At 35.5% G+C, this 67,307-nt stretch overlaps 1 protein-coding gene across 1 annotated transcript; it reads right to left on the bottom strand.

Moving 5' to 3' along the window:
• Positions 1-11,969: 11,969 nt before the first annotated feature.
• LOC130234843 (cadherin-12-like) lies at positions 11,970-46,531 on the bottom strand. Its single transcript, XM_056465164.1, has 6 exons — positions 46,167-46,531; positions 28,709-29,003; positions 24,237-24,356; positions 17,971-18,138; positions 17,284-17,471; positions 11,970-12,011 (listed from the first exon to the last, which is right to left on the bottom strand). Exons 1-6 carry the CDS (start codon positions 46,398-46,400, stop codon positions 11,970-11,972), a joined length of 1,047 nt encoding a protein of 348 aa, XP_056321139.1. The 5' UTR covers positions 46,401-46,531.
• Positions 46,532-67,307: the final 20,776 nt, after the last annotated feature.

Here is a 67,307-nt window from a genome sequence, read left to right as displayed (position 1 = left end):
TACACACTCATACACTACGGACAATTTAGCCAACCCAATTCACCTATACCGCATGTATTTGGACTTGTGGGGGAAACTGGAGTACCTGGAGAAAATCCACGCGAACACAGGGAGAACATGCAAACTCCACACAAAAACGCCAACTGACCCAGCCGAGGCTCGAACCAGCAACCTTCTTGCTGTGAGGCGAACGTGCTACCCACTTTGCCACCGTGCAGCCCCTGTATTGTATATAATCAACAAATTATGATGGATTAGAAGTTGGGATCTAAAGAGAACAGTCTAATCGATGCAAATACACATATATACTGTATTAGATGTGTTTATTCATATAGTGAGTGAGTTTTGGATGACTTTTAAGAGAGAAATCATTTAAATTTCAATAAAAAAAACATCTGATATTCATCTGTGTTCTGAGATAAGCAAAAAAGTATTATTGGTTTTGAACGACATGGATAGATGATGGCAATTTTCATTTTTTTGGGGTGAACCATCTCCATATCCAGAGTGCAAATTATACCTTGACAATTGGGGGGGTCAAATTTTTAGGTAGTAGTTTGGTAATACAAGCTTCAGTAAATCAATTTTATGAATGTATTAGTGTTTTGAGGGATATTTAGTAACTAATTTAGGAGTTTTTGTTGGTCAAACTACACAAATTATGTGTCTAATCTTTCTTTTTTTAAGCTACATGCAGATATAAGCACCCTTTTTGCAAGAGAAATGTTTAGTGAATATTTACAGTATGATGTCTTTCGGTGGTCTAGAACTGCCAGTTTCAGACTGCTGAATCATATTTTTCCTAGCATTGATTATGGATTCACAATGGTATAAACCGTTATTGGGGGGGGGGGGGGGGTAAATGTTATTTATATTTTACATTTTTAATTAATAATATTCAAGACAGAAATCAGAGAAAGCCATTTCCTACTATTAAAGGGCTGAACCTCCATACATCTTGTTATGATGCCTTTCAGGGGAGATCAAGCATTACTTGGGTGGTCAATCCCCTCCAAACATCCCTTTAATTCGTACTCTACCCATATCATTTAAGCATAGCAGATCAGACACCACAGTTCATAACATGTGCAATTTGTGGATTAATAGCAAAGTTTATCCATATAGTGATGTTCCACATATTTTTATAAGGTCTGTAAACAACATTGCAACCATGTTTAACGTATTCAAACCTAAGAAACGAGATATTTGTAGCTTAGAGAGATTAACTGTCTTGCAGTAAAGACTAGTGTTATTGTTCATTTGATTATTTAATTTCTGTACTACAACACATTGAGAGACCCCAGAAAAAAACATGAAGCACTGTTTATTTCATTTGTATCTTTTTTATTAGATTGTATTTTTTCCAAATAGAGCTATTCAGGTCTTCTGGAGAAATTGTTTTTAGGTCACAAAAACAAAATATTTTAATGTCAGTTGGTTCTAATGTCATGCAGTCCTAATGCAAATCAATGAATAAATGTATCAATCAATAAATGAGTGAAAATAACAAATAAATGTCTTAAAAACTAGAATAACTGATCATTTATGACAATAATGTCTTTGGAGTAATGACAAACAAAGCAAGACAAAATAGAGCAAGAAAATTAGCCCAATTAGCTTTGCTCTTTTCTCAGATGATAGGAGCGACTGCAGAACACAAATGATAAATCATGTCCTGCTGATTTGCTTTTCTCACTAATAGTCACCTGATTGGTTGTTAATGACTGTGGTTTATAAATATAAGCCTATGCAAAAAAAAAAAAATAATAAATAGATAAATGCTTTGAATGCGGTAAGAGTATTATTATTTATTGATTTAACGTCTTTCCAGCATCCTCATCAACATTTTACAATTGTTAAAATAACACAAATAAATTAATCATTTTTGACAAGCCTCTGCATAAACCATTCAATTCCAGAGTGTAGTGGGCTATTCTGGGGAATAAATAAATATAAATATATTAGGATATACACTGCGTGGTCCCTACCATACACCTGGTGCAATAAGGCGCAAGACGTGTTTGACGCGATTTGTTGCTATTTTCAGACCAGCGCAACCCTAATTTTCACATTTTGCACCACGTTGTTTAAATAGCAAATCCATTTGTGCCACTTTGTGGACTTATGGATGTGCTGGTCTAATCCTGGTTTATACTTCTGCGTCAAGTGATCAACGTGACCCACGGTGCATGCAATGCGCGTAACCGTGCATTTATACTTCCGCATGCTGTGTGTGTTGCTCTGCAATAACTCTTCAGAAAAGCTAGCTGGCAAAAGGTGTTTATGTTCCTCTGTCTTGAGTTTCTTCGCTGGTCTTTTGTATTTTGCTGAACACTACCTTAATTTACAAGTGGCTCAAACTCATTCATTTTGAGGCGGGAATCGGCGGATGTGCAACAACTTTAATCATAAGGTAAACACAAAACAACAATCTCTATCCGGAGCTCCTTCATGGGACTCCACACTTGTAAACACTCCCTGCATCGGGCTCGCACGGCTCACACCTCCGCCCACACTCATCAGCGCTACCAAGGCAGCTAATCACAGAGTTTGTGCTACGCGTTGTTGCAACGAGTAGTTATTTTTATTTGTAGCATAAGTTAAAAGTTTAGTAAGTTAATTTTATTTTTAACACATGCTTGCGCTTCACGCAGAAGTATAAATCAGCCTTAAAAGGAGGTGTTTAAAGGCTATGTTTGGCACGTAGTTATTTTGACCAACTGAAAGTTAGTTATGCGCCTATGCAAGTGCAAACGCTTACACATTGTTTAATACACACATGATGTACAGCAATACACAAATATCTTTACATATGAAAAAATTAAAGGATTAAAATGTTACAAAAATCATTATTTTCTACATAAATATAAAAACCACTGCCTCTATGACTTCTTCTTGTCAGTTTTTTTTTTTATAGTTTATTCATGACATTCATTTGCATTTGTATAATGTTATTTTAGCAGTATTATTTATAATAGGCATATTTATATTTGTTTTAAAAAATAAGTTTAGATTTGTCCACCTGTGGGGTTTTCGAGACATCTGCATCACCAAAGAGGGCATAGGAACAGGACGTGTGTTTAACTCAGTTTTTTGACCACACTTTGTTATTATTGTTCTTTTATTCGTCTGTTGGAAATTCGAACTGAATTCAGCAATAGTTTTAAAACAAATCATTGCACTTAACAAACTAAATTAAATATGTAGGCTAATGGATGTCTTTAGTGGAGTGCGTACAACACCGTTTCTTTATCCACGAAAGTAAAGGAGTAAAGTAAAGAGTAAAAGTAAATTAAAGAGAAAAGCGGCTGATTGGAGGAGGCTCGCTCTTTAACTTTGCGCAGACGGTCTGTTTAACCTTTTTCTTGCTAGTGAAGCATTCAGTTTTCCCACAAAGTCTTCCATGTGAATAGCAAATGCGCCATGGTGCGACGCAACTGACTCTTAAAAGGAATAGGAGATGAGACTCTGATTGGTTTAATGCCTGTTATGCTCAAAACACAACCATAACTCATTAAGAGAATAAGCACAACTCTGTTAGACCATGCACCGCGGTGCAAAGCGTATTTTTTTGTCCTTAAAATAGCAAAAGTGGATTCAGACTCGCCCTTAATGCTTTTGCGACATGTGCTTTATGCAGCAGTCACACTAGAGTTTAAGCTTGCGAAATTCTGTCGTATGGCACTGCGAAAAGGGGAGGGATTAAACAAGATTATTAGACATTTAAAAAAGCGAGCGACTGGTCCATATTTAAAATTTCTGTCCAGAGAGGTCATGTTTTGATCCTTGATTGGTCTCACGCAATCAAGTGATGCGATTTTGCAGGTCAGAGTTCACCAAGTTTGAACTTTGCAAAGCAGTGAACTACGAAAATTGTGTTTCCATTCTGACGCATTTGCATGTGTATGAATGGAAGTCTATGGAGAGAAAAGTCCAGTGTGTCCGCAGCTTTAGACTGTTCACCTAGACTGTTAAAATAGAGCCCTGTATCTCTTGTTTCGCTCAAGAAATAATATGCAACAGAAGCAATTCCTTTGCATTTTGTTTTGTTTTCTATTTTTTTAACGTCACTAAAATGATTGATTTTCAGCATCCGCATTGACATTTTAGGATTGTTAAAAAAAGACAAAAATAAATTCATTTTCAGCATGTCTCTGCATAAACTATCTCAGACCACAGTGCATCTGGAGTAGAAGACAAAAAAACTTGCCTTGCACTGGGGTTGGTTAATGAGTTTAACTGAGTGTAAAAAAAAAACAATTTGTAACAGTCTGTTGCAAGCCCCCAAAAAACAATAGGCATAAGTCTTTCAGAACAGCTTAGGGAATAGAAATCCTCAACAGCGCTAAAAGAGACACTTTTATCAAATAAGACAGATTACAAAGACAACTTACTGTTGTCACTGTCAGCCAAAGACCTTAGTGCTTCTTAAAAAGCATCAGCTTGATGTCCACGACACGCTGTTCTGCAGTGACGTCTTATCACTGCTGACAGCACACAACAATTATGTCTGCCGATGTCATTTCCAGCTAGTGTTGAGATACGCGTCTGCCATAGAGCTGACCATGCTGAATAACAGTCTGTGAAATGACAGGACAGAGAGCCAGCAGGCCAAATCACCAACACACAGAATGTCCACTACAGCAACTTCTGGCTACTGTGTCAAATCTGTAGCATTAGAACTTACTACTTAGTGAGCTACTTAGCTACCAAATTCTGGCCTGAAAGACAACATCAACACTCTGACAGTAAAGTGTACATTCTCTAAGTGCCAATACTGAGTAAAAATTGGTGTTAGCAAAGCTATTAAACAATGTTTTGTACAATATGTCTGCACGTATGTCCACAGTTGGCTAGAAACTTTTTATTATTTAATTCTAAAAGGGACATATAATGAAAATATTTTTTTTAGCCAATCATTTGGGGGGGAAAAACACATCTGATTTTAAAGGATGTAGGAATGAGATCCGATTAAAATATAATATCACAGATTATGTATTACGACTGACGGCTTCACAAACAAGCACTGCATTCACAGAGACCAAGTACATACTTTTTGTGTACAGTATAGTCTGAATTATCACTGAATTATTTCTGTGAAAACATGACAAATGAATGTATAATGTAATAGGGAAGTAGCATGCTAGTTTGAATCAGTTTTATTCCACAACACTGCATTAAAGTGTTAAGTAACCATTCAGAAACGTCCTAGTGCAGTCTAGAAGTTGTCGCCCATTTGCATTTTACATGTACAGTAAAGATTTAATCCACTACTAGTTGTTTCTGACATTTTGGCTACATGCAATTTGCCTGTTTATTTGTTTCTAGAGTTTCTGAACAGCAAGTAGATGCTGCTCCCTCTTATATAATTTAGCAGCTCATTTGTATTTAAAGAGGCACACAAAAACAGTTTCAACTCAAATGTTGATGTTTTGTTGTTTCTAGAGTGTCTGAACAGCAAGTAGAGGCTCCACCCTTTTCTGGAATGCAGCAGCTCATTTGCATTTAAAGAGACACACAAAAACTGTTTCAACTCAACTGTTGATTTTTTGTCTTTGGGGTATTTTTGAGCTGAAACATCACACAGATTCAGCAAAAATTGGACATTAATATTACATCTAATGAAAAGGGGCATAATGTAATCTTAAAAAAAAGTCTGACTCTGAAAAAACTCTTACATTTTTTTATGCTAAAAGAATAAAAATGTACTCACATTGTCAATCACATTTACACTGCCTTCGAAAAACTGTCAACTCTCATAAAACAAATCTAATTAAAAGGGTTTTTTGCATCCATTGCAAACATTTTGAGAGGTGTTTTGACAATTTAGAGCCATTGTCACTCTCTTTTCAAGACTTCTGTGTGCCAAACATTTTCTCAAGACAATGAGAATATTTTTTATATAACTGCTATCCAAAAGTTAGTTTAACCTGTTATTTGCCAGAATAAAGGATATATGGGTAATGTTTGTCAAATAATAATAATAATTCATAATAATAATAATCATCATCATATTATTAACAACAACAACAACAATAAATATTAATAATCATGATATTGATATTAATAATAATAAACATTCTAAATCAACAGCAATACTACTACTACTACTAGAACTACTACTACTACTACTACTACTACTAATAATAATAATAATAATTACTATAATATTAATAAAACAACATTCCCACTTTATATTAAGTGGCCTTAACTAATATATACTTTCACTGAAAATAATAACTATGTTAGTACAATGTACTTAATCTGTAAGTAATTAATTTAACATGGACTTACTGTATGCTTGACTAAATACCTGAATGTAACTACATCTGTAATTAATTTCTGTTATTACATTTATAAGTACACTGTTGACGATCCCTTACAGTTTAACCCAGTCTAAACCTACCTATAATACCAAATCTTTTCTTACCTCAAGAACACCAGAAGTATTCTTCAATACAATATTGTACTTATATTTTGATGCAAGTACATAGCAATTAAGGTCACTTAATATAAAGTGGGACCCAATAATAATATAATTCCATTTAGATGTGCTATCCCGATTTGTTCTGCCTGTTTGTGATGAAATAATAGTGACAGTACTGTGATGAAACATTAGTTTTAGACTGTGGCAGTCATTTCTACTTAGTTTGTATAACAAAGCCATACACTTTAATCCAGGCCTGACTTGTTTGTGTTCTTTGTCTTTTGAGCGTCAATAAGAGAGTCACACTGGACACCTTTAGATGGCACTGTTCATCCAGTCTCTTCAGAATTTTCTGAGGCTCTTCCAGAGAGAATCAACACAAAAGGGCCACGTCTCTGTTTTGGAGCGTCTCCACCCAAAAGAGAATGTTAATCAGACGCCGCTCTGTCAAGTTGTTTTGTATTTCAATACAGTGCATATACCAAAACTTTAATTAATTCCCCCACTAACTGACGTTTATTCATGAATTTTTAATTGCACTTCTACACTGTTCGTTGTGAAGTATTCAGAATTCCATCCAACTTTGAGTTCTTGCATTCTCAAAAGAAATATAAAAGCATTTTGAAGTTGTAAAGAACATTCATAAGGATGGGAACAGTGTGAACAGAGCAACAGCACATTTAATAGACATTTGATAGCAACATTTGCTTTATTGTTGTTGTTTTCTTTAAAGTAATTTGGTTGTTTTTGTTAGTATTATTAGTTTTTGCTTTCTTGTTTGTTTGTTTTATTTATGTCTTTCCTTTATTTTATTTTCATTTCAGTTTTTTTTCTTATGTATGTATGTATGTATGTATGTATGTATGTAAGTATGTATATGTATCTGTTTGTTTGTTTGTTCATTCATTTGTTTTACATCAAGCTAAACTAAATCAAAGCTATAAATTCTACTTTACTTGATTTAAATTAGTTGTTTTTAAATTCCTTTTTTAAGAAATTTTGAAGCAACGTGATGGTGATGAGATCATTGTGTAAATTCCAGCATGGAGATTGTCTGTCTATACCGGCTGATACAAAGTGACATCACTGAGTTTTCAGCACATCTGTTCATTAATTCATGGGAAAGACTTGGTTCGAACCAATCAGCGCGTTCTATTGTGAACAAGAATCTTCGTTAATGTGCATGATATAGTGTCGAAGACTCTTTTTACCTGTTACAGTGATCGAGATGCCACGTTGTGTTGCCAACAGTAACTGAAACAAGTAGAAAAAGAAGAATTGTTCTGAGACATGAGTCATAAGTGTTGCGTTTATAATGTCGCAATGAAGGTTTTTTCTATTTACCCATGATGAGAGCGCAGCTCGCGTGTGGACTCACTTATGTGGATTACAGGGGTCTGCTAACACGTGATAATAATATGTTTGTAAGGAACATATTTTACCCAAGAGCTTTTCAAATCTGGAAATGGTGAAATTTGGATTTGCGGCTCATCTTCTTTTAAATAAAGATGCGGTTCCAGTTGGTGTTGATTGTCCTGTCTCTATGGATTTGGTAAGTGTGTGATCAACGTTCTTTGTTCATGTTTATTCAGATGGCAAAGTTCTTTAGTATCGTCAGCAGTAATCTTTCAGTTTTTAAAGACATACCTTAGTCAAAATGATTTAGTTACTAAGTTTACAGTAATATCACTACAATATTATGGACTGAAAATCCTCCACTTCCACACAGCTCTCAGATCTGCTGTAAATTCTGCTCACCGAATCACTGTCCATCTCCACCGCATCTTTGTTTGTGTTGCTGGTGTGAAAATCAGCTGTTGTGCATGTAATGAAACTTCCCTTTTTATGCAAACCCTTCCCTCTTTCGCCACTCGACACTCCCACCTAAACAGAGCTGGACTCACCCACTTTCCTGACTTTTTTTAAACTAGAGGTGTGTAAACACCCTGCTGAGAGAGGGGGGTTTTCATGGCCCTTTAAATTATAGAAATGCTACTTTAATAGCTTGAGTGTTTTGATTGTATGTTTTGAATGTTTAACAGTTTGAATGTGTTTGCTTTTTATTTACACAAAGTTAATACATAATATATATATATATATATGGCCAATTTAGTCTATCCAATTGACCTATAGCGCATGTCTTTGGACTGTGGGGGAAAAAGAAGCACCTGGAGCAAACCCATGTCAACACGGAGAGAACATGCAAACTCCACACAGAAATGCCAACTGGCCCAGCTGCTACTCGAACCAGCGACCTTCTAACTGTGAGGCAACAGTGCTAACATTCCAGCAACTATGACACCCTATATGTTAAATTAAATGAAAATGTGAAATATTAATATATACTGTATGTGCAAAATGACATTCTGTGCACATCTTTACAATAATCCTTTATGTTAGAACCAAAATCCACCTTACAATCCCGTTGTTAATACAGAAACAATTATCCTCTGAACCCATTACTCGAGTGGATCCCCTTTATGCTGAAAGCAGCACTGAGACCAAATGTTGAATCTCAGCGTTTCAGTGAAGCAGCAGCTCATCAAAGACAGATGAACAGAGAGCAAAGTCTGTTATTGAGGACAGGGAGAAGAAGGCCATTGTCATTGACCCTCCTCTGTGCCCCACGGTGAGGATCCCACATATCCATTTCCAGACTGTTTTTTTGGGTCACCAGATATGGCACACCCGTTTTGCAATGTAAGGACTATGTCACTTTGTCCTGCACAGCCTCAGCTTGGGGAAATAAAAAAAGGTGAAAAATAGAAGACTGCATGAAGGGGACTTTTTTTTCCACTATGCCATTCATCCTCTACTGGTTTTGAATTCTAAAATCATGAATATCAATCATGGAATATAAAAGAGGTCCGAAATGTGCTGTAAATCCAATGTACATGTAATTGTGAAGAAATAACTGCACAGAATTCTCTGAAAAATGTGTGATCCATAAGAGATTTGCATTAAATGTACACCATAAATGTTTATAAACAATCTCTATCTATCTATCTATCTATCTATCTATCTATCTATCTATCTATCTATCTATCTATCTATCTATCTATCTATCTATATCTATCTATCTATCTATCTATCTATCTATCTATCTATCTGTCTGTCTGTCTGTCTGTCCGTCCGGTCTGTCCGTCTATCTAGAAAGTATTCATAGCGCTTTGCTTTTGTCCCACATTTTTTTTATTTTACAGCCTTTTTCAAAAATGGATACAATTATTTATTTCCTCAAAATGCTACAACGCAATACCCAATAACAACAAGTGAAAAAATATTTTTTGAAATTGTTGCAAATTTATTAAAAAAAAAAAAGCTACAAAATATTTTAAAAATAATCACATGTACATAAGTATCAGAGCCTTGCCGTGAAGCTCTAAAATTGAGCCCAGGTCTCATTCCGTTTCCACTGATCATTCTTGAGAGGTTTCAGCAGCTTAATTGGAGTTCACCTGTGGTAAATTCAGATGATTGGACATGATTTGAAAAGGCATACACCTGTCTATATAAGGGCCCAGGGTTGACAGTGCATGTCAAAGCAACAAACTAAGCATGAAGACAAAGGAATTGTCCTGTAGACCTCCGAGGACAGGATTGTCCTGAGCAAAGGCTAGGGAAGGTTACAGAAAAATTTCTGCTGCTCTGAAAGTTCCAATGAGCACAGTGGGCTCCATCATCTGTAAGCGGAAGATTTTGGAACCACCATGACTCTTCTTAGAGCTGGCCGGTCATTTAGCTGAGTTTCAGGGAGGTGATAAATAACCTGATGGTCACTCTGTCTGAGCTCCAGCGTTCTTCTGTGGAGAGAGGAGAACCTTACAGAAGGACAACCATCTGGTGCAGCAATCCACCATCAGGCCTGTATGTAGAGTGGCCAGACGGAAGCCACTCCCCGCCTGGAATTTTTCCAAAGGGCATCTGAATGACTCTCAGACCATAAGAAACAAAATTCTCTGGTCTGATGAGACTAAAATTTAAACTCTGGAGTGAATGACAGGCGTTACGTTTGGAGTAAACCAGGCACTGCTCATCACCAGGCTAATATCATCACTACAGTAAAGCATGGTAGTGGCAGCATCATGCTGTGGGGATGTTTTTCTGCAGCAGGAACTGAAAGACTAGTCAGGATGGAGGGAAAGATGAATGCAGCAATATACAGAGACATCCTGAATGAAAACCTGCTTCAGAGTGCTCTTGACCTCAGACTGGGGTGACGGTTCATCTTCCAGCAGGACAATGAGCCAAAGCACACCACCAAAATATCAATTCAGTGGCTTCACAACAACTATGTGAATGTCACTGAGTGGTCCAGACAGAACCCAGACCTAAATCTTATTGAACATCTCTGGAGAGATCTGAAAATGGCTGTACACGGTCGCTTCCCATCCAACCTGATAGAGTTTGAGAGGTACTGCAAAAAGGAATGGGCAAAAATTCCCAAATACAGGTGTGCCAAGCTTGTGGCATCATATTCCAAAACACTTGAGGCTGCAATTGCTGCCAAAGATGCATCAACAAAGTATTGAGCAAAGGCTGTGAATACTTATGTACATGTAATTTTTCAGGTTTTGTATTTTTAATAAATTTGCAACTATTTCAAAAAAATCTTTTTTCACATTGTAATTATGGGGTATTGTGTGTGTAGAAATTAGAGGAAATAAATGAATTTTATCTATCTATCTATCCATCCATCCGTCCATCCATCCATCCTTTTATGATATTTCTAGTTAATTATAATCTATTTGTTTCATATTTGTTATATTCATTGAGGTGTTATTTAAAACATAATAAGCTCAAACAATAATTAATGCCATATTTAAATACACACTACTCTATTAAAATTTTTCTCTATTGGTTTGGCTCATTTTTTGAAACAGGAATAACATTCTTAAACCAACATGGACAAACCTCCAAACCACAAATGTCTAAGTACATCTTTGCAAATGATTAAGTACAGGTAGCTGTCATTTAGCACAATTTCCAAGTGAATAGATCTAGTTGATCTAAACTGACTGTTGATTCTCAGTTCAATGGTTGTTCGCTCCAAAATATGTCAGCGTCATTTCATTGTATGAGTTATTACATGCACAATAGTCTGTTCAATTGTCAAAATTAGTCAAGAACATAATACCATAAATACCATATATGAATCTGTGGAACATTTGATACATTTACTGTATTACAGCAATGACAGTCAGGTGAAACTAGAAGTTGACGAACAAAGGAGGAATTTCACACATCTCAGGTGACCAATTAAGCACTGAAGGCTGCATGTAATTTTCATGTTTTTTTGTTTGTGTGTTTATATTACAGTATATTTTGTTTTATTATGATGTATGGAAATTACTTTATGTGTGTAATTGACAATGGTTACAATTTCCTTGGCAGTATGAGTGCAATGTGTGATGTCAAAACCTTGGAGGCTACCCTAAAATCCTTTTTATAAATCTTATAAATTGATTTTATTAAGTTTTATACACAATTGCATTCTGTCAAAAGACAAAAAGCAGTGGAGTAATCATTTTCAAAAACTGGGCTAAGACTGAAAGGTGGACATGAGGGATATTTCAATGGTCCTCTGACAAAACAACAAAACAATGGTGACAAAACAACTAGACATTTTGACTTGCAGTGCTTACACAATGCCAATGGGACAAAGGATTTTGGGGGCACTGACTTTTTAAATGAGAAGTAAATTTAGTTTTGACACACGATGTGAACAGTTTTGGGAAATATATGAGCTTTTGTGCTGAACTGTAAGACTGTTTTACAAAACAACCTTATAGTGTTGAAAATGTAATTCTTGTTTTAAGAAATGAGCCAAACCAACTGAGAAAAACTGTAATAATAATAATAATAATAATAATAATTATAATATTACAGTATATTACTGTAATAATATTTGATAATATTGGATTTGAACGATTTTAGATTATTATAAAATATTTAAAGTGTAATATTTACTACTACTATTAGTAATACTACTACTACTACTACTACTACTAATAATAACAATAATAATAATAATAAACAATAATAATAACAAACAAACAATAAATAAATAAATACAAAAATAAATAAAATACCAACATTTCTGGAAAAAAAAAGAAAAACAGCAAAAATATTAACCAATACCAACCAAAATACCAACTAATACACACATATTAAAATACTTTTAATTTCATATTTTAATCACTTTAATAATAGTTTCCCTTACATAAATTCTATTTTTAAATGACAACATGAAAATAGCATATTCAGTCTAACATATTTGTGAAACATGCCATAAAGCAATCCATAGCCCCCTAAGATGCTTTCATCTTCTCGATGCGAATCTCTCCATCTGCTGCAGTGAGAGATGAACAGCAGCAGTGGCCTGTCATCATGTGTCCGCACACTACACTAGCTTTGAGTAATGAAAGAGTAACCTCTCTACTCCCCGGAGGATGAGAGCTCTCCAGCCTCTTTCACACAACTCGACCGAAGCATTTGTTTCAGATAAGCACTTCTAGCTCAGTCTGTGATTGGCCATGTAACAGGGGGTCCGAGGGGATTTTGACTTGTCACATCTCATGGAGAGGTAGATGCTCTGACGGCCACAGGCGCATTCGTTTATTCATGTCCGCTAAATGTAATAATGTTGGCCTCTTTCTTGGAGGAAAGTAAAACAGTGTATTTTCAAATCTCCTGAGAGGTCAGAACAGAACAAGATCGTTCTTTCTTTGTTGGCAAAACAGGAACTGAACAAATGCGAAAAAAACATAGCAAATAACGAATAATGTTCTATAGTATGCAGCTTACTACAGATTTGGGCCAGTCCTTCAGTCCATTTTCTTATTTAAATGTGTGCAATATTTAGCTTTTCAGGTGTTTTACATATAATTTACATTATTAAATAATGTGCAAATGTAAGATGTTTGAATGATCTGTGTCCAATTTAATTTGTAAGGTATTTATATGCATTGTAAAGTAATATTTCAATAGTGTACAGTGAGTTTTTGTCAATACCTTTTATGATAGCGCAAAAATTATCCACTAAACAAGCGGTTCTAATTGTTAATAAACCTTAAATAAAACGAAGAAAAAGAATTGTATATATATTTATGTCACTGGTCTTTTTATAATGTTACTGGTTCGAGCCCCAGCTCCGTAGGTTGGCATTTCTGTGTGGAGTTTGCAAGTTCTCCCCATGTTCGTTTGGGTGTCCTCTGGGTGCTCCGGTTTCCCCCACAGTTCAAAGACAAGCGGTATAGGTGAATTGAATAAGCTAAATTGGCCGTAGTATTTGTGAGGGAATGAGTGTGTATGGATGCTTCTAAGGCTGAACGGCATGAAATGCCATCCGTCTACAGAGATTTCCTGTGGTATAAAGACAGCGCTACAAAAGGAACTTATTATGCAGTCTCTGTCGCCATCTTGTGGCGGAATGTCAACGGTCACTTTCTTTGGTGCTCAGACAGGCTGATGGAGGCCGATGCACTGAATCCAATGCTCCGAAATTATAAAAATATTTTTTTAAAAAGGTCCTATAACACTTATATTAAATTCAAAATCATATTTTCATTAGTTGCGACAGTTGAAACATTGTTTTTTTTGTCACAATACCAACTTCAGAAAAGTTAAGACATCAGTATTTGGTGGAACAACAATAAGCATGTCTGACAGGGCACTTTTTTGTTATATGTGAAATAGTTTTTACTTGATTTAACTTTAAGAGTTTTTCTCAGTCGCTTTGGTACATTTCCAGACATACCAAGTCTCCCGCATATGCAGAGACTCCCGGATGCTCCCGGAAAAAAATTTATAAGTAATTTTTTTTTTTTTTTTAAATCGACGTACCCCGCCCGGAAATGACTTTTCCCTACTTGGGATGTCTGTATTTCTCAGATCAGAATTGAAATCTGCCCAACAGTAAGTGCATTTCTCAAAACAACTTGTACAAATAACAAAACACCATGGATTACCAGCAAAAGCCAGTCTCTTGCTCAAAATTCTTACTTCATCTCTCAAAAAATAAAAGTCCTTGTGTCATTATGTAGGGATAACACAGTCAAATTGCTTAGTCATGCTGCCAATACTCTGGATGGATGTTCTGATGTAAACTATGGCTACAGTTTTGATGACAAATATTGTATAATTTATGCTTTTAATGTTTGTAGCTACTGTAATTTGTTGACAGATCATGTCATTGTGATATAGAAAGGAAAAAATAGCTCTGCACATAGCACAAAAAAAAAAAAACAGTAGAAAAGTAAATATAATGTGTACTAAAGCATTTGCGACTTGTTCAAAGAAATGAGAGGTAGAATTAGAAGTAGGTAGTTTTGAGAGGTACTAATTGAAGAGGTAGTTTTGAGAAAACCAAAGCGACTGAGAAAAAAATGTAATTGGGAATAAATCATGTCCTTAGCATCTCCTTAGTTTTACTCAAAATATTAATGTAGATTTTAATTACAATCACATATGAATCTTTATTATTATTATAATTAGTTTTATTCTTCTTCTTATTATAATAATAATTATTATTATTTTATTTTATTTAAATAGTATTTATAAATGGCTTATTACTTTTTATACATACATGCAATGTTTTTCAAATCTCCTAAGAGGTCAGAGCCACCCAGTATTTCTTTCTTTGTTGGCAAAAACAGGAATGTGAAAATGGACAACCACAAAGCATATAATGAATTGATAAGTCCAAGAGCCGGCGTTGTGTAGTGCGGGTTAAGCGTTTGTGCTTTTATGGCTTTATGCATTATTCATTCAGGATGCTATGGATGGCCATCCAGTAATAAGATATGACTCACCTCAGGGTAAACACACACACTCAAGCCCCCGAATGAAGGAGCGCTATATGGGGTTATTGCTATCATCCTTGAATTCACATGTGTGTTAAAAGGAGATGCAAAATGGCATTGTGATTTGCATCTGATGTCATCCAGCCTTAGCTAGCAGATACATATTGGCTGAATAAACATCCAAACACTTTCCAAGGATTCACTTACATTGTGGGAAAAAATCTCTTGCTTTAAATGTATACAGTATGTTGCATACTGTATGCAGCTGTATTTTATTTGTCTAGTGTATCATAAGAAACGTAGACACACAAATGTAGACACACATTGAAGGTGGGTAAAAAAAAAAAAAATATATATATATATATATATATATATATAAAAATGGTCATGTCAAGTGATTAATTGTGATTTATTGCATTCAAAATAAAAGTTTGGATTAATATAAGTATAATATTTCTTGGTAAATATTGTTCCAAAGGAACTGTTGACATGAAATTGACCCAGATTTTTGAAAAAATCTGAAACAATCCAAACATACAAATAATCCTAAACAAAACAAACAATCTGACAAAAAATTGTTATGTAATAACAAGGGGACATCAGAAAGGGAAATGTATTTAATACTTGTATAAAAAGCTTTTTTTTTTGACAGCTTCAAGACACCTCTTTTGTGGAGATTCAAGTCTCCATTGCATTGCTCAGGTGTGATTTTCCCCAGACTTCTATAGAGTTTAAAAATCTTGATGGTTCTGTGGGTCTCGTCTATGAACTTTGATCTTTATTTCTTATTTTCTGTTGGATTGAAGTCAGGTGATTGTCTGGCCCATTCTATCAGTTTATTTTCTTCTCTGAAACCAATCGAGAGATTTTTTGACTGTGTTTATGATCTTTGTGTTGTGGTGTTGGGACTGAAAAGCTACAGTACATTTTAGCTGCTGACTGTGCTTTCCATGCCTTTTAACACCTCCCTTTCTTCATGTGTTCAATATTTTTTCGCCCTGTGTCATTGCATTTTTTTTACACATAATAATAGTTTTTTGCATGTATGGATTACTTTAATTGTTACTAACATCTGATAAAAATTTCAAGTCAACAGCACCAAATTGTGATGTGGCATTTCATTTGCTGTATAAATAATATAGTGTATATATATATATATATATATATATATATATATATATATATATATATATATATATATATATATATATATATATATATATATATATATATATATATATATATATACACACACACACACACACACACACACACACACACACACACACACACACACACACACATATATATATATATATATACACATATATACACATATACAGTGCTCAGCATATGTAAGTACACCCCTCAAAATCTCTTTTTTAAATTCATATTTTAATAGAAAGCTATATAATATTATATTTGTGCATATACATTAGATTAGATTAGTACTGAAGCCAAATCTGAAGCTTATCTAACAAAATGACATGCAATAATGGTCCAAAAACTAGTACACCCATATTTATATGTTATAGAAAAATATTAAATACAAATTTAAAAGAGGAAACATCAAAAGAAGCAAAAAATTGAAAAATTGTAAAAATTTTGTGGGTTGTAATTTTTTTTTTTTTTGCAATACTTTGCTTGATTTTTATTGCTTTATCTTTCAATTACTAAATATGTTTGGTGACTAAAATATTATTTTAATAAATATATCCGTTTAGTAAATAAGTTTTGTTTAAATGCACCAAAATACTTTGCCTATATTCACTGAGAAATGGATAAAAATATAAATTTTCAAAATAGGGTGTTCTCATATTCAGTATGCTGAGCACCGTATATGTATATACAATTTGACTTATAAAGCTGTATACATTTTAAAATATAAATAAATAAAAAAAAACTCAAATAAACACATGTGGTAAAATAAATACTTCCCAAAAAACATTTTAAATTCGTTAAATTCGTTAAAATCTCAAACCTAAACCTAAATATTACTACTGTAATTAAGCAAATATAAAAACATCATAAGTCCAATTAAGTTTACCTTACCTTTTTCAGTATGACGGTTCCCTCTTGAGTGTCCTTATTGCTGTAAATATCAAACATGGATCCTCCATCACCAGGCAAAATGCTATATTCCACTTCAGCATTTTTTCCAGTGTCCAGATCATGAGCTTTGACCCTTCCAACCGACGAGCCCACCGGTGATGATTCAGGAACACGCAAGTGAAAAATACCTGCCGAGATTCACAAGCATCTTTATCAGTGATCAAACTCTCCCCTCAGGAACAGACATTCACAAAGCCCCCTGAGAGCTAGTTTACAATAATAATCCGCTAATCACTGCAAGAGAAAAGTGCTGGAATGCTAATCACATCTGCTAATTCAGCTCTCTTTGGTTGTTTGTGTTTGTTAAAATCCCCTGAGGTCTCAATCATGGCCAATTGTAAATATGTGGTTCTTTCTGGATCATACATTACCGTTCCGTCTGTGTTTGAAAGAAAGCCCTCGTTTTCTATCAGCGCACGCCATTAACTGAATTAAACAATTCAAATAATGGACTCATGTTTAAAGTTTCCACAGAGCAAAGCAAATATGAAACCAGATTAAATTCACATTAAGATAAACCCCAGGGATGGACTGCTGCTGATACAGAAATGCTGACTGTATGCTGTAAGCCTCAGCGCTTTCTATAATTATTCCTGCTCATATGGAAACATCTACGTTTAAACATACTTTTAGAAAAGCGTGGCGGGTTGTCATTGACGTCTCGGAGACTGATATTGACGGTGGTGGTTCCTGCTAAACCCCCAAGTTGACCGCCCATGTCTTTGGCCTGGATGACCACCTGGTATGTTTCTTTAACTTCCCTGTCCATGTTGGGTAAGGCAACTCTTATGACCCCTGATACAGAGAAACAGAGAAAAACAGAGACAGCATGTGAGAATTTACTGTATGCATTTTACCATACATTATACATAAATCAACAATTTATTGAACAGATATTAGGTCTGTGTGAAATCAAACTTTAAAATATTTATTTCTATAGCGCACATTGTTATTCTTTTGGTAAACAATTGATCTGTTCTCCACTTAAAAAAATTAAGTATTAATACGTTTATCCACTGCAAAAAATGTGTGTGTTTAGCTAATCTTTGATCAAAGTCTGACAATTTGCTTTCGCATTTGGAGTCTCTGTTGATGTAAGTTTGACAGCTTCAGCCACAATATTCTTCACCATGCCACTCTTACTGTTAGGCCTTTTTGCACTAATACATTTTAGTTTTAAAATGGCGTTTTAGAACAAAAACGATCCACGTCCACACTGGCGATTCACCTAGTGGTTCTGAAAAGCTTTCCATCCACACTACACCACTGAAAATGCACATCACATGACCATACATACTCTGGCATGTGCTGCAGCGTATGCGGGGGTCTGAACTCTAGGCAGTCAGCTTGTGCTTTGAGCACCCCTCCCCAGATAAGAGCAGCGCATGTCAGACAGTTCATCAAGGATACACCGCTAGATCTAACACAATCTCACAGCAATTTGCAACTTTTTGATTTAGTGGCTAATTCGTATGAATTCGAACAATCTAATTCATACAATTTAGTACGATTTGCTCATCCCCCAATGACGGTTGGGTTTAGGGGTAGGGTTAAGTGCCACGCCTCCTTTTTAAAATCGTACAATTTTGTACGACTGAACTCGTTAAACTGACAAAACGTAAAATACTTACGTTTTCTTGTGAGATCAGGCTGCTAGATCTTATCTCACAGTTGTTAAATGCAATATTTAATTAATCTTGTCTCCATCTAACAACTCTTTGATCTTTTGAATCTGTAGCTGAGTCCCAAATCGCATACTTATGCACTATTCTATGCCATTTTGTAGTTTAAAAAGTGTAAGAAGTGCGTTCACACTGAAAACTAATAAGTGAAAAAAATAATAAGTGCACTTTAATTACCCGGATGATGCATTCATCATTCAGCCGATAAAATGAAGTGTGTAATGTTGGACACTTCACGCACTCAACAACCGCAGCTTTTGGTCGAGTAGCGGAAGGGGCGGAGCTATCGGGCACACATGTTGGATAACTTTATTTATTTTGGATGGTGAAAGCAAAATTTTCCCGCAATAGTGATTATAGCGCCTCCCGATAGTGAATGCGGTTATACTCATGGCAGGTGTAATTTGGTAGTTTGGTAGTCATTTATTTCACTGATTTGGCAACCGTCAAACGTCATCAGGGAAACGGTTTGAATTTCCGCTTAGTAAAAAAAAAAATAGTCCTCCATTTGGGACGACACTACATGCATATACTATGTTGTTGAGTGTGTAAGTGCATAAGTACATAGTGCATGAGTGCATAGTGTGCCATTTGAGACGCAGCTTGTTACTTGTTCTCAAGTTATGCAAAGATAAGTTAATATATTATTTTATTTACCACATACACTGATTCTGCACATTTGACTGATTGCTTGCCTTTTTTTCCTACATTGTTAAAAACTTCATGTACGTTATACTTTTATTATAGCCATTAATGATTATTAAAACTGATTTTCAGTAAAAGAGAGGGTATGTTTCATATTTTTCAGTGAAAGTGAAAGAAGGCAGTTATGTTATAGGCTCAATTTTGTTATAAACCTGCATACAGTGAAGACGAAGGTCAAATACATATGTAGCTACACAACGCCTTAACATTTTTGGTGTCTGTTAAGTTGTTAATATCAAAAGGAAAATAGGCAGTTCCCCATATCATGTTTCATTTCATTGTTTAGAAAGTGAAACAACTTACCCAGGGTGATGTGAATGAGGTTATAAAGTAGCCTACACTGTTTCCTTTGAAAATTTACCCGACATGTCCTCTGGAGTTTGTTTTCCATATCAAACTTGCGAAGTCTTAGAAGGAAAGGATGCAAGACTGAACTTTGTGTACTTAATATTGAGAAAAAGCCCCAATCAGATGTTTTCAGATGTCTCAATTTTCATTTTCAGACGGAAGTACATTAACATACTGAAGTAAAAGTCTCAACAACTTCCGGCTTCACGCAGACTTTAAATTTTCAAAAAATACTAGAACAGGCTTATATATTTTGTTGACGTATGTACTTACATTATCCCAAATGTTTTGAAGAGAGTTCAAATCCAGAGAAACAAATAATTAAATAGAGAAACAGGTCACGTTCTGTTTTGTCATGTTAATTATATCATACACCCTTGATTTCATGTTTTGTTGTATATAAAACAGGGAAACACCAAAGACTCTTTAATATGTTGTGCAATTTATCGGATTGCGCAGAGCAGCATTAGAACTAAACGCTAAAGTGATAAAACAGAGCTGCTTCTTCACTGCGTAATCATAATTATCCGAAGCGGAAGTGGTGTTCTGTGCCATAATAAAAGCTCTGCTAATTTTGTGCCGTGTCATGCTCAGTAGCTTAGCAATAACTTCAGTGGTCTTGTTTTGCTTTGATGGCTTTTGGCTTTACTTCATGCTAAATACTGTATACCATGGAAATACATTTTGAATACATTAGCTCATCTATGAACATGATGTGCAGGTGTTTCATAGTATGTAATGTACTCGCATGTTTCTACACTCACAGTGTCATCAACATGTGTTTTTGTTTGCTGTGAATATGGACCCATATGCCAAATTACATACTATCTCCTTAAACCGCCCTTGTTATGCTTTTTTTGAATATTACCTTTCATGGGGGTAATGTAGCTGTTTGTGAATGCAACAGATGTTTTTTAAGATCAAAGTTCACGATAAATAAATGATTGTCTTTTTAAAATTTTTAAATCACCGCTGATGCATTAAAATGCCATTAGCAATTCCAATTTATTTCTATAACAAATGATGCCAGCCTATCTTTTTTTCTTATTTTGACCCTCTTACAAAAACTGCAGTGGATTTGTGTTGTCAACATCATGTCCAGAAGAAGCGTTTATTGCTTGGATAAAACTTTTATTCTAGTGCGACGAAAAAAAATACTCAATTACATAAGCTGCAAAATTAATCTCCTACTTGCTTCATATTTGCGCTTTGATGTTTATAATAGAGAAATGTTGAGTATGCGGTCCTATGTATGTAGGGCTTAAATGAAACATCACTTACTCCTAAACAGACACATACACAGTACAGTATGTCTGTATGTATACACAGCTACCTGTATGAAAAGCAGAAACCTGCAATAATGTGAAATGTGGATTGCGAATTCAAATTTAATTTGTGCACACATATAAACCTTTCACTTACATCAATGAAATACTTGCACATTCATACAAACTGTTCCTTCCTCTTATGAAATGATTGTCCATAAATGCAAACTGTTACTTACATATTTATCACTTACATACTAACAAACCAAAAACAACAACAAGAAGAATATCAAAAACTAAGTAGTAAAATGTACTAGTGGACATGTCATGCTCATGCATTGCATGTGACGAATGTTTTAAGTTGATCTACTACAGGCCCGTAGCCAGAGGGGGTTTGGGTGGTTCGAAAGACCGACCCCTCACAGACAAAGGTCCAGAATCTGTCACATACATGAGCTCATTTGTTCTATTTAGATTACTATGCTATTATAAATTGTGAAAATAACCCATCAAAAAAGACTTTAAGACCAAGTGAAATCCTTTGTTGGCTCTTGGTACAGAATTTGGGACACTAAATTTAGCACACCGGCCCGTGACTTCCCGTTCTGAAGTCATGCTGTGCCACATTTGACATCACAAATTCTGACTGAGGAAAGCTGAATGTGCTGGCCACTTTGTAATTTGCCTAATAAATGAAAATAGTCTACAGTTTTGTTTTTTTAATGTTAACAGATTGCTATTTTTTTCTAATGATAAATGAAACAAGTATTATATTCATATTTCTTTATTCTAAATCTTTAGGAAATGTGTTAATCTTCCAATGCTTCATCAGTGGACACAGGTTTAAACTGATAAAGTAAAATAAGCAGAATAATAGAGTCTAATGTTTACAACCACTATGGGTTGTAACTTCTTCCACAAGTCTAGCATGATGGGTCAGTGGTTAGCACTGTCGCCTCACAGCAAGAAGGTTTCTGGTTCGGTCCCGGCTAGTTACAATTTCTTTGTGGAGTTTGTATGTTCCCCCTCTGTTCCTGTGGGTTTCCTCCAGGTGCTCCGGTTTTCCCCACAGTTTAAAGACATTTGCAATAGGTGAATTAGATTAACTAAATTGTCCGTAGTGTATGAGTGTGTGTGTGTGTGTGTGTGTGTGTGTGTGTGTGTGTGTGTGTGTGTGTGTGTGTGAGAATGAAGGGGGGTAAGGGTGTTTCCCAGTACTGGGTTGCGGCTGTAAGGGTATCTGCTGCCGGAATAATTGGCAGTTTATTCCACTGTGGCGAGCCCTAATAAAAAAAGGGACTAAGCCGAAGGAAAATGAATGAATGAGTCTACTTTGCTCTGAATTGTCTCTGAAGACAGACTCCCATTACATTATGAATTTCAGCTCCGGAGACTTCCTTAGTCAGGAACTACACACATTGTAGAACAGTGGCACTGATTTTACCACATCAATTTAAGCATATGTCCAGTGATGAAACATGGAAGGATGTAAGGATGGCTTACAATAACAGTAACATGTTTAATATATATACAGTTGAAGTCAGAATTATTAGCCCCCTTTTGAATTTTTTTTTAATATTTCCCAAATGATGTTTAACAGAGCAAGGAAATTTTCACAATATGTCTGATGATATTTTTTTCCTTCTGGATAAAGTCTTATTTGTTTTATTTGGCTAGAATAAAAGCAGTTTTTAATTTTTAAAAAATGATTTTAAGGTTAAAATTATTAGCCCCTTTCGATAGTCTACAGAACAAACTCATTAACTCACATAACTTGCCTCATTACCCTAACTTGCCTGGTTAACCAAATTAACCTAGTAACCTTTAAATGTCACTAAGCTGTATAGAAGTGTCTTGAAAAATATCTAGTAAAATATAATTTACTGTGATCATGACAAAGATCAAATAAATCAGTTATTAGAAATCAGTTATTAAAACTATTATGTTTAGAAATATGTTGAAAAAAAATCTCTCTTTTAAGCAGAAATTGGGGAAAAAATAAACAGGGGGCTAATAATTCTGACTTGTAAACTTACCAATAAGAAATGTTATTGCTGTTGTGTCATACAATTTTAAGAAAAGGTGGCAAAATACATCTTACAATGAAAGTGAAAGATGAAACTGAATGAAAAGAATAAATCCGCTTCCATTTTTTAATTTCTATTTCTTGCTTACTTGTTATAGCACTGGAATAAACAGTAATCAGTCACATACATTGAGTATATGAACTCAATGGCCACCCAGATCCATTGACATTCATAAACGCTTTGATCAGTTATAGAAGTGGAACTGGAATGGCTGAAAACTCATTTCGGCAGCTCCGAATCGATTATTTCATTTACGAGAAAATTACTTTAAGCATGCACTTTGATCCTGATAATGTTGCAGACCTTTTACATTCACAAACAGCTACAGTATATGCTGTATGAAAGGTATTATTGGGAAAAAAAAGCATAATTGGGGCACTCTAAGCAAACTGAACTCAATGAAAGTCATGCAAACTGTTGCCTTCGGTTCTGTGAACAGTTCGGTTTTTATAGCAAAACGACAGATTGCAAGATGATTCTTAGAATTTGAGGCTCTTCTGATGGACGTAAAAGGCTTGGAGCGATTTGAAGAATTGAACAGGCCTTCATTAATCTGTGCTGCAATGTGCAATGCTTTTGTGAGCTCTATGATGAAAAGGCGAACCTTTGACATTCTTCTAAAGACTAATCAATCCTAATAGTTCCCCTCTCAGAGGAGCTACTTTTTAATCAGATGATGACGCATGAAACGAGGTGAACGAAATGCCGAAAGCAAAGCAGTAGAAAGAGGTGCAGTGAACTCTGTGGAATACAAAAGACCATGTGCGAATGTAACAATCCCCCCCAAAAAATCCACTATTATTCACCTGTCTTGGGGTCAACAGAGAAGTAGGGCTGCCCATGAAGGATGCTGTACACAATCCGTGCGCTGTTTCCATAAGTAGGGTCATCAGCGTCAGTGGCGGTTATTTGTCTCACATATGTGCCTGATCACGAATATGAAAAACAAAGACACCGTAATAAGCAATCAAATGACAGTATAACTGACATTCATGCAAATAATGATAATGAACACAGAACTTATTTATAATCCTGAGGCCCTTCCCATAACAAAACATTGTACACACAATTGTACTTAGGATATTACCACAAATGTAAATAGGCATTCATTGTCAAACAGATTCATGGTTTATGCTGGACTCAATTTGATTAATCATGTATCAGCCGGAGGAGAAAGGGCCACTTGCTGAGTCTTGGTTCCTCCAAGGGTTTCTTCCTCATCAGCTTCAAAATCTCAGTGAAATTTTCCTTGTCAGTGTCGCCTGTGGCTTTCTCAGTGAACAGTATAAACATTATTCTTTGTAAAGCTGCTTCAAAAGAGTGTGTATTAAAAGCAGTACACAAAGAATACTAAGTAAAGGTAGAGTTTTAGATCAGTACTTCACCACATTAGTTATGGTAATACACTTTTTTAATAAATGTGTGAATTTGATTCACATGTTTTTTTCTGAATGAAAAAAAAAAAAAAAAAAAATCTTTATGTCCAAGTCTGAATGTCCTGTGGCATGAATATGCAGTCCATAAAAATGCAGAACACTATTTTATTTATTTATTTATTTATTATTTTTTATTTGTATTTTTTATTTATTTATTTGTATTATTTATTTATTTATTTGTATTATTTATTTATTAGCATTATTTATTCATTATTTTTATTATTTATTTCTTTTTGTATTGTTTATTCATTTAGTTATTATTATTTATTTATTTATTTGTTTATTTTTATTTGTTTATTTATTATTTGCATTATTTATTTATTCATTTGTATTATTTATTTATTTGTTCATTTATTTATTTATAATATTTATTTTTTATCATTATTTATTTATTATTTTTATTATTTATTTCTTTTTTGTATTATTTATTTATTTAGTTATTATTATTTATTTAGTTATTATTATTTATTTAGTTATTATTTATTTATTTATAAGGTATTTTATCTTATCCTATCTTTAATTTAAATTTTTCCTGTCCTTATAATGTGTTGTAGGGCTAATGGAACTGTGTAATGTAAATTGAACTCAAAATGTACTGGCAATTTTCTGTCAGCCTAATACTATACATCACATTTAGGGAAGAAAAGATCAGTTGCTACGGTACATCGATCCCACTGCAATTTAAAAGCAGTTGCTCGGATCTCCTATTCTCAAACAGGGAAGACAAGATTTATAGCTGCTTCAGTTTCTTTGCGATTTTAAGTAATACAGATTACTTAATTTTAAACTTACCAGTTCAGAATTTCTGTTAAAATACCATTAAAAATAATTGTATAGATGTTCGTCTATCACACTAGGGTGTAAAAATGGTTTACAACAAGTAATCAATTCAAAAAGCTGTTTATGCAATCATCAGAAGAACTGTTTCCTATGAGAAGAAATGCAGTGTTCAGCAACATTTGCTGTATGATTATGCATTTAGGATTAATTATCACACCGTTTATTTTGTCGTCTGGCCAGCTGGTCTCCAATCCTGACAAGCTGAATAGTGCCCTCTAAAACCATCAAAGCACACCAGCTTAACCAGCTTGACCAGGCCAGGAGACCAACTAACCACCTTTAAGCAGGGATAAATAAGTGCAATTAATTATAGGATCAACAGACTAATGTCTAATGTCCTACACCAACCTTGATCATGTACACTACCAGTCACGATTCAAGTTTGGCACAAGTAAGACTTTTTGATGTTTTAGAAGCCTGTTTTGCTTACCAAGGCCACATTTATTTGATTGAATTTATAAAGCTGTTTTCTTTGTGTGAGGTACCTTTAAATGAACACTTAAAACACATCTGTTAAGCAGCATATTTACAGAATGAGCACTGTGCTTATAAACAATAATAATAAAAATAAATAATATTCATATTTATATTAAACGCATACAACCCAAATCGATACAACTAAAATATTATTTTATTAGATTCGAATGTGAAACACATTATTAAAAGATAAAGATAATAAATTCATTTGAACATCCTCTGAAATGACTCTAGAGGAGTTTTTTAATTTATTTAATTTATTTTTTTGCTGTAGAATATCAGCAAAAGTATATTCCAAAGTCTAAGAGCTGTCTTAGAAAAAGCTCTATCTCCTCTACATTTCAAACATGATCGAGGATCCATCAGACATAGTTTATCCTTGAACCGAACAGATCTCAAAGGTTGATGTAGACTAATTAAATCAGAAACATATTTCAGTGTCAAACCATGGCGAGATTTGAAAAGTTATAACAGCACTTTAACTGGATTCTGTACTGAATCGGTAATCAATAATGAAATCAATAATAAGAGTAATATGGTTTCTTTTTTTTAGTACCAGTTAAAAGCCTAGCAGTTGAGTTCTGATTCTGCTGCAGGCGAGAGAGGAGCATCTGGCTCACACCCAAATAAAAAGCATTGCAATAATCCAAATGAGAACACAAAGGCATAAACAACCTTCTCCAAATCACTGAAAGGAGAGAATAGGCTTCAATTTGGCTACTGATCTAAACATTTCTTTTTTTCATAGGAAGCAATCATACTGCATTGTCGTTAGAATCCATACAGCATCAATGATAAACTTGTCCTCATTTGATTAGATGAAGTTGTTTGCCAACCAACACTATCACAACAGATATACAAAGGCTCAAAAGATGATTACTCCCTATAGATTTTATAGGAAAATGAAATTGAGAGTCATCAGTATACAGACACAATGTATGTAATTCTTATCAAACATCTTTCCTAATGGAATCAAAAGGAACCTCACACTTTAATGGTGCAACAGAAAAAAGAACACGTGCAAACACGTGTAAATGCATGCAAAGAATTGCATTAAAGACATCCATCCATCCATCCTGTTAAAGGTTCAACAACATTGATATAATTACACTCAGCTGATCTTTTTTCCTCCACATCCTGTCTAATGACAGAAAAAGAGTTTCCCAAACTGACTGAAATGGTTCTTCTACCCTTAAGATATGGGAAAAACCAATCACAGGCTAAACTTTAGATACCTACTTTGTCTCAGAGATTATCAATGAGAATAGCATTACTACCTAAATCTACATGTAATACAGTATTATTTGAAACTCTCAATAAAACAGACTCTTTACTATATGATCACTGCTGAAACCCGATTGAACTTAACATAAACTGTAAACGTATCTCTTATTTCTGATTGGCTGATTGGAATGTGGTTGCAGGATCAACATAGATGTTAATCCAGGAACATGTTCTACTTGGTAAAATCAGGTTCGTTGGTATCTTTTCTAATACCTTTGAAGTGAATGACAGTTCCAAAATATGAATATTCATATAATTTTGCTATAATTTCATTATAATTTTGCTGATGTTTTTCGTTTCTTTTTTTTGACTTTTTTCCTGATTCTTTCTAATCTGTTTTTATGTAAAGCTCTTGAATTATTATTGAACATGAAATTTGCTGCGGCGTGGTAGCGCTGTCGCCACAAACCGCAATAAGGTCGCTGATTGGAGCCTCGGCTGGGTCAGTTGGCATTTCTGTGTGAAGTTTGCATGTTTTTCCCGTGTTTGCGTGGTTTTCCTCCGGGTGCTCCGGTTTTACCCACAAGTCCAAAGACATATGGTACAGGTGAATTGGGTAAGCTACATTGTTTGTAGTGTATGCGTGTGAATTTGTATGTATGGATGTTTCCCAGTGCTGGGTTGCAGCTGGAAGGGCATGCGCTGTGTAAAACATATGCTGGATAAGTTGGCGGTTCATTCCGCTGTGGCGACCCCAGACTAATAGGGACTGAGCCAAAAAGAAAATGAATGAATGAATGAATGAATGTTGAATCTTAGAATTAAATAATGAACAAAAGATAATGCATTTTATGGTAATTTTTAAATACTCTATGACCGTTTCCACAATAAAAAAATGTAATAAATACATAAATAAAAAATATAAAGTAGTCCAACAGTTTTTAACAACAATGAAACTGAAGGTTTGTTCAAAGTGAGTTAGAAAGTGTCCTTTCTTTTTAATAATAATATATTATTTTACGTTTTTACTTTTTTATTGAATTTTGATCAAATAAATGCTGTCTTTGTGAGCAGAATAGGCTTATTTAAATAAATAAATAAATAAATAAAACTTGAAAAAAAAATTCTGATCTCACCCCAAACTTTGGACCAGTTATGTATGTACACAATAAAGGAGAACATTTCAGATGATCACATCAAGACGGCTCTGATCTTACTTTAAAGCAACATGCTCTGAGGCCAGGATTTTCCCTCAGTATCAAACGGCCAACCATCTGGGACATAATGAGAAGTGAACTCACCGACGGGTGACATCTCTGGGACGCTGGCCGAATATGGGCCCTCCAGGAACCTTGGCTCATTGTCATTGATGTCCTGGACTTTGATAATAAACTCCGACTCAGGCTCTAAGGGTCTGCCCGTCAGCATGTCCACGGCCTGCGCTCTCAGTGTGTAATAAGGCTTCTCTTCTCGGTCCAGGCTCCTTAAGGCATGGATGTCTCCGGTACTTGGCTCGATGGTGAAAATAGAGCCCACTCCTTCACCTGAGAGTGTGTACTTCACCTTACTATCACCTTTATCCAGGTCAGAGTGAAGCTGAAAGATGGAAAAATTGACAAATCTCATTGGGGTTGGTGAGTAAATAATTACTTGTAACTGTAATATACCTGCAAACATATCCAAATGCATGCACAGAAATGCACAAAAGACAATCTCTAAAAACACAAATCTAGCATATCCAACGAGACTATGCTTATTACTGTAGTTTTATTCTGTTTGCTTACAGTTAATAATTTTTTGGTCAAATCCAAACCAATCCTGCTTCATTCTCTGACCATGTGACTATAACATTCTGGGCATTTAGTTTGAGATATTCATGAGGACTTATAAGAACCTATTTATTTGTTTATTTATTTGGTTATTTGTTTATTCATTTGTTCATTTATTTATTTGTTTATTTATTTATTCATTTATTTATTCATTTATTTATTCATTCATTCGTTTATTTGTTTGTAAATGTATTCATTCATTCATTTACTTATTCATTTATTTATTTATTTGTTTATTCTTTTGGTTATTTCTTTATTAATTTTGTTTATTCTTCTGTATGTTTGTTTATTTGTTTGTATATTTATTCAATCTTTTATTTATTTATTTATTTGTTTATTCTTTTGTATTTTTGTTTATTCATTAGTTTATTTGTTTGCATATTTATTTATTAATTCATTCATTTATTTGTTTGTTTGTTTATTTATTCATTCATTTACTTATTCATTCATTTATTTATTTATTTGTTTATTCTTTTGGTTATTTCTTTATTCATTTGTTTATTCTTCTGTATGTTTGTTTATTTGTTTGTATAATTATTCATTCTTTTATTTATTTATTTATTTATTTGTTTATTCTTTTGTATTTTTGTTTATTCATTAGTTCATTTGTTTGCATATTTATTTATTAATTCATTCATTTATTTATTTATTTGTTTATTTATTCATTTATCCATTTGTTTATTTATTCATTGATTCATTCACTTACTCACTCACGTATTTATTTATTCTGTTAGAGGCTTAACAACATTGATCGATTTTTTTTCCTCCACATATTGTCTAATGAATGAATGTTCATATTAAAATCTAAACAGCACATTTTGTGAATATAACTGTGTAGGCTCCAGTATGTTACACATCATACGCGAAAATGTCGAAATGACATTCTAACATTGTAATATTACAATCTAAAAACAAAAATAATGCTTTTTAAAAAAGATAAATACACCAAATGTTTACTACCTTATTACAATAGTCACTTCACAAATATTGCTCTCATGAAAACACACTTGTAAGTTTAAAAATTTCTCATTTGGCCTATCCTAACCAATCCCGTTTCATCTTCTGATCACATGATTACAACGGATTGGGTGGCATATAGTTTGAGGATGTCCAAAGAGGATTGATGTGGATAACCCTTAGTAATTTATTTTCTGTTAGCGGCTCAGCAACATTGATTTAGTTACTGCAGCAGCTAAAAATACACAATGGGTTGTGGAATTCCCTTTTTCAGTACAGATTAAAAAAAAAATCTACTAAATAAATGATTACACAACACGAGGACTTATAGAGTGTTGCAGAAAACGGTTATCTTTTCAACTCAGATGAGGAAGCATAAGGAAACACCAACTTTGTCAGCAATGGTGAAACTGACTTTGATCCTCCGTCTGGAAAAGGAGGATTAAGTTTGAAGTTCTGGAATTAATTCTCCGAAAGGAAAATAAATAAATAAATAAATAAATAAACTAAATCACTGATGTAATGTGCAAGGGAGTATGATGATCAAAACGGAGGAAAACTCTGCAGTGCTAAATCCTGAAATCCTGCCAAATTCTTGTACAAAAATAGATCATTAAATATAGGATGCAACAGGCCATCAAAAGATTCACTTTAGCATATAGCAAATAATATATGAGCTTCAACGCAGCATTGAAAGAACTCATTTGTCCTGAGTTAAGCTTATTTATATCACTAATCTTTATTTATTTATTTATTTATTTAAATGCCATTAAATAAAATATGCAGTATGCTAAATTGATAAGTGCCAAGCATGTTTATTAGTTTTTACTGGTTTTTTAACATGCTAGTTCTGAAAGTATATATATTTTTTCCATTGGGATTTTAGCTCTACAACAACGATAAAGTGTTAAAGGGATGGTACTACAATATCATACGATATCATATTTTAAAGTTTAGTTGATGTGTATAATGTATAGCTCGCCTAACTTGTGTTGAAGCAGAAAAATCTATCAAAGCTCACACGGGTCGCATTGCACTTCTTGCTCTTTATTCTTCTGTCAACAGTGTCACAGTATATTACAGAAAAAATAACTTAATCCGAGCATCAGAGAAAAATAAAAATAAACATCAGTTCTGCACACATGCAGTTCTCGTGTTACATGCGTCTACAGACTGTTCACAAACACACACACACACACACACACACACACACACAAAATGGTGATTCTCTCTTAAAGGAGCCACACTCTATTTTCACTCGTCGCAGACACTTATCAGATTTTATTTTAGAGAGCAGGCATGAAGTTCATCCTTTTCATTTTCTGTCTGATTAAGGCTCAAACAGAAACTGCTAACAGCTACTCTATTTGACACTATATACACAGCAACATTAAAGCGTGTGCTTTTGGAGGTGGGACACTTTATTGGTGATGTCGAGCTGATCCGCGAATCACAGCACATTATGTTAGTTGACCAATCAGAAGCCCCTTTCACACAGTGATACTGGTAAATATCCGGAAAATTTCCGGAACGACTTTACCGGTAAATTCAAAAAAGCGCTGTTCACACAGACGAGGACGTTACAGAATTTTTCCGGAAAAGACCATTCACACATCCATTCCAAAATACCGGTAAATTCTGACATCATTAAGCAGAAATGACCTCTAAACGGCAGGGCTTGTATTTGTAAACATTTGAATACATTACAAACCCTGTGGATGGATCAGTGTTGTGAACAACTTTGATGAAAGCATAAAGAAAAACTTTCGCATGTCGAGATGTTCATAATATGTGTGTGTGCTGGCGCTCACCAGCTGCTTTATGTGCCAACGCGTCGGAGCTTGAAGGTAAACAAACAACGGCTTATCATAGGCATTTGATCAATAATTATTTACACAGTTGGCATTAAGAAGGAACATAGAAATGTTATCTGGCTAACATCTAGCAGCTAAATGTGTCTGGGAAAACATTCACAGGCTTTTATTCTCACAAACCACGTGAACTTGAGTGTTCTGATTGGCTAAAGTAGACGTCTTACGTCAGCGCGTTCTAGACGTGAACGCGCTCTTTCCGGCAATCTTCCTTCTGCGTTCACCCAGCACAGCATTCCGGCAAATTACCGGTAATGTTACAACTTCTCTTTCGGAAAAATAGCCAGAACAAATTTACCGGTATTTTCCAAAAGGGCCTGTTCACACATACAGAACTTTCCGGAAAATAAAACCTTTCTAGACCTTTTCCGGTCTGTATGTGTGAAAGGGGCTAGAGTCTCTTGAGGGCGGGCCTTTCGGAAGAACTAGTAAATAGGAGTAGCTGTATATTGACCTTATTCTCCGGAAGTGCGCTCATTTTAGCGATTGTTTTAGAACTTTCGATTCAGCTGCCAATGGGAGAAATGACTAGGAATAATAAACGGCAGAAAACGGTTTAACTACTTACTCTACAAACTCTAAATTTGCATGACAATAGACAAAATAGAATAATAGAATAAGACAATATCAGTTTGCAACACCAAGCAGCAAAACGGGTTGTTTTTAACATCTAAAAATGAACGGAAGTAAATGAGACTGGAACTCTCGAGCCAAAATGATTCAAATGGCTGCGCCCACTCATACACGGAGAATAAGGTGAATACAGTACCTGTAATCAAAGTATGATTTCTGAAAAAATAACATGATTTTCTACAAGTGAAGCAAAAGCACACATTGCTTTGCATCTTATAAACACAACCAAGCCCTTAAAATTACGTTCTGGACCACCCCTTTAACAGACATTGATTCAAACAAAAGCGTTAAGTGGAGAAAATATAGCATAATAGATTATAATATTGGTTTTACCTAAAACACCAATAAATGCTAATTCTATCAAGTAAAATAGAATAGAGTACAAAACAAATATCACAAAATAAGAATATTGTGCGTGTATAGGGAGGTAAACTCAATTATAGAGTTTCCAGAAGCTGACTGTTGCACTCTATTGCTTTACAACAGTGCATGGTCCCACAAAATGTATTTAGAGATAAGGAGGACGCTGAGTGTTGACAGTAAAATACCAAGAATAAGGCAAGGCTCTCAAGAAGAGTTATTTTGTACCGAAAAGGTCATACTTGGAAAGAAAATGTGACAGCAGGGTAATATATCCTCACTGCAAAGGGCAAACAAGAAGTGTACCTAGCTTCACACGGTGGAAAAATGAAAACTTGCAGAAAATATTTGATAAAGTAAATTTGTCAGCATTAACAGAAAAGTTGAGAAACTCTGTGCCTTTTGACCAAACGGAAGCGGTTTATGTAAGTCTGAAAGTTAGTTTCAAAGGGAGAATTTACACCCATTGCCATGTTCTTGGTAGATGGTGATACATAATTCACATGAGTCTAATTGTTGCTCTGTGTGCAATAACAACTGTGACATATTCACTATATAATTGTAATAACTCTGCAAAATACTTTAATTAGAATCCAATTAGAGGCTTTATGGTGACAATAGCACACAGTACTTGACCATATAGGCAGTTTGCTCTGTTACACCAAGCTAAATAATCATTATAACTCCTACCGAGAAAGGAGCGATTTTTTTTTAACTGAGCACTCATATTATCAAGCTTCAAATATTGATTTGCTTGATGAACAGTCAGACTGACATTTATTCTATTAATCCATTAATTTTTAACTAGAATATCACTGAACTGAGAGTAGCCTAAAACAGAAGTTTAAAGCACAAAGTGACAGAAGTCTTTCCCATAATCCAGTGTTTTTCCCCTTCTTTTTCTATTTCTTTCTTTCTTTCTGGCTCTAATTAGAGTTTTCCTGTCATGTAACTTTGATTGGATATGTTATGCGATGCCACTTTAATTGTGGCACTAGCTCATGCATTATATGACGGAATGTGTAATAAATTCCCATGATGCCACCTCTGATCACAGTCTTCCCCACATAATAATTACAGATGTGACAGGTGTGAAGCCATGGTTGCAAAGTTTAAAGCGCTGTGATCTACTGAAAATGCACTGTGAACTACTATGTGAAGTTTGCAGGGTGTCAGACATTGAATTCATTCGCACATCAATGCTTGAGGATAGCTAAGACTAAATTAAATGTGATACTATATTTTTCAGTCAACGGTTTATGGGACATTCTACCAAAAACGTACATTATCTGTCCCTGAGATAAAAACAAATACAGTAAATAAAAAGCATGTCATCCAAAAAATTTCTAAAAAGAACTGACGGTTGAATTCTGTGAGTTGTTCTGTTTAGGAATATGTCATTCATTTGGTTCTCATATTTTTTTCTTTATTACAAACACAAACACAAATGTACAAACCCTGTCATTGGCCTTGTCCTCAGCCCAATTGAATTTACAGTTTTAATAGATTTTTTTATGCTAAAAACTGTTATTTAAAAAATAAATTAGAAATAGCAAGTTTAAGCTGTGATACATATCAATTGATTAAAATGAAATGAAATTATAAATAAATCCTACAAATAAATACTACAAATATATAATCATAATACATTTACAATTGCCTCAATGTTTCTGTCAGTCCTGTCACATTTGTATTAAATTTAACATAAAATGTGTATAATACACGTTTAAGACCATGGATATATACACTAGATATTGCATATGGACCCAGAGCAAGCGTCAATAGCGCCGCCACATTTGTACAGTGCTCCCAGGGCAAAAGTCATTCAACCGCACTAGTCAAGACTAAAGCCAATGTGAAGATGCGGGACTTTAGCACTGTGTACGGGTATAGTAACGAATAAACAAAGAAAACAACGTTTTTGTATGTTATGAACTTTTGTGCTAAACAAGTAACGTTACTGATGATAATACAGTCACTTACTGCAGTGTCCATAAGGCAAAGCAGCACCAACTCGCACTAAATACTAGGCTTATGCTAGTTTTGTTGAATAAAATAAGCAAACAATGAAAAAGAAATATGACAACAAGATGCTGCAGTGCTAGAAACTTGTATTATTGTCGGCTAAGTGAACGAGTCGTTCATAATGGGAATTCACACACAAACGAATCGCTCCCTTCATTAGAATGAGAAGTGAAAGCAGGAGAGGGGGTGTGTTTCAGGACATGGATTAGATCAAATTTCCATGCACACAAACACACACTCTTTGTTGGCAATGCCATGCGGTCACTTATTCATCGATGTAGAAAACTGATGTAAAACTATCATTTTGATAATTAAATTAAAAAGAAAATATTTGCATACTGACCACCGGGAAATCTCCAGATCATAGATATATGTATGTGTATCTCTGGTTCTGGATGGCCAATCCTCCACTGCACTTTGGTCCTGCATTCATTTCAAAGGAGCGCAACCCTGTCCTAAAATGGTGACTCTATTGACACATTCCTTCCAATAGAAAACAACAGGGTAGGCGACATCTAATGTAGATATATATGGTTTAAGACTATGACTCTGAAGTGACATCATTTGACAGCGAAAAAGCTGACAGTGATCAAGGATGCATTCAATCATTGAATTGTACGATTTTATGCTTGATTTGTATGATTTTTTTTTAGGTCGACAAGCTTAAGTCAGGCCCTGTCACTTTTTTTTAAGTGAAAATGTAAATGGTGACTCTATTGACACATTCCTTCCAATAGAAAATGATATGATGAAAATGATATAATTTTGTTTTACAACCAAAACATTAAATTAATAAAAAGATTAATGACTGTAAAATGAGCAGTTTTTTAAAGAGGGTATTGAAACACTTAATATACAGAAATTAACATAAAAATAAAATATATATTTGTATTTTAACAGATTGTATTAGTTTTTATGGTTTAATAAACAATTATCACTGTATATTAATAGATAATGTATATTTCTACAGTAATTTCATTTATTTAGATGTAAAAGTCTACTCGGTTTTCTTACCGTTTACATTTATATCATATATACATGTACCATAGACGTGCAGTCAGGGGAGGCAGATGAGGCAATCACCTCGCCTTGCCATTATCACCTCACCTGCCATCATTATATGTATATACTAATGATAAAATAAATATTTATCCACTGATCTGTGCTATAAATGCAATTTCTCTATATTCAAATGATTTCAATAATTTTTATAATCAAATTTGCTGTATTTTGCGTATTTCCTGTTCAATTACAGAGTAGGAAGTGTCTGATCTGCCTCTCATCACATTGCGCAATCCCTTGCAAACTGATTTGACCACGTGCCTTTTGCTTACTCAGTATATGCTACCAATGTAATGCTTTATTAAAATGTTTTTCTACATTGCAGACATTTTTATTATATGTCCTTACTTTCCATGTAATATGTAATTTATTTCACGTATGTCTATCAATTATATAGTGTTAGAGTCTGACATAAAGCCGCACTGATAAGGCAGGCAGTAGCTCTGCCGCAATGAAGGGGCGCACGTGAGTTCTCACGGTTAATCCTGTTCTGTGGTTGCTCTTTTTCTACGTAGTAAGGCAAGTAAAGTTCGTTATTTTATGTTTTGCTCTGACTGACTGCAAACATCGTGCATGTAATATATCCAGGGCTTGATGTTAACTTTTTTGATCACCAGCTACTGTGGCTAGTAGATTTCCAAATTCTGTTGTTTGGAAAATATATTTTATATGCATAGATTTGACTTTGACATGCTAAAATTTGATTTAGACTTTGTGTTATGTCCACAATCCCACATGCCTCCTCATTCACTTAACTTTTCATGTATGAACTTGCTTGATGTGCATGAGCAAATGGGTTATAGTTTCATAGTGTCGCATTAGTTTTTATTTTACATGACTTTTCAGGGCTCAACACTAATGATTTACCACATTAATCTCTGAACACATTAAAAAAATAATAATAATTAAAAAATAATAATTTCTTAGCCACAAATTTTAAATATTGTCAAAACAAGCAAAATATAGCTGTATACATGCTCCTTTTATTCAACAAAACCTTTCTTCAAAAAAACTAAATTAAAAAAATATTTTTTTAAAAATTACAGGCATCACAATTGACAGGTATCTCGATCAGATCACCAGTTAACTACACATTAAATGTGGGGTTATTCTCCTATTAAAGCAATGTTATTGTAAATATGATAGTTAAACAAGATTAACAAAAATAACTGTAAGCAAAAGAAAGCAGGTGAAAAACATACCGTGTGTGATAATGAAAGGATGACTATGGACACATGGTAACCATAATCTATTCAAAGAATGGTATGCTGCTGCTTACAAAAAGACATTTAAAAAAACATCTGAAGCTCCTGAAAGCAGCAGGACTGTGGGTGCACGAGCATTACTTTTTGTCCACTCTAATGAGAACCGAACGCAGCAGGTGCGTTTTCGGGCATGGTTGCTTCGCGCCAGGAAACGGGAGCGCGCACGCTTTTTAAACAGTCACGCGCATCACATCACCTGTATGCTCGAGTGATCCTCTCATTCAGTACTCACCTGCTTTTTTGCTGACGCGAACGCTATTTTTGTATGTCGTGCTGCTTCTTCTAATTCACATTTGCACGCATATTGGGCCATCCTTATTGTCGAACTCTGTTTTTAAGAAAACTGCAAGTTAAAAATTATTTTCAACCAGCCAAAGTGGCTAGTGGGAGTGTCTGTCTAACCCACCACAGCTGAAATCTACCCTCATTTGGCGGGTGTAAATGTCAAGCCCTAAATATACATCAGCTCAAAAATTTCTCAAAGTTGGACTTTCAATCAAAACGTGAAGAAATAATGGACAATGGCGAAAGGACTTACTTCAGGACTGGACAGAAGATAACTTGATGATTTCAAAGTAATTCAAGTCATTTAAAGACTTCATTTACAAGTAAAGGTAAGACCTGAGTGCAAATTCTGTGTCTGTTTGTTTCATACCGGTCAACCCGCCCGTTTTTCCCGGTATAGCAGTCGATTCTGTTCTCTTCTGGAATTTCAGTTCCCCCTCCACGAGGCATGCCCGCTAACAGCTTTTGCATTACAGACACACCCAAACACAACTGGATGTACGGAAAGCAAAGTGGTTCTAAAAGTACATATTTCTCCGAACTTGAAAATTAAAAGGACTAACATAACTAGGCGTACGCGCAATATTAAACTAGAATGCATAAACTCAGACATTAGAAAAAAAGTTAAGAATACAAACAAGAACCACAGAAAATACATAACGGGAGTGTGAGATTTCATTTTATTACGCTACTTTGACATTGCAAGACATGAATGCATTATCAACACTTTTGTCCCTTTTCGCTTTCCTTGCATCCAGTTATGTTTGGGTGTGCTGTTAGCGGGCACGCTTCGTAGAGGGGGAACTGGAATTCCAGAAGGGAACATAATCGACTGCTACAGGGGAACTCGAATTCCAGAAGGGAACCTAATCGACTGCTACAGGGGAACTCGAATTCCAGAAGGGAACCTAATCGATTGCTACACCGGGATTCTCCCGTATTTTACAGTTCTATAGCGCTATCATCCCGTAAAGGTAATTCCGAATAGGTGCGTTCGACATGAAGCACGGCTGCAGCCGGTGATAAACGATATTAGCTGAACGCAGGCGGGGGCGGAGTTGAAAACGGAGCCGTCAAGCCGTACAGCTGAACACTTCGGGGCTCAAAGTTGCGGCAGCCATGATGACCGATCAGATGGCGTCATCATCATTTATTTATTATTATTTTTTATTTATAACAACAAAATATTTACAAATAAAACAGAATACAGTCTCTACAACTTATAGTTCGTTTTTAAACAATGAGGGAATTATGAATTAAATGTATTACAAACGCATGAGAGAAATAAGGGGAAACGAGAGGGTAATATTAACAAAAACGAATAGGCCTATTAATTACAAAGCAATAAGCACAAATTCTAGGAATTTGAACATCACTCTAGGCTAATACTTGTTTGAATATGCTAAAAAGGGGTTTACATTTATTTACATTTATAGATTTAAAACTTTCCTATCAATATTAATGTAAAACCTAAAACAATGATTAAGATTATTTTGGATAATGAAAGCATTTTCAAAACAGCACTTTAATCCAAAAAGATTGAACAAAAGGACGTTCCTAAAATAAGTGAGCTACACTTTAAGTAGACGTTTCCCAGAAATACCAGGTATAAACAACTAGACAGGAAATACAATATATATATTTTAGAATCCTAAAAATCATTTTATAATTATTTAATAAAACAGTTCTTTAACTTAATTTGTTAAGAAACTTTTAGGGTGGCAGGATCAATGATGATAATTATTTTATTTCAAGACTTATTTGAGTTAATATTTGGGTTATTTACTAAAATATATCTTTTAAATTGTTTAAGGAGCTGAATGCAGTAAATAGACTGTATAAAAAAAGGTCGAAAATAAACCTGTGCAAACAAGCTAGCCTTTATAACCAGATTATTTAACAAAACATGATTACTGCAGTAAAATATTTGTATAGTCTTTTAATAAGCATGATGTGTACAAGATGGTTTAAAAAGTTACTTGTTTGTTTTGAAATTTGTGAGACAGAAGTTTTGAGATTTGGTATCCCTTATTTTCACATCCCAGTGTTGACAGGGTATTGTGTGTGCGTGTGTGTGTGTGCGCGTGTGCGTGTGTGTGTGTGTGTGTGTGAGCGTGTGTGTGAGCGTGTGTGTGAGCGTGTGTGTGAGCGTGTGTGTGAGCGTGTGTGTGAGCGTGTGTGTGTGCGTGTGTGAGAGAGAGAGAGAGAGAGAGAGAGAGAGTGAGAACATCCGCCGTGGTGCTGTGTCGCTTGGTCACATTTTATATAGGCTGTCTGTAGCATCGACCTTGTTGTTTTTGGGAGACATATTGAATCGCTTTACATTTTACGTTCTTCCTTGGCCGAATTATTTATCTGCAATGTGTATAGAAAGAATGCTTTTATATAAAACGCAATCGGTAGTTGTCAAATATATTGGGTGCATATATTTGTAAATCTGACCCTGAAAGAGTCAGTACCTCATCAGCCACAAACCTCACCGCACGTCACTGATATGTACATATGGCTGCATGTTTTATTTAATAAAAAGTAATTTAACAAGGCATGCTGGCAGTGTTGTAAAATAATTTAAAAACTCAAATTACTGCAATTGAGTAGTCCCCCCCCCCTCAAGTATTGTACTTTACTAAGACGTTTTACAATATGTATTTTATTTGAGTATATCTTTATTCTTTATCAGTATTTTTAATGCTCTATTTTTCTTCAAACTTCAGTCACTACTTTGTTTTTGTCTTTAGTGATTTGTTAAGAATAATCAGCCCTGTGATTTTTTTTTTTTTTTTTTTTTTTTTTTTTTTTTTTTTTCTCATTCAATCAAATTGCACATATAGAAATCACACCAGACAGACTGACGTCGAGACATGGACACCTTATAAATACAGCAAACATGTACAGTGTGGAAGCAGTAAAAGTGTCTAAGATGCAAAATCAATACGCACAATGACCAAGAGACTGTTTAAACAGCATATAACTGATGAGAAGATGAAGGATGCCTATTGTATGATGACTGAAATCGTGAAATGGCCTTAAACAACAATGCAATACAGAATGTTACGTTTTCAAATACATGCAAAAACTGCATGTATTCTATCAGTTCTGCAGAGATGGGAAGTAATGAAGTACACATACTTTGTTACTGTACTTAAGTAGATTTTTCTGGTATCAGTACTTCACTATTTCTGTTTTTGGCAATTTTACTCATTACATTTTTACACAATTATCTTTACTTTCTACTTTCTTACATTATTTAAACCAGACTTTAATTTTCATGTGTTTGGTCATTGCGCAAATTGAATTTGATTCTGTCAATAATTATTTTTTTCAGTGCACGCCTCCAGGCAAGTGCACTTTTTTTTAACCATGTTGATAATGCACTATACATAGTTTTTTTTTTTTTATATATATGGCTAACGTGGAAGAGACAGAGGGAGTCGGCGACGTAAACATGACTGAGCATGAGAAATCTGTATTTTACTTTGGAACATTCATTCACAGATTTACATGATGCCAATGCCTGCAGCATCTTACCAGAGAAGCGTGAAGTGACATAATATAACTCTGTAAATAAATAGGATATAATTTCACACCTCAGTCACTAAAATTTGAATAAAACGTATATGCTCCCTTCAAACTCCCTTGGATTTTACAGTGGAGTCCACTTTGCAGGACACATATTGTCAAATTAGAACAATTTTTTTTAAAAGAGAAACGTGCAAAATGTGCAGCACAATGGAACTTGTAGGCCAGGATTAGTGCTGCACGATATTGGAAAAATCTAACATTGTGATATTTTGTTATTCTGTGGTATATATTGCGATAAGAATACAATTTCACCAGATGACTTGAATATCTCTAATTGGAAAGAATTAATAATTGCAGACTGATTGAGATGATTCTGTTGAAAAGTGCATCTAATAAACCATCGATAAGCATAGATAAATACAATTTTAAAAAGATACAATTGAAATAAAGTGTTTTATTGTTTTCAGAGTCCTACGGTAACTTGCATCGGTACAATTTCTTATGCCTTAACTGTTTTAAACTCAATATACAGTCAAAAAAACATGAAAAATACAAATAAAAGCGAACTATTTTTTTGCCATATCGTCCAGCCCTAGGACCACCCCTTTAAAATCAAGATCACAATTTTCTCACGATTCTATAGATGTCAAATAATGTTTAATATGAGTGAGCTATTATTATTGTTATTTCTCAAACATATGATAAAACATTAAAGTATTGTAAAGTGTTCACTAAAGTAGACATCATTGGCATAAACACAGTGCGTCAGCTCATGTGTTTTTCCAGCCAGGAAATTCGTCATTACATTAAGACAGAAATGACAAGTGGGGGTGAATTATACATTGTAAATACAGTATATGACTCTTAACACCATTTGGAGATGTCCATGTTGCTGAGCAACGTATACAAAACAACGTGAAGACTTGTGCAACCGCCTTCACGCTTCTCTCCTGAACTTGAAAATATAAGTGTAGGGTCGAATTGAGATCGCTGTATTTTTCGATTAATCATGCAGCTCTAATAGTCCCTTCCAAATCTTGCGTACTTTTATTATTTTGATTTTATTACTTTTTATTTAAGAAGCTGCATGGTGGCGGAGTGGGTAGAACGATTGCCTCACAACAAGAGTGTATGGATGGTTCCCATTGAAGGATTGCAGCTGGAAGGGCATCCGCTGCGTAAAACATATGCTGGATAAGTTGGCGGTTCATTCCGCTGTGGCAACCCCAGATTAATAAAGGGACTTAGCCAAAAAGAAAATAAATAAATTACTTATTCAACAGTGTACTTTCCAGAAATTATATAGAGTATGTGAAATTGTATTTTAAAATGTTATGAGACCATTCACAGTTACTTAAAAAAATCAAAGCTCAGCATGTGAATATTCAAACCCACCCAACCTTGTTATTAGAATCTTCATGCTTACTAATGATTGAGAAAATGATAAAATAGAAATGACAATAAAACATCACCAATTACTCTTTAAATAGCTTGCTCATTTGATGCCAACATGAGCATCATGCACGCAATTCATAAGTAGCCTGTAAGCCATATTCTTCCAGTGACCTGAGTTAAAGGAGGTTAAAGCCAACAATCTTTATTAAGAGTGACAGGCCAACATGTCTGTGTACAATTAAAGCTTCATTTGCTCTTGCTACTGCTGTTCTCTGGTTTATATAAATCTGAGGTTACAGGCAAGACTAATCTCGAGTGGAAAAGAGAGAGAGAGAGAGCTGTTTTCTTCAGTGAGTTGCACAACAGAATCAGAAGTGGCGAGTGGTTGAGAACACACCTGTGACAAGCTCTCGTCCTCCAGTGTACATCCGCACAGACAGCACTCACTTAGGCCACACTGATTGCACTGGCATTGACTCCAGACTATTAAATTTAGTCCTGATCCCATTTAAGCTGAAGGTGCTCAGGTCCAACCTTCTTTGTAGTGAACCTTGATATTGAATTTTCAGCCTGGGATACAATATGGAGACTTTTTAACCTTTTGCCTTTGCTGTGAATACTAATTAAGTGGTTTCACATTATAAGATTCACATTTTTATCTCTGACAGTGTAATAATTTTGGATGTCTCACAAAGAGAAATGATGACAGTTTGGGTCAAGTCTCCAGTGGCATGATTGTCAGTTTGTTTGGATTGGCTAAACTTATGAAGTGAAACACTTTTAAATGGTGTGATCTCTAGTAGAGTTTGCAATTGATATTATATGTCTATATATTACTAATTTATTGGCAGTTAATTATTTTTTATTTGCATACTGTCAGTCACACTTGCAATGTTTTAATGCATTTCACCAGTGCTTTAAACAAATTCCATTTAGAGAGCAGCGCACATTCTCTCTTAAAAATACAGGATTCCACACAATTCATGTTGTCCCAACACAAATTAATACTTAATAGTTTTTACAAATTTAAGTGGATTTAAAATTAAAACGATTAAGTTGGCCCAAAAACCTTGTTCGTTCAACTCATAATAAATAAGTAGTTTGAACAAACAGTCATTTTTAAACAAAAGTAAATTGAGTGTTCTTTGTTTTTCTTGTAAACCCATGACAATCAAACATATGCAATTCTGTGTCTTTAAATTGGCTACTCATGGAGTGATGCTCAATGTCTTCAACATAAAGAAACTAAAGTCTGCATCCAATTAGCATGTACATCATATTATCATGTTATATAACCCCTTAACCACTATTCACTATTTATACATCATTCCCTTATTGCAGTGAATCCCAAAGTGGGTTGTGGTACAATGTGGGAAGGTCGCTTGGGGAATCTTAAAAAACGAAATAAGTTTAAGAGATTAAACTATTAGAATTAAAATATTTTATCCATAACAAAAATAGTGATAGTTAAAATATTAGAATAATAGTATTTAATAGTTACATAAAAGAAAAAACATCAACATCATCAGCCTTTCAATTTTCTTTTTCCTTTGGATTGCGACCCCTGGTGTGTTTGTTATATTAATAATATTAATTGTAATATGAATAGTGTCAGTTGCAGCAAATTGATTTTACGGCACCATGATAAAAGTTGATACATTTACGGCACTTGCGTACATTAAAAAAAAAAAAATGTTTTTTTTTTAAAGATTCAAAAATCATACACTACTGAACTTAGAGGATAAATCCAAAATTAAACCAAGAATAGACGTGTGGTGTGCCCACCAGTCTCATTAGATGAGGTTAATATTAATATAGATGTAAAATAAAGTTTAATATGAGTGAGCTATTATTATTGTTATTTCTCAAACATATGGTAAAACACTAATCAATCAGTCACTGAGTCAGTCAGTCAACCAATAGATTTCTATGGCTTATTAAAAGACTATATTACAGAATCATAGTACCTCTGTGTGTGCGTGCGTGCAATTAATTATTTCTCACCTGTACCTACAGTAAATCCACAATGCGCGCACGCACATCCGCGCATTGTGGATTTAGGTACAGGTGAGAAATAATTAATCCATATAATTTATCCATACCTTTTACTTCACAAATGTAATGTGCTTTTAATATTTACTTTTAAATTTAAACGTATTGTTTTCTGCAGAAACCAAAATAAGATAAACATGGATGATTAGGGTTGCACAATATCGGAAACATCTGACATTGCAATATTTTATTAATATAAATACAATTTCACCAGGTGACTTGAATATCTCTACACTGTAAAAAATGCTGGGTACCACACAATCCTTTTGTGTTGGGACAACATAATTGAATTAACTTTTATTATTTACAAATTTAAGTGGATTGAACATATAATAATCAAGTTAAAACAACACAATTCTTGAGATTTTGTTGGGGTAACCCAATTTAAATAAGTAGTTTGAACAAGCAACAAAATATATTGTTTTGAGTGTATTTGAAAAAAAAAAAGTAGAATTTTATATTGATTGGGATGATTCTGTATTGGAGTGCATCTGAATAAAATCTACAATCTTATAATTAGGGTTGGGTCTAATAACAAAGAACAGATGTTACACATTGATCAAATGTAGTTTTCAGTCACGCTCGTGTAAGTCATATTCAACTCGTTTAGTTTTGCCTTTATTCATTTTTGATTTCTGTCTTCGACACATGGTTTATTTACAACACATTTTTAAACATAATAGTTACACTACTTTCTAATATGTACTTTTTTATCTTCCCCATGGTAACAGTCAGTGCATAAAATTTTACTTATTTTGCAAGACTGTTGTATTCAGACAAAGTCCCTTTAAGTATTTTTAAAAGTATCAATTTAGCACCAGTATCGAATTAACCCAAAATGATACCCAACCCTACTAATAACTGCAATAAAGAAAAAGATATTCAGAGTTTAACATTATGCAGGTACAGCAATTGAATAATAAAGATAATTCAATAAAATTTATTGTTATTTAAATTGCAAATGGTACAATTTCTTATGCCTGAAAGCTTTTAAAACCATAATACAGTCACTGGCCGAAAAAACAAATTCTAATACAAACTCAAATTTGCAAATTCTGCGATGTGACTATTGCTAATGATCACATTGTGATATTGATGCTGAAACGATATATTGTGCAGCCCTATCTATAATTAATAACATCTCTGTACATTTTTTTTTTTAGACCTGAACATTAAAAAAAGGTATGCAAATATTATGTCACAATGCGCACATTTCAGCAAACTACAATTCATTAAGAATTTTCTGTCGTATGTTGTTATATCCTACCACTTCTCACATTTTCCATTGCAACTGGTTGCTCAATCCGTGAACCATGTTATGCAGGACATAGAATATTTAGCTACAAGCAACACAAAGCTGGTCATGAACAAAGAAAGGAAGATAAAAGAAGACAAAGAATAACTAGAAGCAGCGAGTTCTAGCCCAAGCCTTTGAACTCCCCCACAGTTTTATTCTCAATCTATTCTCGATACCTTTGACCCCAAGAATCAATATCATCTTACCTTTCCTACATACTGCGGATCAGATCCCATGTATTCCTCCAGAACAAAGAATTGGTTCCACACCCATCCTCTCTTGACTCTGTGAACTCCCATCACGCCATGCTTTCTATGTGCCATCAGGTTCCTGTGCTGCTCCTTCCCCATCCTGCTCTGGGACGAAGAGTGCAAGGAAGAAACGAAGCTTTTTTCCAAGAGGCACCAGAGGAACAGCAGCAGGCAGTTCCCCATTAGCATTGGAACAATCTTTAGGTGCGAAGTCCTTTGACGGACACGACTGACTTTTATGGTGACCGCAAAGGAGCGGCGAATCCGAAATAAAGAACTCCACAAAGCCTCAGCGGCTTGAAGCAACTAGCATCCATGGAATTCCTGGGGCGCCGGAGTTTTCAATGAACCACCTGCAGGAGAAAAGAAGGAACGGCACTTTAAATCAATGAGATCATAAGGATTTGTTGGGGTGTCTGGGTGTTGTGTTGGCATGCAATGAAAGCAGAAGAAGGCCACACTGTCTATTATGTTTTCATTTTTGCAGTGTAAATCTGTCTCTTCAGCTGTAATGTAATCTCACTTGAAGGGCTTTACAAAAACAGGGAGTCTGAGCAAATTGGCTCACTCGTGTTCATTTAGCACATTTAGCACTGGGAGGTTTGAGAAACGAGCGTGCAAAAAAAAAAGAGGGAGTTTGGCAAGAGTTAAACAACTGTTGGCTAGGCTCCAGGAGAGTGTTGGATGTGCAATTCTGTGCTCATTTTCAGTGCATTAGTCTTTGAAAATGCAGTGTCCCGCTTGAGCAGGAGGGTTGTTTTTGACCTGGCAACACAGATGGTATGTCACAGGAAGCAAAAGCCGGTCCAGATGCTTAGGGCCACAAATCAGACAACTTTGCACTTAATCACTCTCTAAATGGAAAGAATCTGAATAATTATGTATAAGAGGACTATCCATCATTGTTCTACCAGGTGTTAAGAAAATGAACAGGATAGTTTACACCACCAAAAAAAAAAATCCTGTTAATAGACGCAACATCATACCATCCACTATAAATGGGATTTTTCTTCTTCGTCAATAGAACAAATTTTCAGATAAAGCCAGAATTTATTAATTTTTGTCAATTAATAAAATGCAATTCAATCGCTGAGACTTTGAGGGTCTAAACAAACAAACAAACAAACAAAAAATACAGTCAAAACAAAATAAATACTAGTGGCTCCTAACAATACATTTGATGTCTTCTGAAGTGATACAGTCAGTCTGTGCAAGAAACTCATTCATTCATTCATTTTCTTTTCAGCTTAGTCACCGTAATAATCAGAGGTCACCACAGTGTAATGAACCACCAACTTATCCAGCATACATTTTACGCAGCGGATGCCCTCCCAGCTGGAACCTTTCACTGGGAAACACCCATACATTCTCATTCTCACACATACACTATGTACAATTTAGCTTACCCAATTCACCTGTACCGCATGTCTTTGGACTTGTGGGGGAAACCGGAGCAGCCACTGACTTGGATGTTATGAATCCCCAAGAACCATACTTTTAGCTTAGAAATCTAGATTATGGATGACCTGTTACGGCTTATATTAACAGTATTATTTTTCTATCTTTGGAGAACTTTTTAAGCTCTAAAATTGCATATCCTCTTGTTAAGTGTGACGTCACTCAAATCGCCTTCCAGGTACAAGTGCTCTATCAAACTGTATGGAGAGTCAACAAATGGTAAGAATAAACGTTTACAAAGTGATGTAATACTTTCGAAAATCACAATCTCAATATAGACCATTTTGAGGGATGTAAAAAAAACAATAGTGCCAATGTATTTCCTGTTTTACATTTTTTATTTCTATATACAGTAGCTTCCGAGAATTGAAATAGAGCCACATATTGAGAAATAATATTATGATAGCTGTTATTGAAGGTATGATTAAATTGCCTCTTGTCACAGTTATATAGTTTGATAAGCAGGAAATGTTCATGGGCCAATGACATCACAACATTGAAATGGTCTATGTGATGCAGCAAGTCCAGAGACTGTTGTGTACGCCATGATTATATATAATTTAAATAAATTCACTTTAATGTGTGATATGACTAAAAAGTGGTCATAAACAAATATGTTCTCAATTCAAATGAGTAGCGGCTTGGACCCGGAATCAGCATTTCATACATCATTTAACAAGTGGATATTGTAGGCCTCAGAAAACACAACTAAAAGAATAGAATATATTACAGATAGAAATATTTAATTTTAGTTCACTTAAAGAATCAATCACCCAAAAATGAAATTTACTTACCCTCATTTATTTATTTTGCTCTGCTATTATAATGCTATTACAGAGTAGCAAAAACTAATACTTTGGAAGTCATTGATTATAGGTTTCTAGCTTTTTTCAAAATATCTTTTGTGTTTTAACAAGAGTGTCTAAACAATGACATAAGTTTCTTTTTTTTGTGTGAACTATCCCTTTAATGTAACTGGAGAAAACTTAAAAAGACCATATTGACCTTCACTGACTCTTAAATGTTTTTTTCTTCCAAATCTGTGTAATTTCAAATCAATAAAATGACTATTCATTTTCAGAACACAAATGATAACATCTTTAATAAAATTCGAAAAGTTTCTGTTCCTTGACTGAGCACCTCTGTACCATTTGAAGACCCAGAAAGGTAGAGAAAACTCACCACAGATTTAACCATAGACACCATAGATTCAATTCTAATTTTACAAAGCAAAATTATTTTTTTTGAGTACAAAAACATATAAAGAAAAATACTAATGAATAAATAAATGTATTGAAAATAGACATGGGCCAGTAGGATAAGGCCGGTAAGATTCTGACAGTATGATAACCTTGGATAAAAATATAGTGGTTTCACGATATCACTGTATTGTGGTTACTGCTCTAAAATATGTAAGTGTCTGGGTAAAAAACAGCAACTTTTCCCCATTGAACACAGTATATTTTATTTTAGCATTTTAAATATTTTGAAGCAGTAAACATGTCAAGCTAAGTAATTAAATTAATCTTAAACATTAATCTTTGACTTTTGCTATCTTCATTTGTTTTCAAAAACAGATTTCTGTTCAGTTTGAAAAGGCAACTTGGAATAGTCACTGCAGTGTTCAGCTCTACAGCAGGCTGAATGTTGGTTTACAAACAATTTGTTTAGCAGATGTTTTGTCGATAATGGGCTGACCAGTAGCTTTTTGACGTTGAGGCTTCTTTTCTGCTGGATATTCTGTTGCCCTAAAAAACTCAATAAAATATTTGAAAAAATAATAATAATAACAAACAAATAACTTGCATTAGGAGTGGTATAACAGATATTTTTAGCGGTTTTAAAACTTTGACTTTTCAAAACCGTGGAAAACCTTTAAACCGGTTATCATTCCATGCCTATTGAAATTGGAATATTTAGTATTCACATGTATTGCGTTGACGCGAGAGCAGATGCTTTCACAAGACAAACTGTGCCAGAAGCGCAATACTTTTTTTACAGGCAAAGGCACAGAAACACTGTATGCAAGCTTTGTTTATTAAATTCTACTGCGATGGTGTGGATAAAAAAAGAGAAATCTCAATTCCGAAGCCCTCGGACATAATCACAGTACACAAACTTGTTTATTCAACGGCTTATATAACATTATACATTTACAGTTACAAATGTTAAACCACAACAAAAAAGTAGTAAATTCAACTTGGAATTGTTCTGGAAATACCATAAATGTGCTAAATACTGTGCATTAAATACTTTAATGTAACAGTTTAGTGTAATAAAATGCTCTCATTAATAAATTCAATTAATTTCAGTGCAATGTTTCTTTATTTTAGGCAATATTTAAACTGTGGAATATTATGTTTGCCAAATACAGAATACTAAGAGGCAACAACAAACAAAAACTCCTTTTTTTTTTAAGTAGTGCACTGCCGTGATTTCACAACACTGGCAAGAGAGATGTAAGATAAAACAATATTTTCCCATATTCTCACAGGACTTATTTCCTCCAGCCCTCTCAAACTCTTATGTCATACCTGTTACAGTACAGACTGTCCCCAACTGAATATATTGGTTTAATATCTCTACAGCGTGCACAAATCTGACAGGAAGGCAGATAAAACATGTTTTACTTAGAAGTGATTTTATGCTGCAACATGCAGAAAAAGTCCATGCAGATAAGAGGGCAGAACAACAAAAAGTATGAGCTAGTGCAACATCAATTGTTAGACAGACCACCAAGCAGAGCAAATGATTGCAATATGAATCCCAGGAGACCTCTTGTGTGCAGTAGTAGTGAGATGTCTTATGGTTGGCAGGACATTGTGTCTCTGCAGCAATATTATTATTCCCCATGGAGAAACCTCAGCAATTGTCTCAACACTTAACAAGCTCAAAGACCTCAAGTACAGTGTACGCAGAGAGAACACTTCCAATGTCTGTCCAAAGGTCACCACACATTAAAACTATGCCCTCATTATTTTGCTCTTTTCTTTTTTTCTTCTTTTTCTTCAGTTTCTTGACTGTTGACTATGCTTATTGCCAGTCTGTGGAATCAAACAGCGTGTTCAGCTTGATGTGATGAAAGGTGATGTGAGTGAACTTTACTCTCTTGGTCTGTTGCTGAATAAACATGCAGCTTTCTAGCATGCATCACCCAACAGATCCACTGAAGCTGTGCTGTCATATCATGTTAGAAAAAAAGGGCTTTTAGCACAAACTGAGGACTCTGAGACTAAGCACACAATCAAATGATGTCTCAGAGGAAGGACAGAGAAACACACACTTATATATCTCCACTCAAATGGTAAATTACATAAAGAGATACTCTTAAATATGCTCTCCTTGCTGTTCTACAAGCCTGACGGTGGCAATGGGCCTGGTTTCTTCAGAGCAGAGGAAGACATGCAAATGAGCAAAATCATATAATTAAATCTTCATTCAACAATGTAAAGTTGAGAGTTCCCCTGTGATTGAAGGGGATTCAAATTACCAATCATGTTAGCTCCATAAAGCTCATCCAATTGAAACTCTATCAAGTTTAGACACTTGGATTAGGCTAGAGAGAGGATAGTCTTTATTATTAGTTGTGTAACTGTGTGGGAAGTAGCCACTTGATAGAAACAGCTAGTCATGAGCTAGTATGTGTATGTGTGTATATATATATATATGTGTGTGTGTGTGTATATATATATATATATATATATATATATATATATAGAGAGAGAGAGAGAGAGAGAGAGAGAGAGAGAGAGAGAGAGAGAGAGAGAGAGAGAGAGAGAGAGAGAGAGGAGAGAGAGAGAGAGAGAGAGAGAGAGAGAGAGAGAGAGGTGGGCTTAGATTAATTTTTTAAATCTAGATTAATCTCACTGTAATTTTGGAATTACTTTATAGTACTTCATAATACTACAATTTTGAACAAAAAACTGTATTATATCTTATAATGCGTCATGGCACGGTGGCTCAGTGGTCGCCTCACAGCAAGAAGGCTGCTGGTTTGGGTCCCAGCTGGGTCATTTGGCATTTCTGTGTGGAGTTTGCATGTTCTCACCATGTTCACTTGGGTTTTATCCAGGTGCTCTGGTTTCTCCCACAGTCTAAAGACATGTTGTACAGGTTGAATAAACTAAATTGGCTGTAGTGTATGAGTGTGTATGGGTGTTTCCCAGTACTGAGTTGCAGCTGGAAGGGTATTAGCTGTGTAAAACATATGCTGGATAAGTTAGCGGTTCATTCTGCTGTGGCTACCCCTGATAAATAAAGGGAGTAAGCCAAAGGAAAATGAATGAATGAATTACAATTTCAATACTGACATTCAAGGTTATTTTGGCTCTCCAAGTTTTTTGCAAGAATTCTTTATTTTTGGTGTACTGTCTGAATTTATATCGACTGTCTGTTGAAACAGTGATAACATTGTGCTGTGCTTTGGTCTCGCCTGCACTTTTGCAGTTTGTATCCTTTACATTCCATGCTGAACTCTCAGAAAGTCAAAATACAAACATGTAAGGAAACCTGATGTCAACAACAGTGGCCACATAAAGTATTCTCCTACTCGTCAGTAGATGGCAACAAGTGAGTAAATTATTATGAGTAAACCGCTTCCTTCATTCACCTGATTTGCTCAAAGCACTGATGAAGTATTGCAAACAGTATATATCGCCTCTTTGGAGAGAAAACAATCATGCCCACAATACTGAAGCGCCTTTCAGAGCTGAAGTGTTCAAAACTGGCCACTTCGAAGGGTTGTTCATATTGAAGGATTTCAAAGGGTACAACCAATGGACACTTTAGGCTCCATGATTCTTTTCACAGGAAAATTGAACAGCATATTTCATTTGGAAGAGCTGATCCCTATGCCCTAATCCCTTCATAGGGTTTACCATCCGGAGTGACAGCTTCGAAGGGATTATACAAAGTAGGGATGGGCCAATCTGAATGGAACAGGCTATGATGACTGTTATTCCAACCAAATAAAACAACCTCCAAAGGGTTTTGAAAATTTGAAGAAAACAATAATAAGGAAATATACATACATTTAGAAAAGTCAGGGTACTAAAGTCAGGGCTTAATTTGTGCCAGTACACACCGGATGAGGATCTGGCACCTCATTTTACTGATCCCCCTCCTCAACTGCCCTCCTCCCCCTATCCGCTGTTCACTTTCTTCTGCGACTCCCCAACCCTCTTCACTTTCGTCCCCTACACCCCCGCCCGCTTACTTTCGTCCATGACACCCCTCCGCCATCCACCGCACCATCCACCAATCCACCCCCTACCCCCCACCCCCATCTCGACTTTCTTGCTCGAGACCTCTCCATCCTTGGGTAACATGCCGGATCCGTTACCCCGATCTGTTCCGGGACCTTGCAATTCACATATTAAGCACTGACTATAGCTATATGGGTTTTAATTGAACAAAGTTATTAAATTACAATATTAAAAATAGTCAAAATCACTGCCTCTGTAGAGCAGCAGATGACACATGCAATAACAAATCTGTCATGGTATCTTGCATTTAGAGGCTGGTGCTTGATGTTTGGGAAATGATCATGTTCTAGGAGATAATTATATCAAATCATTTTGAAGATGGACTTTCATGCTCAAATGTTTGTAGAATTATTACAAGGAAAATGGAGATGATGGTGTGAGATAAGAATGATCAGTACGGGTCAAAGAATTTATTCCATAAATGTGTTTTCTTCAATTTATGCACATGTTTTTATCAGATAAAATGTATCAAACTAAATTAAGCAAGTACACTTTATTATGAACACTTTTTTTAGAAGCTATGAACATTTGAGTTTGTTTTTTTCTTTGTTTGTTTGTTTGTTTGTTTGTTTGTTTTTATGCAATATTCTAAAATGCATTTAGAATTGGGTGGATGGAACACAGCTAGTGAAGGGGCATTCCAAACTGAAGTGCTCTAAACTGTCCACTTCAAAGGAGCCTTTGTAGGTTATAATTGATAGGCAGCATCCAAAAACACACATTTCCATATAGTAAGCCAAAAACAGTATGATCAGGGATGTGCTCATGATGGACACTATACTATGCCATTAGATCACATGCAGGAGAGGATATGTGAATTGCTGTGAAGTACAGTAACATAACTGACACTAGTAGGTTACATAATAATGACATGACAAATGTAGAACTTCCAGATTACATGTAATAGTGTATTTCAACAAGAACAGTTGTTTTCCCTTATTTCCTTCTATTCTTTTGAAGCGCTTACTTAAGATGGTGAACCCTTTGGAGGGATTATTAAGGTGAGGGCATAGTAATAAACTCTTCAGAATGTAAAGCAGCTAAATCACATGTCTCCAAAATTATACTGTATATTAGGCACCACATTTGGCTTTGAAAACATATTTTGTGTGCAATTCAAATGTTGAACATTAGTCATGTCATTATTATGACTACAAGTGTCTGTTGTGTTGCTTCACTTCTATTCACCAATCCTCTCCTGTGGCCTTAGGGTGCACTCATACTATGCTATCCGAACTGTGCACAGGTGCGTTTCCCAGTTCGTTTTCAGGCGTGGTTCAGTTGGCCAACCCTGGCCTGGTTGGAAGAGGTGTGCCAGAGCGCAGTTCACTTGGGCTTGGCGCGGTATGTTGTAGTGTGAGTGCAAAGCGTCCCTGAGCCCAAAACGGAAGACGCAACGTCACTTTTAAGAGACTGTTTCATATGGATTTATAAATCATCCTTACTTTTCAATTAACGTGAATTGTCGTTGTTTATTAAAGATGCAAACCCCCTCGCTCAGCTGCACCTTCAGCAAACTTCCAAATACGTGACTTTAAGATAACTTATGAATGTGTCAAAAGTTGTGGATCTGTTCGGCAAAATATTTGACTGCACATCACTGCATCCCTAACAACTAAAATGAAGTAAATAAAGCAATCTCCACTGTGTTAAGCGAGAGTGCTTCTCTTCTGTTAAATTCAACAGCATCATCGAAGACGTAAGCATGCTCAGGATCAAAAGGCAAAATGCAGTATGTGTGCAGGCTGTCGGGGGAGAGGGGAGGGGGGACAGTCGCGCTTCGGCATGGTTCAAGGCAACTGTACCTAGTGTGAGTATGCCCTTATTAGATAGCAAATGTCCATTAGACATGCACATCAGAATCTAGCCGGAAGTGCTTTTTACTTTTTTATTGGTTATTGTGAATTCAGACGTTTTTTGCACACTGTTTTTCATCCACTTTACGTTTTTGTATTTTAAATGGAGAAAGTAAAGGTAATTACAAAAAGTTAGAGTTCGAAATATTGGTGCCATGTTAATGACTAGCCAAAACTGATTATTCTTTTACTTTTGTAAAATTGTTTTAGTTGAAAGTGAACATACCTAGTTAATAAGTGGCATATCCAAAATCTACATTATATAATTTACTTAATAAAACAATCACAAATCTTGTTTGTTTGCATGTCAGCATTTCTTTGTGTTGCAATTCCTTCATAAGTCTTTTGATGGAAATAAATTATCCAGCAACGATTGTGTCTGAGAGAGGATATAGGTCATTTATCTTCGAAAATCACTGTGATACCCAAGAGTAATGGGCATTAGTCAGGAGACAGCATATTGCATTTGACACAATAGAAATAAGGCTCTGAGGGATAGATAAAAACACATATATTTCACTGTTATGCACTGACCATTCATCCTGAGATACAAGAAATGTACAAGTTACTTGTGCAAGTTATCACAGGGCAAGAAATTGTCAACAAGGGTTGTTAATATAAAATATAAGAGAACCTTTTGACAGATCAATATACTGAATCTTGTCATAATAAATAAGGCAACAACCATTGGTGCTTCAGTTTTGTGTTTGTAGTTTAACATGTCAAAATATAGATCCGTCTTTTATGATCTAAACTATTTTGTCGATTTCTAGATTAAAACTGACAACTGTGTCGCTATTCATATCCACTTTTGTTTATTGTGCATTTATTCAGTCCTTCTGCTCTGACACTCTCTGAAATTGGATGAGTTTCCTCATCTATAAACAGCCCTTGGCCAACTGTAACCCCTCAGAGAAAACATTCAAATCCTCTTTTCATTTGTGCTCAACAAGAGGGCATGGCAGACACAACATGGTTAGCCTAGCAGAACTTAGAAGTGCACATTAGAGGGCCAAGTCTTTTGATTCTCCGGGTATTGTAGGAATAAATGCGTGGGTGTGAATGTTAGTTGTGCATACCATGATTCGGGGCACATGGGTTTCTGAACTTGATGTTCTTTTGTTAATATCACTGTATGTACATCTGACCTCTTATGCTCTAATGCTCTCTTCCTTGCATGAGCGATTGTCTTATTTATTTTGAGGTTATATTACCATTAACCCATTTTAGGGATAAGAAAAGTGAGATTAATTGCATTTTTCTAAGGCTGTTCTTACAGGGGTAAAAAGGAAGAGTTTTATACACTGTAAAGAATGCTGGGATCCACATATTAGATTTGTGTTAAGAGATTATGAAGGAATTATGCTAACTTATTAGTTTTTACAAATGTAAGTGGCTTGAAGATAAAACCATTAAGCTGTCCCCCCCCAAAAAACTCAAGAATTGTGTTGATTCAGCTCAATTTAAAGGGCACATATGGTGAAAAATCTACTTTTCAAGATGTTTGGACAGACATGTTTAAGTATATTGTAGAGACCGTCATATTGGGGTGATATAAACACACCCAGTCCTTTTTTTTTATTTTATTTTTTTTTCAATTTAACAACATAAAATCCGTGGACCAATTGGAGTGGTTTTGAGATCGATTACAACTTGACATAGGAGTGTGGTCCCCCCCGCCCACCAATATTGATTGACAGACGCGCATTACCACATTTTTTGCATGTGGGTCAAAGCGATGTCACCAAAGTAACACTCTTGCTCTGTTTTTGGATGTAAGGCTTATTGGGCTTAAGAGCCTTCATCATCTTCCTGCGAATAAGCAACAGAGATTTTACATTTGAGCGGCCATTTGCACTGAACACGCAGTGAATGCTACATATCAAGATTCAGGCCATTAAACAGCTGATCCACCGAGTCTTTCAGCAATCTCTCCGAAAACATTCGATTGATCTTGGCTGGCGGATCAGCATTGTTTGTAACTTTAGGTGGGTTTGCAAACCTGTGTACTTTTCATTGCGTCTTCCTTGAACTTCAGCCATTTGCATTTCCCATGGTCACAGAAGCTCCCTGTCATCTCAACTAGGTACGGCTGTAAAGTGTGAGCGTGTTGCCTTGCGTGCGCGTCCCTCCATTGGAAATAATGAACTTGCAGACTTATAGCCTCAGTCAAAGTTAATCCAGTGTGCATGGTTATTAGTCTGTGTACAAGCTCGGAACTTTAAACTAGCACACAGTTGGCATAACTTAGTTTTGTTGCTGCAGTTTTGATCCGTGCAGAAACACGGTGTTGAGAAGCCTTTAGGATTAATTAACCGTGATGAATTAAAGCGCTGTTATTCGTGAAACCGGTTAATCGTTGCATCCCTAAACGGATGACGCATGCATCGTTACATAGCGGCCGAGTGCGGGTCGTACATGTACGGCTGAATGCTGGTCCTCTCACACGTTGCTTCTGTCTGCCTGACTGTTGTCATACACAAAGCGAGGTAGCTCTTGGCTCCGCCCCCTTGTTAGGTTGGGTGGGAAGTTGAAATGAATTTTCATGTGAAGCAACGCCCCCCTAAAACAATGACCTGTATACATGCCCCCAAAATGACACTTTTTAACACATTATGATAAAAAATCTGAATTGTGTTTCGAACTGAACCTGAACTGGCACACTCAAAAGAACCATAAAATTACTATTAAATCTTAAAAAAGGGGTAAAATAGGTGTCCTTTAAGTAGTTTGTATTAACAGCAAATGTCATTTTTTTGAGAACATATATAGGGTGAATTCAATCTAGACCCACACAGAATATGCTTGTGCAGAATACTGCATATTCAACAATCTTACGGCAATTCTTAACTTTTTGATTTAGTGGCTAATTCATATGATCTCATTCGTGCAATTTAGTACGATTTGCTCATCCCTCAATGACGGTTGGGTGTATTGAAGGGGTTGTGTGCCATGCCTCCTTAATCGTACATTTTCGTAAGACTGCACTTGTACAAATTAGCCACCAAATTGACAAAATGTAAAGAGATCAGGCTGGCATATTTTGTAGCCCATCATTGAGTCTATTTATTTACATTATCTAAATATGTGTATTAGGGATGGTCCAGTCAGGATTTTTGCAGTAGAGTACCGATACTGAGTACCGATTCCTTGTCATTGTGATCAGCCAATACCAATTCCCCTTTACCAAGTGATTCTGATGCTTCAAGCTTTATATAAATTTGCCATTGCATAAGCATATACTCTACGTATGAGATCTCGTCTTACCTAAGAGAATAAATTAAGGATGTTGCATACATGTAATGGTCAGAAGCATCTTTAAAAAAAATAGTAGATAAAAGAGCTAGAAAAATATGGTAAGAAACATTATTGACAATGCAATTTGGAAACATTGCTCATGTGTTGTAGCACTGTGGATGTATAACCTGGGTTGTAAACTGGGTTTCTTTACGGCCAGATCAGTGATTTAATGATCGATAGGTCAAATGTAATTATGGGCTGATACCGATCTTTGGCCAATCGATCAGAACCACCCTAATGTTTATATATTTATTTAGGTTTTTTATATTGATTTCAGTTATATTATTGACTAATATTTAAATATTTATTTGCAATACAGTTTGTAAATTAATATTTTCTGTCTTTGAGTAGATTTATTATAGTAGAGATTTGCTGTGTTTACCAAACAAGTGGATCTAATTGCATTTGCATTGTAAACCTTAAATAAAAGTTAATATTTGTTATTGTCATGTTTTAAATTTCTAGTTATCCATTCATTTTCCTTCAGCTTAAGGCTGATTTATACTTCTGCATTGAGTGATCGGCGTGACCCATGGCACCTGCCTTAAGCATAGTCGTGCATTTATACTTCTGCATGCTGTTTGTTTTGCTATGCAATAACACTTCCGAAACGCTAGCTGGCAGTAGGTTATGTTATGTTCCTCTGTGTCGGGTTTCTTTTTGGATGTGTTTTTTTCAGAATGCTACCTTAATGTACAAGTAGCTAAAACTCACCCATTCAGAGGCGGGAACCCGCAGACATGCAACAAAATTATTCATAAGGTAAACCCACGCTGGTCACAGCTACCAAGCCGACCAATCATAGAGCTTGCACTATTCGCCATTGCGACGTGTCGTTTTCAGAGGTGCGCATCAGCATCGGCATCAGCTACGGCGAGGGCTATGCAACCGAACGAAGGCTGCGTCGGAGCATACGTGTGCACTTGATCCAGAAGTATAAATCAGCCTTTATTGCAAGGGTCTCAAACTCAATTTACCTGGGGGCCGCTGGAGGCAGAGTCTGGGTGAGGCTGGGACCAGTTTTTCCACAAGAAATTAATTATATTATTAATCATTCATTTTTAATTTTTTTCATCTTATTTTGTTTTTAACAAAAAAAATAAAAAATAAAGGGATTTGAGAAGATAAAAAAACTAATTAAAATGAAAAAATTAATAAGAAAATAAATCAATCAGTAATTAATAATAATAATAAAAAAAAAATAATAAGATTCACTGTTATCCGCCGTGCTGTTGTTACAGGAAAAAGCAACACTGTTGTGGTCATTTGTTTTGACTACTTTTACATCATATAGAAATATATGTAATGTTCAATATGTGAGGCAATGCAAATACAATGCAGGTAGAGCGATACAAATTACCCACAAATAACTGTGCGACTCTATAATTCGTCTGCATTACCGGAGACTCTTATTGCCGATGGACAGGTGTCGACGTGTGACCGCAGACTACATTAGGCTGCATTGAGTTCCTTACTTTTCTTCTATACCGTACGCATCACTTTGATTACTTTTCTGCTCACTGCGCGCGAAACAATAATCGCCAACCAATGAGAGTGATTGTAAACGCAAGAAAGATGATTGGTTGAAAATATTGTTCAGGAGCAAAAGTTAAATGTGAATTTTGCTTTAACTGTGACTACCGTCATGCGTGCGCGCACACAATCCACACAGCATTCGCTGCACTCATTCTCTCTCACTCATTCTCTTACACACACCAATTATCGGAGGCCACAAATTATCGTCGAGTTTGAGACCCCTGCTTTAGTGTCTATTTCAGAGGTCACCAAGGTGAAATAAACCGCCAGCTATTCTAACCTGTTTTTTAGGCAGCGGATGCCCTTCTAGCCACAACCCAGCACTGGGAAACACCAACACACACACACTCATACACTACAGCCAATTTAGTTTATTCAATTCGCCTATAGCGCATGTCTTTGGACTGTGGGGAAAACCAGAGCACCCGACAGGAAACCCACGGGGAGAACATGCAAACTCCACACAGAAATGCCAACTGGCCCAGCCGGGAATCTTGCAGCAACCTTCTTACTGTGAGGCGACAGTGCTAACCACTGAGTTTCACCCGTTTCAAAATTATTCCACAAATATCTGCAGATTATACGGTCCTGCCTAATAACTAATCCTCCTCATGACACAAGAACTTTTAGAATGAACAAAAACATGCTGCCCAAATGCCACTCTGTAAGAATGATTGATTAGTGAATGGGGTGCTGAGGAATGATTTATTACAAACTTGAGTTGTTCAGTATGTCATTCATCCTTGGCCAAACATCTGTTCATCTCACAGCAGTTGCGAGCCTCCACTGATGTTTAAGACCTCACAAATTGCTTAATTGTGCCTGTAATCCATTCATAATGAGCATTCTTTTAAGGTATGGGACTAATGTGGAAATCATGGTGTAAATGATGAAAATGTTATACTTTTAGAGAAACCTAACTGTGGCCATAAAATGCTTCTCACTGCTCTGTATTGTTTCTTTGTGGTATAATGTGGTGCCTAAAACAGTGTGTGCTTTACTCCCCAAGGCTGAATGATTTTTAGCACCCACACTCGCACATATTTTTATTTAACTGAGCTTCTAGCTGCTGCAATGTTTGTATCCTCATTTCCCTTGGATTATATTCAGTATGTTTTGTTTTAGCTGTAGATTAAAGTGTCTTTTCTCTGTATCACTGAATACAGAAATGTGTAGATCTATACACTGTCCTTCCCTATTCCCATTAATCTTAGTGTGAGCTCACACCCAGCAGGTTAGGTTTGATTAAAACGAACTATGGTGCGATTTCTCTGCTAGTGTGGAATATGTGAAAACTGCTGTGAACCAAACAAATATGTGGGTCTCTATCCACTTCTGAATTAACTTATGTGGTTTGACTAAAACATGATTGCAACATGGACCAAAGATGAAAAGATGTGACCATGAAAATACAGAAAGCTTAAGCAAATCTGTTGTTTTATTAGTCATAGTTGAGTTGTTGCCAGTTACACTTCCACTACAGGGTTTTGAAACATATTTTTAAAAGGTTTAAAACTGTTTTCCTCACAGCAGATTGTGTGTGATGGAGGAATTCCTGGCACAGTTTTGACTTTCTAGCACATTCACGGGTTGTCATCTGATAAAAATAACATCAAATGTATGCACATAAAACGACCATATTTATCTCTCCACACAGGATTGTTTTGGACATTAGCTACATTTCTTGCACCATTTTTTTCTTCTCTATCTTTGTAGATGTATTAAAATGCCAATGTGACTGAAACATTGATGTTTTCAGGAATTATGCTCACTCCGTTTGGGGAAACAACAAAAAGCCCCGTAATGTGTGAACAAGTAAATTACTATTTAAGCATATACACTCACCAGCCACTTTATTAGGTACACTTTACTAGGTAAAAGGTACACTTAGGTACACTTTACTAGGTTGGAACCCATTTTGCCTTTAGAACTGCCTCAATCCTTTGTGGCAAAGATTCAACAAGGTACTGGAAATATTCCTAAGATTTTGGTCCAAATTGACATGATAACATCACGCAGTTACTGCAGATTTGTCAGCTGCACATCCATGATGCGAATCTCCCCTTCCACCACATCCCAAAGGTGCTCAATTGGTTTGAGAGCTGTTGACTGTGTAGGCCATTTGAGTACAGTGAACTCATTGTCATGTTCAAGAAACCAGTCTGAGATGATTCGTACTTAATGACAGGATGCGTTATACTGCTGGAAGTAGCCATCAGAAGATGGGCACACTGTGGTCATAAAGGGATGGACATGGTCAGCAACAATACATGATGGTCAATTGAGACTAATGTTCCCAAAGTGTGCCAAGAAAATATCCCCCACACCATTACGCCACTACCACCAGCCTGAACCATTGATACAAGGCAGGATGGATCCTTGCTATCATGTTGTTGATGCCAAATTCTAACCCTACCATTCGAATGTTGCAGCAGAAATCAAGACTCATCAGATCAGGCAACGTTTTTCCAATCTTCTAATGTCCAATTTTGTTAAGCCTGTGTGAATTGTAGCCTCAGTTTCCTGTTCTTAGCTGACAGGAGTGCCACAGTCTTCTGCTGCTGTAGCCCATTCGCCTCAAGGTTGGACTTGTTGTGCATTCAGAGATGCGCTTCTGCATACCTCTGATGTAATGATTGGTTATTTGAGTTACTATTGCCTTTCTATCAGCTCGAACCAGTTTGGTGATTCTCCTCTGGCATCAACAAGTAAATTACACCCACAGAACTGATTCATTGGATATTTTCTCTTTTTCGGACCATTCTCTGTAAACCCTATATATGGTTGTGCGTGAAAATCCCAGTAGATCAGCAGTTTCTGAAATACTCAGACCAGCCCATATGACACCAACAACCATGCTACGTTCAAAGTCACTTAAATCACCTTTCTTCCCCCTTCTGATGCTCTGTTTGAACTGCAGCAGGTCGTCTTGACACCGATTGTCTGATTGGAAATTTGCAGTTGTACCTAATAAAGTGGCCGGTGAGTGTATTATGTAGTATATTTGAACTGTGCTGCATGTTTCACTTGGTCAATATTCATCACATACAGGAGTGCATGTGTGTATTTTTTAAATAAAGAGCTTGTTCTGAAAACCTGGTTCTGATTCAGGTTGATTTGGGCATTAATTCCCTCATGGCTTTGGAAGAGCAGACGTTCATGGCCTTTCAAAGCTATTTGTTCCAAATACATCCTGTAGAGTGCCATGATGATTTCTTATTCTGTTGTGTTTGGAGCAGTAGAGCGATTTATCATACCTTGAGTTTCATGGCCGATATCGAATTTCGACTAGCATTAGCAACAGACAAAGATTTGGCCGGTACTTAAAGTAATAGTTCACATCCACCCAGTTCTGTCATTTATTCACCAATATGGTACTGCAAAGTTGTATGATTTTGTTTTTCAGTGACTCAAAATAATTGTTGTGTTTAGCATTATTCCTAAATCATATTTTTGTTTGTTTGACTAAATAAACAAATCCATATGGGTTTGGAATGACACAAGGGTGAGTAAATGAATTTAAAAAAATGGTGAATCAATCTTCCTAACCCTTATGTGCTGTTGGGGATGTTTTTATCCACTCTGGGGGGATATTTGTGTCTTAATTTGGCCCTAACTTTTTTGTGGTTCAGCTGGCAGAATGATTGTTGGTGACATATCTTATTTTGACATATTTTGGGAAAGTGCTTTGAATAAAACAAAACAAAACTCAACAATACTCTGAGAAAATGCACTACCCTTTGTTATGTTAGGGATGAAAACATCCACTGAATTAAATTACTGTAAAATTGCATCAGATAACTAGTAACTTTTTTTTTTTGCATAAATCTGTTAATCAACATCAGTCCTGATCAAAACTATTAAATTGCTTGAAAAAAGTACAGGATTTTAACTCTTTAATTGACATTCATAAATGACGTTTTTGGACATGTGCAACAACATTGCCATTGAATTGTTTTTGATTGACTTTATTTTTTTCTCCCTAGTTTACTGTTGGTGGTTGTTTTTGCCCCATTGACTTCCATTAGAATCACATTTGATTGCAAAACCATGACACCATATAACCATGCATTTTTGATTGTTGATGGTTTTCCCTGTTGGGAAGAGGTAAAATTTGTATTTTTTACTGTTGATCATCAGTTGACACCATTAAGCCTTTAGATAGGCCTGTGCAAAAAAAGCTTAGTTTCTGGATTTTATATGTAGTATAACAGCAAGTTAAAGTGTGTGTCTGTGAGTGTGTGAGACTTTTGCGCACTTACCTTGATGTGTCTGAGAAAATCAAAATATCTCCGCTCTCAGAACTACGTGGAGTAAATAAAAACAAAGACTGTGTGGAAGTCAATGGGGCAAAAACAGCCACCGACAGTAAATTAGGAGGAAAAAATGAAAATCTAACAAAGCATCAAAGCCAATGATGTTACTAATCGGCCACATGTCCAAGACAATGATAAAAGGTAAAAAAAAAATCCATTCCACGATTACATTTTATATTGCAAATACGTGTTTTGTGTGTTGTTTTCAACAAATCAGTGACATCATTTGTGAACTTGGCAATTAAAGAGTTAAAATCCTGTAGTTTTCTAAATAGTTAAGTAGATTTGATCAGGGCTGAGGTTGATTTAACAGATTTATGCCAAAAAATTGGAAAAAAAAGTATGTATTTGATGCATTTTACTGCAGTTTATTTCAGTAGATGTTTTCATCTGGAAAATAACAAAAGGGTAGTCAATTTGAACAGTGCATAAGGGTTATTAAAGAAAAAATATACATAGCACTCATTATCTATTTTTATCCGCTTTTTTATCTATTACATACTGTATAATAATATCTATTTTTTTAAATACTTAGTTTAAATATAGTATGCATTGAGGAAAAAAGTAAAAGAATAAATGCAAAATATATTGAAAATATTCCCCTCCTCTCTTATTGTTTGTCTCTCACTCTCTATTTAGCCACAACATAAATGCATGCAGTGGTAAATAAAGAGATGCGTTTTAATTGTGTCGTTGTCCTCTGAGTCTAAGATCCAATGAAACACTGTGTCTAATCTCATATTCACAGAGTTATTGGCCCTTCCAGATAAAGCCCAAGAGAACAACCTAGACACTGATGAACTGCTGTTTGAAGGTCTGAACACACATTGCTGTCGTTAAGACCACGAACAATGGCTTTCCATGCGGACTATTATCAGCAGAGGTGAGATGTTGAAAGCCGTGCCATTGGGAAATGGAGAACAAATGTTATTGTGTGTTAATTTGGCAGAGGATAAATATTGAATGGATTCTATTTTCAAATGCAAATATGTACATTAATACGCAAACAATGGGATAATTACACAAACACACAGGAATACAAGCAAAGAAAACAAAAGCAAAACACAAAAAGGGATCCTTTCAAACGTAGAGTCATTCATCGCTGTTATATACAGTGGCACAAATCAACTCTGTTGAAGAAAATTGTCATTTAATTGTAGTTTACTAGAAATGACTGAAGATTTCTGCCAGACTTTCAATTTATTCTGAAGGTCTGTCTGCACAGTCTTTTCCCCCCCGGCACATGCACTGTCATTATTTGTTTAGTGAACTTCTTTGTTTGATACCTGAAACAAGGTTCTGCACTGACAGTGTGACAGCGCAATGTGCTTTTGTCTGCCTTTTCTATTCTGAATTCACTTTCCATCCTCGTCGTTCTGAAGATAAAATGCCTGATGTTAAAATTCATGAAGAACATCTTTGAACCATACACAATCTTAGAGTGCAATACCTTAAAGGGGTAGTTCATCCAAAAAATGAATAGAATCTTTTGGCCATCCTCATGTCATTCCAAACCGGTATGACTTATGTTCTTCTAGAAACAACAAATCCATTTGGAAGAATTGAGAACCTCTTTGTAAACGTTGACATTTTTTTCAGAATATCTTTTAAGAGACAGAAAGTCACACAGGTTTGAATCTACATGAGGGTGAATTAATAATACCATAATGTTCTTTTTGGGGGGAAACTTATCCCTATACACATAATATCATATTTAACTCCAATACTGGAAGAAATGCATCCCAAATCATTTCTTATTCATTTCAGCGCTCACTAACAATAAATATTTTACCTATTAGCAGTGCATCACCCCTAGCGTCTGCTTAACAGCTGCAAGCCCATCGCATGCCCCATTCAATCTCAATAACGCACACATTACGCATGTCTCCATGAGCGCTAGTTTCCTTTTTTTCAGGATGTGTCATTCCAGAGTGATAATGAAAAGTGTTTCACTAGCATTTCAGAACATCCTCTGAATGACAACCGCACAACAACTGCAGAATCTCCCCAATGGAATTCCAACATGTTCCCAGCTAGTTTGACTCTCACTTTAAATTTAATCTGAAAGAAATTCTCAGTGTTTGCATGAAAATTAGCACCTACCATTCAAACGTCCCGCAAAGTCTCCCGGGGATTAAAACGATGTAATCCAGACCTCCAGTCGCTATTGCAATAAACTCTCGGGTCTCTCACACACATGCGGTCCTCTTCTCAATCACTCTCTGTAATGCGCTCGCCCTCTCTCTCTTTGGCTCTCTTTAACTTGCCCTTTCTCTCTCTCTAACACACTGTCTCTCTCTCTCTCATCTGAGCATTGTGCAGAGCTCTGTGAAAACAGAATGAGGGGGAGAGCAAAGCGCTTGCTGAATTCAGTATTCACCCCTGCAGTGTCAAGGGGACAGAAAACGATAGAGAGAGAGAGAGAGAGAGAGAGAGAGAGAGAGAGAGTCTGGCTGCTCATGTGTGCTCAGGACGGATGCTCTCAGTGCTGGGTGCCTGTGGGTGTCAGTGGCTGCTCGTCTGCCGATACATCCCTCCCAGAGATTGGCTCTCCTCCCCCTTTAAATTGCCGGATTAATGCGGGTCCCACCAGTGCTAAACATAGTCAGTGTAGTCAGCTTTGCTGTGTTACCCTTAGGGGATCTAGAGCTTTTCAGTGAGCAAGCCGGCAGATTTTTGTCACATTCACTTGTTTGCTCATGGACATTGAATGTAGGGATATTCTCAAAATCCTAAAAATGGATTGTCGCTAATATACTTTTACTAATGCATATGGCTTATTTTGAACAGAAACACACTCTGTTATTATCAATTAATAACTTTTGATGTATGAATCTCTTGGATGTGGACTGACCCAGTTTAGAAGACTTTTGAAGTCTTTATTGGAGTGAGACAGGCTTTAGGGTGTAGGTGAAAAGTTTAAAGTTTGTGTACAATGAACTGCACATATGATAGCATTCTCTAAACTAGAGACGGCCGAAGTTGGCCCACGGTACCCTTTGACTTTCGCCCTCTCTTTTCAGATGGGATAATGTTGGTTGTTGGGGCAAATGCCTTTGACAGAAATCGTCATTTTGAATTTAATGTTTTGTTTCTTAGTTTAATTGATGAGCTATACAAAAAAGGCAACTGAAATTAAATGATTCAGTTAAATGTTGTAAATGAATCAGACTTTTAAAATGTAAATACTGTCACTTGACGTACAGTACATCTGACATCTACGAGCATATCAAGGCAAAGGCAGGTGCAGCTCGACTAGTGTATGCAGCATTGAACTCCATTGTGTTATAAATGGAATTGTTTATGTTTTAACAGTAATAAGTATATTATAAAATGTTAAAAATGATACAGCATTAGATATTAAAA

This window comes from Danio aesculapii, chromosome 2 (assembly GCF_903798145.1).
Source record: "Danio aesculapii chromosome 2, fDanAes4.1, whole genome shotgun sequence".
NCBI lineage: Eukaryota > Metazoa > Chordata > Actinopteri > Cypriniformes > Danionidae > Danio > Danio aesculapii.
Note: the sequence above shows the minus strand (reverse complement) of the source record. Positions and strands in the feature narration are given on the sequence as shown.

Excerpts from the sequence above, each read along its gene's own strand:
- LOC130234843 (XM_056465164.1), bottom strand. The coding sequence starts at position 46,400 with ATGCTAATGGGGAACTGCCTGCTGCTGTTCCTCTGGTGCCTCTTGGAA. Across the intron at positions 17,472-17,970 it reads CCCGCCACGCTTTTCTAAAA|GTATTTTTCACTTGCGTGTT; the intron begins GTATGTTTAAAC and ends GAATCTCGGCAG. Across the intron at positions 12,012-17,283 it reads GAACCGTCATACTGAAAAAG|AGGACCATTGAAATATCCCT; the intron begins GTAAGGTAAACT and ends TTGTTTTGTCAG.